At 55.0% G+C, this 68,082-nt stretch overlaps 4 protein-coding genes across 7 annotated transcripts in view; 3 read left to right on the top strand and 1 right to left on the bottom strand.

Annotated features, from left to right (window-relative positions):
- The first annotated feature begins 445 nt into the window (after nucleotides 1–445).
- On the top strand, nucleotides 446–1,522 carry PYY (peptide YY). The gene is made up of 4 exons (XM_032396597.1): nucleotides 446–516; nucleotides 870–1,057; nucleotides 1,163–1,243; nucleotides 1,420–1,522. The coding sequence occupies exons 2-4, from the start codon at nucleotides 870–872 to the stop codon at nucleotides 1,442–1,444; spliced, it is 294 nt and encodes a 97-aa protein (XP_032252488.1). The 5' UTR covers nucleotides 446–516; the 3' UTR covers nucleotides 1,445–1,522.
- Nucleotides 1,523–9,594: 8,072 nt separating this feature from the next.
- On the top strand, nucleotides 9,595–10,284 carry PPY (pancreatic polypeptide). The gene is made up of 3 exons (XM_032396409.1): nucleotides 9,595–9,785; nucleotides 10,040–10,111; nucleotides 10,260–10,284. The coding sequence occupies exons 1-3, from the start codon at nucleotides 9,595–9,597 to the stop codon at nucleotides 10,282–10,284; spliced, it is 288 nt and encodes a 95-aa protein (XP_032252300.1).
- Nucleotides 10,285–26,035: 15,751 nt separating this feature from the next.
- MPP2 (membrane palmitoylated protein 2) lies at nucleotides 26,036–51,535 on the top strand. Of its 4 annotated transcripts, none has more exons than XM_032396538.1 (13): nucleotides 26,036–26,195; nucleotides 28,670–28,733; nucleotides 33,683–33,801; nucleotides 42,971–43,123; nucleotides 43,256–43,405; nucleotides 43,685–43,912; nucleotides 44,655–44,786; nucleotides 44,891–44,996; nucleotides 45,082–45,150; nucleotides 45,374–45,535; nucleotides 46,186–46,388; nucleotides 46,769–46,897; nucleotides 48,160–51,533. In XM_032396538.1, the coding sequence occupies exons 2-13, from the start codon at nucleotides 28,703–28,705 to the stop codon at nucleotides 48,334–48,336; spliced, it is 1,659 nt and encodes a 552-aa protein (XP_032252429.1). In that variant the 5' UTR covers nucleotides 26,036–26,195; nucleotides 28,670–28,702; the 3' UTR covers nucleotides 48,337–51,533. The 4 variants fall into 4 exon arrangements, with proteins under 4 accessions (XP_032252429.1, XP_032252431.1, XP_032252430.1 ...); XM_032396540.1 differs by lacking the exon at nucleotides 26,036–26,195 and adding an exon at nucleotides 26,236–26,506 and having other exon boundaries at nucleotides 48,160–51,534; XM_032396539.1 differs by lacking the exon at nucleotides 26,036–26,195 and adding an exon at nucleotides 27,393–27,789 and having other exon boundaries at nucleotides 48,160–51,534.
- A 7,867-nt stretch (nucleotides 51,536–59,402) lies between these two features.
- Nucleotides 59,403–68,082, bottom strand: part of CD300LG (CD300 molecule like family member g) — a 10,831-nt gene continuing 2,151 nt past the window's right edge. Inside the window, exons 3-7 of the mRNA XM_032396464.1 lie at nucleotides 66,319–66,420; nucleotides 65,342–65,597; nucleotides 64,541–64,653; nucleotides 62,794–62,846; nucleotides 59,403–59,516 (exon numbers count right to left, since the gene is read on the bottom strand). Coding sequence (XP_032252355.1) covers nucleotides 59,403–59,516; nucleotides 62,794–62,846; nucleotides 64,541–64,653; nucleotides 65,342–65,597; nucleotides 66,319–66,420 — 638 coding nt within the window. The remainder of the gene's footprint in view (nucleotides 59,517–62,793; nucleotides 62,847–64,540; nucleotides 64,654–65,341; nucleotides 65,598–66,318; nucleotides 66,421–68,082) is intronic.

The following is a 68,082-nucleotide window of genomic DNA, read 5'->3' as shown; positions in this document are numbered from 1 at the left end:
GCCTTTTCCATGGACCCGTCACAGGTCCCACTGGCTGGAGGTTGTGGCCAGCCCAGGCTCCTCATTCCCACCCACGGGTAGGCTAGGGAAGATGGAATCTTATCCCTGGTCCTAGGGGCTGCCCCAGGAGTCTAGATACAAACGTTTCACTTCCTCGGGAGGGCTGCACCTGCTGTTGGGGGGCTGTGGGGTGAAGATGGGGTTCAGGGTCTGTCCAGAGTCTGAGTCTGAGTCTGGTGGCTGCCCCCTCATCTCCTGCAAGGTGGAGACATCACGCACCGTCTGGGTGTGCACTCAGCGATCTGGCGGGGGTGGAGGCAAGGAGGAGGAAAGGCCCTCCCCACCCCTCGAGCTCCCCCTCCCCCTCGGACTCCCCCTCCCTTTCCAGGCCAAGATATAAGCCCCGCAGGGAAAGCGCTGAGCAGAGGAGGAGGCCACAGCCCGACCCGCAGCAGTCCAGCCCTTGGGACTCCTTTCGCCTTCCACCTGCTCATCTCTGCTTCCAGAGCTGTCGCCGTGAGTGGCCCGGGAATGGTCTGGTGCGGGGGAACCCGGGCTGTTTTGTGGGGAAACTGAGGCTGGGATGGTGGAAATTGGTGCTGAGCGGCCAGCATAGCCCTCTGCCTCCAGCTACCGTTTTGGGCAGTACGAGTGGGGGCTGGGGAGGCCGGGCTTATGCCTCTCTGACAGATGGGGAAACCGAGGCAGAGACGGTGCAGTGCCCGAGAACACACAGCGAGCCGGTGGCTGAGCCTTGGTCCGGTAGTAGCCCTGCACGGGCCGGGGAGCGTGGGCCCGACGGCCGCCTCGGCCTCCCGCCGTCGGGTGTCGAGGCTGGGGATGACCCACGATCCCTGCCCCCTCTCCAGATGGTGACGGTGCGCAGGCCGTGGCCCGCCATGGCCACAGTGCTGCTGGCCCTGCTCGCCTGCCTGGGGGCGCTGGTCCACGCCTACCCCGCCAAACCCGAGGCTCCCGGCGAAGACGCCTCGCCGGAGGAGCTGAGCCGCTACTACGCGTCGCTGCGCCACTACCTCAACCTGGTCACTCGGCAGCGGTGAGCGCGCGCGCGCGCCGGCCGGGCGCGGGGTCCTCGGGGCTCCCGCCCTCCGCCCAGGGGCGTGTCCGGGGCTGACCCCGCCCACTCTGGCCCCGCCCCCAGGTATGGGAAACGCGACAGCCCGGAAGCGGTCCTCTCGAAACTGCTCTTCCCCGACGGCGAGGACCGCCGGGTCAAGTCACGGTAAAAGCGCCCCTCCTCCCACCCCCAGCCACACTTCCTGTGCCCTAGTGCTCGGTCTGGGATGTGCGGCCCCACGGAGCCCCACCCTGGCCCCGCCACCTAGCGCTTTCCCCCAGTCTAGCCTCCCCAGATCCGACGCCGGGCTCTGAGCGATTCCTTTGCTTTCCCACCTACAGGCCAGAAGGCGCGTACATGTGGTGACGACCCCAAGGGCTCCTGGGAGATATGCTAACTACACCGACCTCATTTGCATGGTTGCTCCTGACCCCGGAACCTGGGTTCCTCTCCCTGCCTGCTGCGCCTGGGGGGTGGGTGCGGGCTGGGGTCTTCATTCCATTTCTCCGTGTCCCCAGCCCCTGGGCTGGAGGGCTGTGTGTGGTCTTTCCCTGCTTCCCAAATAAAGAGCAAATTTCACTGAAACGGAATGTGTGCGTTTGTATTTCCTTTCCCTTCTCCTTCGTGGAGGTGGCATCCAGGGGGAGTGGAGGGTGGAGGCACCAGCCAGGAGAAGACCGGACGCCAAAGGCTCCCCAGGACAAGGCTGGGGCAGAGTGGGGGACTCTCTCTGCTCAGAGCTAAGAGAAGACACTGGCCCAGCAGGAGCGGGGAGGACGGAGCCCGAGCAAGGGACCTCTGTGGCACTCTCCAGTCGGGTTGGAAGTGGGGCAGGATGAAAGTTCTTGACAAGAACGGGGAGGGTGGAAAGGAGCTTGCTAGGCAGCCTAGGAGAGCAGATGGGGACAGAGGTGCTCTAGCCACCTGCCTCGGAAGGTGCAGGTGGTTGGGGGCGTGGACTCAACACTAGTACCTCAGATCAGTTACCTTGAGGAGATGAATTACTAGCCTCCAGGGCTGTAGTGACGGGGGTAGAGATGGGATCCAAGATGGGACTGTGGAGGAAGTCATTCGGGGGGTGAGGTGGGTCTATGTGTGCTGGGGGACGGGTCATTTCTTTTTTTTTTTTTTTTTTTTTTTTAAAGATTTTATTTATTTATTCATGAGAGACAGAGAGAGAGAGAGAGACAGAGGCAGAGGGAGAAGCAGGCTCCCCGCGGAGCAGGGAGCCCGATGCGGGACTCGATCCCAGGACCCTGGGATCACGACCTGAGCCGAAGGCAGACGCTTAACCGACTGAGCCACCCAGGCGTCCCTGGACGGGTCATTTCTAACGTCCCCCCTTCCCTGGGCAGGAGGTGCAATGGGAGTGTGGAGGCTGCCCTTTCCCTTAGCAACTGCCCTCCCCCACATTGCTGAATTCCCACTCCATGGAGAAGCCACTCACTGTGCCTTCCTGGTGACAAGGCTATGGGGACACCCTCCAATGGCACCCCCCACATTCCCACTAGACACTGAAGGCACTGTGGATGTTTAAACTGGAGTCTGACCCAAATCCCTCACCACTCTGTACCTATGACCGAGGAATCCCAGAGCCTGCCTGCAGGCTGATCTTCCCTGATACCCTTCCTTCCCAGCCCCTTTCCTTCGGGAAGCCTGCCTTGATTGTCCCTGATCTGCACTCTTCTTGCCCTCTGTGGCAGCTCAGCTCTCATGGCCTTGCTCTGTTCTGCCCATGTCACTGTGCCCGGTCTGAGGAGCCCCTAAAGGAAGGGCCTATGTCTTCCCACTCAGACAGCCTCCTCAGTCCGTGGGCTCTCTCCTGGGCCTCTAGGCCAGCAGGACACGCACAAGCCCAAGGCGGGGAGCTGGGGATTGAGGAGGAGAATCAGGTTGAAGCCAAAGCCCCAGACCCAGAGCGGGTCCGCAGTTCAGGAAGGCTGGCTGTGGCACTTCGGAGGGCAGGAGTCTCGCAGGACTGTTTGCAGTTAGGTGGCTCTGGGGGCGGGGAGAGAAGATCCTAAAGCCTGCTCTGTCATAGCTGCCCTAGGGGGCCTGGGGCTCTGACTCCTATCCTCTCCTGAGCTGCCTGCCTTTGAAGATAGGGCAGGAATGGGTGCCAGGGAGGCAGGTCTGGGGTCTGGCGCACATCACAAGCTGTGTGGACTCTGACGCTCGAAGCCTTTGTCCGGGCACTCCCCGGCCCGCAGAGCCCTTTCCCTCCTTTCCAGTCTGGAAAACATCTTCAGGATAGTGTTCACCTCCTCCCAGAAGCCTCTCCTGATTTCTCAGGGTAGAGTTAGTTTCTCTGGTTCTCTCTCCCTGCTGTATTGTCGTTATCTGAGACCCACCTCCCGTGTCATCTTGCCCTTTCTCTCCTCCAATCCCAGGCCCTCTGCGCCAGGAGAGGAGGAGCGGGAACACACAGGAGCTGCCACGAGCTTCAGTTCATTTTGTGGTCAGAGGAGTGGGGCGGTGGGTCCTGGTGCTGGTGTCCGTGGCCCCCTGTCTGGTGGTCTGCCTGGAAGGGCTTCGGTCAGCTTGAGGCTGATGGAAGAGATCCCTGGTGTGCATTATGCATGGACCACAGACAATTTCAGTTTGACCTGTCTGGTTGACCATGGGTGACATGGGGTCACCTCCCATTCACTTGGAGGAGTGTTGAGCCAGAGTGTTAATCCACAGGTGACCAGACTTAGCCAGCGTCGCTGCCGCAGGAACCTTAAATGTGATATTAATGGTGACAATAGGTACCTTTTGAAAGAAGCACTTACTTACGTGCTAGACACTGAGCTATTTGTTTTACACACACCATATTGCTAGAATATTGATTTGGCTTTTTAAATAGAGGCAGAATTCGCAGCGGCTGAAACAAGACAGCAGTTTATTTCTCCTTTATATAAAATTCAAGTGGCATCTGGGGATCAGCAGCTCTGTTCCAGGAGGACATCCAAAAGCCCAGGGTCCTACTTTGTGGCTTCCCCATGTCCTCCTCCACATGACTGAAGATGGCCCACCATCACCACCTCCGTGTTCCAGTCCCTGGGAAGGGAGGGAAGGGGGGAGTGTAGGTGTGCTGGTTACTATGCAGATTCGCAGTTACCCTAAGACTTAGCAGCTTCAACCCACCATTTCATTTCACTCATGATTTTGTGGGTCAGGATTGGGAAGGGCTCAACTAGGCACCTGTCCCTTGGAGTCTTTCAGGCAGTGACAGTCAGAGGTTGGCTGGGGCTGGGGTCGTCGGAGGGCACCCCTGGGTTGATGCCCAAGAAGGCTCACTCACTCACGGGTCTGGTGGGTGCTGCTGGCTGCTGGCCGGGGGCTCAGCTGGGTCTGTTGACCCAGCACCTCCATGGGGGCCCTTCCAGCGCCATATTCTTGGGGTAGCTGGACCCACATGGTAGCTGACTCCCCCCCTCACCCACCCCCTTCCCAGTGTGAGGGCTCTGGGAGAACCAGGAGGAAGCAGTGCGCCCTTGGCTTCCTGGGGCTCCTGTAACAAAGCACCACAAGCCGAGTGCTTTAATCTGGAGGCTAGAAGTCTGAAGTCCAGGGGCTGGCGGGGTTTCTTCCTTCTGAGGGCTGTGAGGGAGGGGGCTGTTCCAGGCCTCTCTCCTTGGCTTGCGGACGGCTGCCCTCTCTGCGTGACTGTTTCGCATCCAAATGTCCCCTTGACTTAAACACAGCAGTCATATTGGATGAGGGGTCCGCTCTCCTCCAGGGTGACCTCATCTTAATCAGTGACATCCGCAATGACCCTACTGCCAGATAAGGCTGCATCCTGAGGTACTGGGGGTTAGAGACTTCAACATATGAATTTGGGGGGGGGGGGACACAATTCAACCCCTAACAACTGCCTTCTATGACCTGGCCTCACAAGCCGCATGTCATCTTCCAACATGCTCTGTTGGTCAAGCAGTCACAGGTCCACCTGCATTCGAGAAGAGGGGACAGGGAGCCCGCTGGAGAATGACATGTGGGAGAGGAGGTCTTTCTGTGGCCATCTTTCTGTGGCCATCTTCTGTGGCCATCTTTCTGTGGACAATCGGCCTCAGGACCGCATGTCCACTCGCGGAGCTGAACGGCGCGAGGCCCCTAATCGCTCATCTCATTGGCTGGAGCTCAGTCACGTGGCCCCACTTCGCGGCCGGCACCACCCGGGAGATGTCCTTAGCGGGCCGAGTGGCCAAGGGCTATTCTCAGGCTCTTTTACGATGGAAGGAGGAGAGGGTAGTGGGGCAACTCGCGTTATCTGTTACAAACACGCTCTCCTTTGAACAGCCTGAATCTGAGCTCTCACACAGGCCTATGCCCATGAGTCCCGCGGTGGCAGGTGGGCAGCGGGGGCAGCGGGGACAGGGACCTCCGAGACAAAAGATCTGGATTTGAGTCCTGTCTGCCATTAGTCAGCCGTGTGACTCTGGCCGAGTCATTCCACTTCACTGCCTGTCTTTCTTCACTGGTTACACTGGTTATACCTTAAATAGTAATAATAATAAGATTTCACTGCTTAGGCTCAGAGAGATTATGTACTTTGCCAAAGGTCACACAGCTAGTGAGTGGTAGAGCTAATGAGAAATACAGCTGAATCTACAGTCTGACACGTTTATTTTTTATTTATTTATTTATTTTTTTAAAAGATTTTTTATTTTTATTTATTTGAGAGAGAGAGAATGAGAGAGAGCAAGCACATGAGAGGGGGGAGGGTCAGAGGGAGAAGCAGACTCCCTGCCGAGCAGGGAGCCCGATGCGGGACTCGATCCAGGGACTCCAGGATCATGACCTGAGCCGAAGGCAGTCGCTTAACCAACTGAGCCACCCAGGCGCCCTGACATGTTTATTTTTATTTATTTATTTGACAGAGAGAGAGACAGCGAGAGAGGGAACACAAGCAGGGGGAGTAGGAGAGGGAGAAGCAGGCTCCCTGCTGAGCAGGGAGCCCGATGTGGGACTCAATCCCAGGACCCTGGGATCATGACCTGAGCTGAAGGCAGACGCTTAGTGACTGAGCCACCCACTCTTTTATTCTCTTCTCTCTTACTCACTTCTAACCCTTTTCAAAACTGCTCTGGCAACTCTCCCTTCAACTCCCCCAAAGGAAAAATTCTCCTCCTTCCACACCCAGCCCCTCTTTAGGAAAAATCTGGGCTGACAATGATAGGATTTGCTTTTGCAGGTGCTGTGGGCAGGGAGGGAAAAATACTGAACACTTCGGTGCCTGCAGGGGCCCTGGTTGCAGATGGAGTCTCCTGGGAAGAGAGAAGTGGGGGCAGAGTCCAATCTCCAAATGAGTGACCTGAGTCCCCAGTCAGGCCTGCATTGATTTGGAGGGAGTGGGATGGGGGCTCAAAGTGTGTGTGTGTGCGTGTGTGTGTATGTGTGTGTGTGTGTGAGAGAGAGAGCTGTCCTCACCCTAAGGGTTTCTCCAGCTAATAGGGGACCCCCTGGGTTCCTGGCATCCGGGGGCAGTCACCTGTCCCTACCTCTGCTGCTGCCACCCAGTGCAGGAATAAGACATGGTCCTAAGAGCTGGGCCAGGCTGCTTTGGAGGCACTCTTGTGAGAGGCGGGTATGGAGGATGTGATGCTGGCCAAATTCCTGCCTTTGCAGTCCTGTATGTGGGGACCCCCACCCCACTTGCTACGGTGCACTCGGCCTCACCATGTGACCCCAGGTGTTCCTGGGGTGTTCCTCTCCTAGTTTTATTGAAGCCCTCACTCCATCCCTAATGCAGCCCAGTGGCCATCCATCCTCCCCGTCCTAGAAGGCGTGGGGCTGGGCAGGCGTTGAGGGACCTTTTCCATTTCATTTGGTCCGCCTGCAGGTAAGTACTTGGTGCCTTCTCTAAGTGGGGCTCCACGGCAAGCCCTCGGAACACAGGCAGATGAGCGAGACGCATCACCCGGTTCTGGATCTGGCCATACAGTTCAGAAAGCACACCCACTACCTCCCCCTCTTCTTTTGTCCCAACAACCCTGAGAGGACCCAGAAGGGGAATCTGTTGTTTGCAAAGGAAAAAAATGACAGCTATAGGTTCAGTTGACATCGTGGACTACAAGTCATTTCTTGGGCACAGGACAAAACCATAACTGGCCCCAGGACCAGAGCCAATCCCCAGATCTACCATCTGTCTGCAGGGCCCGGTCCTGTAGTGGCCAGAACAGGTCCCACCAGGCTGCAATCTTGCCGGAACTAGGGCTGGAGACTGGCGCTCCCTGGTGGCACAATGCAGCTTCTGCGGCCTCACCTCCTTTGTTTTGCAAAGCGGACACCAAGTCCAGGGCTTGGCGGGACAGCCCGACCTCCATATTTGTTTTTGGGATGTAAGCTGTTGTCTGGTGAAGCATTATTGTTCTTCTTGTTACCGGAAACCAGAATTGAGTGGAACAAGGCAGGACAGACATTTACTGAGGCTTTCTTTATCCTCACTACCTGGAGGAAAATCAAAGCTCAGAGAGGCTAATGGAATTATTTTCCAGGGTCCCACAGAGCAGTGGCAAAGCCAGGATTTGGACCTTTAAGGCCGCTATGCTAGATCCCTGGGGTAACACCTCCGGCCATCACACCCTCTACGACTCCCCCCATAACACACACACTTTTAGTGTCTTGATCTGGGACAGTAGAACCTCAGCGGTAAAAGGTCTTGCACTCCCTACTCAGGCTTCAGTGTGTCATTCAGACACAGCCAGTTACTGCTCCTTGGTCTGAGCTGGGGAGGGGGCTGGGGGTGGAGGAAGGGACGCGGAGCTGGGCAGACTCGGAGGCTCCTGGGGGTGGAGGTGAGGCGGCACTATTGGGATGGTGGGCTTGGGATTCCAAGCCAGAACTCGAGTCCTAGGTGGCTGTGTGGTTTTGGGCAAGTCTCTTCACCTCTGTGAGCCTCACATTGCTCAGCCAAAACATGGGAAATTATAGCAATACTTTGACAGCCCCGCTTAGGAAAAAAGAGTCCAGATTTTGGAATTAGACTTTTGTTTTAAACTCTGGATTTCCCACTGATTAGTTATGTGGTCTGAGGCTAGTTACTTAAAGTCTCTGAGTTAGTTTCTGAATCTGTAAGATGGGTCGTTGCAGGGACTCGGTGAGGTGATTGAGCTAGGAGCACATTGGAAAGTTCAAGGCTTTATGATGCTGGCTGATCACTGCCTTGGAAAGGAACTCCGGGAAATGGCTCTGGCACCCGCTCCCCCCGACTCCAATACCCCTGACCCCAGGCACATGGGTCTCATTCTGTACCCCATACACCAGCCAGGTCTCTCCCTGCCTGGGTCCCCACTCCTTTCCACATTGTCTAGTTACCTAAAGCATCTCTCCCCCAACTTCCCTGTTCCCACTTTGTCCTAGTCACACCTGGAAAGGAAGTCCTGACTCCTCATCCTAGGATCTCGGAGCCCCAGCCTCAATCTTATGCCTGGAGGGAATTCGTGGGAGGCAGGAGGGGCTGTTCTGAGGCCTGGGACCAGAACCTTTCAGTCATCCTGAGGTCCTAGGACCCCCCATTCTTCTTGAACCAAGACTGCTCTGGTGCCCAAAGGCAGATGGGGTCCCACAGGAGCCCTGGAGGCCCACTTTTACCTGTTATACTGCGGCCCTGTCCCCCTCCCGGCCCTGGCCCCAGGGCTGGTGCTGCGGGTACCAGGGAGACGGTGGGAGGAGAGGGTGAGGGCCGGGGAGTGAGAGAAGCTGACAGGAGGCGGGGACTCTGGGGGGCTGAGGACTATAAAGGGGCACAGGGGAGGGTAGGGACACCCATCTGGCCCTCAGGACTCAGGGTAAGTGGTCCCAGCCTGGGGGGGGGAAGGGGAAGGCCGGGCCCTGGGGGGGTCCTTGGGACTAGGGGCCTGGGGTGGGAGAAGGAGCTTTGCAGAGCAGAGAGGTGGTATTGGGAGGTCTGGGGTCCTGCTTGGGTCTGGCTCCACATCTGGACGAATCTCTCACCCTGGAAGAGCAGTCTGCTGACTAGAAGACTGAAAACGTGTGCGGGGAGTGAGTGGTGGCCGTGCACACAAATGTGACCACAGCCTTGTGAGTGACAGGGTCCGAGGGTGCGCCCATGCCTCTCGGCTGGAAGCGACACGGGCAACATTGTCATCTCCAGGACCTGTCCCTGAATGTCTACCCTGGCGGAGGGTGGCGGGGGGGCGGCAGACCCAGGGGCCCTGGACTTCTGTCCTTCGGTTCACAAGTTCATTCTGTGAGCTCCCACCCAGTCGGTGAGCTGGAGCACCTCTTCGTCCCACCCCGCATCTGCCTCCTCAGAGCCACCAGGCCCTGGATGCCATGAGCCCTGGGTCCCCTGCCCCAGGTCCCCACCTTCTCTGCTATGCTTTTTGACTTTGCCGAGGGCCTGGCTGCAGACTGGGGCTGCCGACCGTGCTCTCTGGGGCGGGCAGGTCCGAGGGGCCCTTCGCTCTGCCCCTTCGTCCCCAGGCTTGGAGAAATGGGTGAGGGGCTAAGGAGCTGGGCAGGTGGGCTCCGTTCTGCCTCTACCTTCCCCACGCCTTGCTCCTCAGATGCCCGCCGCCCGCCACTTCCTCTCCCTGCTGCTCCTGCCCACCTGCGTGGCTCTGTGGCTGCCGCCGCCGCGGGGGGCCCGGGGGGCCCCACTGGAGCCAGTGTACCCGGGGGACAATGCCACGCCAGAGCAGCTGGCCCAGTACGCGGCTGAGCTCCGCAGATACATCAACATGCTGACCAGGCCCAGGTGTGTGCGAGAAAGAGCGAGAGAGAGAGAGAGAGAGAGAGAGAGAGAGAGATCCCAGTCCCCGCGGCCCTGGGCCCCGCCCCCGGCCCCAGCCCCAGCCCCTGCCACGCTCTGGGGAAAGCAGGGCATCTCCACTGACCAGGCCTGCAGCCCCAGGCCCCAGGCGGAGGGGGGGGGGGTGCCCAGGGTGGGCATGAGGCAGGTGAGCCGGCACGTGGGCACAGTGCTTGTCCCAGCTGCCTCTCCCCTGCCAGGTACGGGAAGAGAGACAGAGAAGAAACGCAGGACATCCTGGAGTGGGGCTCCCCCCGCGCTGCTGCCCCCAGGTGCGTTTGCTTCCCTGCTCTGTGTGCCTAGATCCCTGGGGCTGAAATGGGGGTGCGGGGAGGGGAGAACAAAGGCCCAGGGCTGGCCGGAGGTCTCCTGAGGGTGGGAGGACTGTCCCCTCCGCCACGTTCTGCCCCCTCCTCACAGGGAGCTCAGCCCGATGGACTTGTAACGCCACCTCCTGCCTCCTCGGACTCCAAGGGCAATGCCGGCCCACCTCCCCCCTCTGCACCCTTGGCAATGGCCGAAGCTTGCTCCCTGCTCCCACGCAGACCAAATAAAGCAAATCCAAGTCAGAGCTTCTCTCTGTGTGTGTCTCTGTGGACCCCTGGTGGGGGCAGGAGCGGGCCAAGTGCTCTGGAGAGACAGGAGGAGGGGAGGGAGGCCCAGGAGGGAAAGGAGGGTATTGTCAGGGATCCAGAAGGCCTGCGGGGTGGTCAGAGCCATTCAGCTCATCCTCTGCTTCACAGAGGGGCAGGCCCAAAGGGAGGCAGGGACTCCTCCAAGGCCATTCAGCAAGTGAGTGAGGCTTGAATTGTCCCATTTCAGCACTTCTAAACCTTCCTGGTCAATAGCCTGATGACAACTGTGCCCCCAAACGCACCCCCACCAATGTTTTTCAACACGTAGGCACTAGGTGAAGTACGGATGTATACTAAAGTGTCCTTGGCACAGGGCCAGAGGCAACGACCCAGCCCGGAGGAGTGAGTGGTACCAAGTCACCAGCTGCCCTCCTCTGGCAGGTCGGAGATGGGTCACTGTGTGTGTTCAGTAGGAGCACAGCTCATCAGGGGGCACGGGGCCCAGCAGAAGCACGGCCAGTGCAGGGGGACTGTGATGGGGAGGGGCCTGGAGACTGTGTCCTGTGCAGACTATTGGGAAAAGGAGCTACTGTGTCCCGGGGCGTGCAAGCCTCCCAACAACCCAGTGAGGGAGATACTGTTCTCCTCACTCTACAGAGGCCAAGGCCGAGGCTCAGCAAGCTGCGGCAGCTTCTCCCAGGTCCGGCACAGACAGCAGGCTAGTCCAGGCACGTAGCACCAGCTTCGGAATCAGAGGAACTCGGCTCTGATCCCAAGATCTGCCCCTCTCTGTCTGTGTGTCTGTCTGTCTGCTACAACCTCTCTGAGCCTCAGACTCTTCATCCGTAGAGAAGGATGATAGGGTTGCAGTGAGCAAGACATGAAATAACACGTATGAAACATTGAGCATTTGGGGCACCTGGTAGCGCAGTCGTTCGAGCGTCTGACTCTTGATTCTAGCTCAGGTCGTGATCTCAGGGTCCTGGGATCGGGCTCTGCACTCAGGGGAGTCTGCTTGAGAGTCTCTCTCTCTGCTCCTCCCCCCCACTCACACACACTCTCTCTAAAATAAAAATAAATAAATCTTTTTTTAAAAACCCCAAACAACCCAGGTGTTTGCAGCCGGAGGGAGTGAAAATGCTGAGAATCCCTTGAACAATTCCTCTTTCAGCAAGCAAACCCACGGATGTGCTATTATGATCTCTATGTGCACCCATATGCTCTGGGATCGATTTGTTGGAAATTTGAATTCCAACAAATTTTGGAATTTGAAGGGATCGTCATGGCAGGGATGGGTGAGAAGTGAGAGAATTAGAACCTTTCTGGTTCCTGGAAAAGAAACATTGAGCGTGGCCCCTTGACCCAGGTAAATGCTCAGTAAATGGGAGCTTCTCAGGGGCAGACTAGCCCCCGGCCAACCAGCTGTCGCCATGAAGCATGCTAGAAAGAGCAGCGGCGAGAAAACACGGGCTCCACACACGTGACGCTCCACCTGATGGAAGAGGGGCACAGCTAACTCTGTGGGGCTCCAGGACAGGGCTCTGGAAGGCAGGCTTCCCATGACTCCAAGGAAGCATCTTTGAAGAACCAGAAACTTAGAGAGAACTGCTCCTGAGAGGTATGAAGTCCCGGGTGTAGGAGCTCCTGGAGCAGCTGCAGGAGGGGGGATCCAAGGGGGAGTTCGGCCTTCTGGCAGGAGGTGGAGTAGCCGAGAGATGCGGCCACCCTTGGAGTCCAATCTGCGGATTCCACACTCCAGCTCTGGGAGGGTGAGGACCTGGATCCTGCCCTAGGGAGGCCCACACGGAGGACAAGTCTCGGTGGGCCCCAGGGGCTTTGCCAGGACTTGCCCTTCTTGGGCACCCTGAGTAGGTGGGGATGGGGTAGTGTGTGTGTTTGTGTGTGTGTGTGTGAGAGAGAGAGAGAGAGAACGGGAGGGAGTGAACATGTCTCTTGCCCGTTTTCCCGGGGCTGGGAGCACCTGTGGATAAGGGATCGTCATGGCAGGGATGGGTGAGAAGTGAGAGAATTAGAACCTTTCTGGTTCCTGGAATGGCTTCTCCGGCCTCCCCCATGTGCTCCGCCTGAAAAGATGGGGCTGTGGGTTTGATGGATGAGAGGCTCCCCTTTCCTGGGCTCAGCACCTCACCCTGATCCCAGGACAGAGACAATCGTGTTTCTCCTCAAGTCCTGGCTAGTCTGGAGTGTGCAAATGACCCGAAAGTGGATCCAGGCCCTAAAAGGCACAGGGCTGGAGAGGATGCAGCCACCAGGCAAATGCTTGGCTCAGGATGATTCTCACACCCAAGGGAGTGGCCGGGGGGGGGGGGGTCGGGATGCCGTTTCAGCAGAACAAAGTTTGAGTTTGGATGATAGAGGCGGAGGCCGAAGCCCCAGAATTTTCTCTGGCAGCCAAGGTGATAGGCTCTGAGTAGGGAGAGAGGTAGACACTTCCCAGGGGCAGGAATTAGGATCCTGCTCAGGACATGCTGGTGTGTGAGAGGTGGCTCGTGAGAGGTGCCTCTGAAGCTGAGAGCCTCTGCCCCTGCCCCCTGCCCAGGCCTTCTGATGGTCACCCCACCGAAGGAGAGTGCCACCCTCCCACCCAGCTTCTCAGGGACAGGCCCCGCTGGGCTCATTGCCAGTCGGGCTGAGAGGGTCCTGGAGGCCCAGGCAGGACTTCTTCACCTTGAGGGGCAGGCAGAAGCCCTGCTGCTCGTTCCCGGGCCAACACGGGACATCCGGGGCTAGCATCAAAGCTGCCCTGCTCTGTGGAGACACTTGTGTGGGAGGGGATCCTGGATGGAGCCCCCTCCTTTGAGGTTGCTGGGACCTGCTCCTCTCGCCTCTGCGGGCCCTCTGGTTAGAGGCCCCCCCACCAAGTGGTGAACGCGTGTAAGTGGGGGGCAGGTGCATGGGCTGCAGGGAGGAGGCAGGACAGACCTGCAGGAGAGGTCTTCTCTCACAGTAGGAACTCCGGGGTCCTCTCTCCCCTTGAAGGACAGGTCCCTTCTTACCTAGGGCCCACAGAAGTCACCAAGCCATAGAGATATTTATCTTTATTGTTCTGGGGGGAGGGGGAGTGAGGGAAGTGGGCAGATAGGAATTAAGGCTCCTTTGAGGATACAAAGGGGGTCGGTGGGCCAGGAGACTTGAGTCAGGCATCTGAGGTGTGGGCCCTGCCTGGAGAAGGAAGTCCCTGGGGCCCTGGTATCCCCCCACCTTCCCCCAGGGCTTCCTCTCGTTCCAGCCCAAGCTGCCCCCAGTTCTGTGGCTCCGGATCGGTGCCAGCTTGCCCAGGCTCTCCTACCTGGGGCCCTGGGAGGACAGCGGCGGTTGGGATTTCCCAGGGGTCCGCTGGGGGGGTTTCGTAGCCTTCGCCGGTAGGGGTTTCACGGTGTTTGCTGGTGCGGTTTTTGTGGTGATCGCGGCTTTCTTGGGGTTTTTAACGTTTTTAGATTTCTTGGTGTCCTTAGACTTCAAGCTGGGGAACAGGTCTTTGCACAGATCATGGGGTGGCGAGGGCGGTGGGTGGGATGCCCGGTGATGTCCGTGTCCTCCCGCACCCCCGGCCCGTCCTCCCTCCCTCCGGCTCTCCCCCCCCCCCCCCCCCCCCCCCCCCCCCCCGCTGTTGAAGAGCTTCTCTAGGTACTTGTTGAAGTGGGCGAAGTTGGACATCCAGTCGGCCGCCCTGGGCTCGGGGGGCTCCCGCAGTTGCAGCTCCTCCCCCAGGGCACCCCGGGGCCACAGCCGAAGCGGCACCAGGCACAGCAGGGCCAGTGCGCACGCGCAGCGCAGAGCCGGCGCCTGGGGCGGGGGAGGGGCAGACAGAGCCGCGGGGTGTCACGTGACGCCCACCGCGGACACCGGGCTGGTGGACTCAGCGACGCGTCTGTCCCCGGGACATCCCCGTGCCCAGGCCGAGTGGGGCGCACATGCGCAGTGATGCAGCCACGCAGAAAGCGCCGGGTGAACGGGGCGGTGGGGACGGCCAGGGAGGCACACCCTCGGCTGGGCCCTCGGGGGCTGCGGGGAGCCCCTGCTCAGCTCCCTGACCTCAGCCGCCTCTTCCGCAACTCCTTGCTCAGCCCGCTCCAGCCTCTCCCGCCTCCTTGCCGTTCCTCCAACATGCCAGACCTGCGGTTCTCTTGCCTGGAAGACTTCCTCCCGACAGACACGGGCGCGGCCAACTTCCTCACCTCCTTCGGGCATCAGCTCGAACTGCACCTCCTAAGTGGGTCCGACGCTGACACCCCTATGCAGAACTGCAGCCCATCCCTTCATCTTGCACCTTCCCCTTGTGCGTCACCTTCTAACTTACTGTGTTCTCTGCTTTTTAAAAATTGTCCTCTCTCCCACGAGGCACGCGCCTCCTCCCCCGATGGAAGCAGCGTCGCAGCTGGCCTCCGCCTGTTCTGCTCACTGATGGAGCGCAAGCACCCGAACAGCGCCTGACACTTGGCAGGTGCTCGACAGTGCGTGTTAAGTGAATGACTAACGCAGCTGCACACTGGAATGCCAGCCCCGGGGTCCCCACGTGCGCACCCAGCTGTGCACAGGGAACGTGACGCTGGCAACCCACAGCACATCCCGTGATGCACACACTGCGGTGCCTACACCCCCGAGACGCACCCCTGGGGCCCTCAACCCTCTCTTGACCAGGAAAGCCCCTCACCCCCACCACCCAAAGCAGGCGCAGGAAACCCTGGCAGCCGTCCTGGCGGTCAGACTGGCAGAGGCTGCTACCCTGGTCTCATTCCTTCATGCCCCGCCGTCCCCTAGCTCCTGGAGAGCATGGCCGCCAGGGGTCCCAGACTCAGCCGCCGGACATTACCATGGTGCTGGGCAGGTGCAGGGCAGCACAGCAGAAGGGTTTCCGGCAAGGACCTCCGAGGCCCTTTATATTCCTTCAGGTCCATGCCCCCTTTCCCACAAAGGCCCCACGCCCAGCTTGGCCTCCTCCTGCCCCGTGTCCTAACCTGGGAGTTGGGAACAGGGAGAAAGTGGGGGTGGAGGCACACGGGCTGCCGGCTGTCCTGATCTGGGCACAGTTCGTGCCAGGGGCCCAGTGGTGGGGGTGGCAGAGGCGGGAACACCGGGGAGTCGGGGTCACCTTTTGCCTCAAGTCTACAGATCCCAGGGAGGAACTGTCTCTGGGGTTGAGAGGGGGCTGTGCTTTGCCCAGGGACTGTTCTTGGGGTTGGGAGGGGGCTAGGCTGAGAGATCAGGTGCCCCTTCCCACCCAGCTGGGGGCTCAGCGCCCCTACTCCTGGCTTCCAGGCCTGCCGGCAGGGGCCTGGGTGAAGTTAAGATTTCTGCCTTAGGATTGCAGGCCCTACTGATCATTCTGGAGATTTTCGCGGCCTGCCTAGCTACTTTGGAGACCCTGATGGGAGACCAGCGGAGCTTTCTGGAGTGTGGTGGGTCTCAGCTGCCTGAATGATGAACTCAGGGCTTGGGCTGCTTCAGGTCACAGAGCCTTGGCTGTGTGGCCGTTAGGGCCCCTCGAGCTGCTCAACATTGCTGCTTCTCTGTGGCGAGGCTGTAAAATGTGGAATGAAGCTTTTTCATGCCAATCCCCGCACCCCCAGAAGAGACACAGTAGGAAGAGCAGGGGCTTCTGGGTAGGAATCCTGACTTTACCACTTCCTGGCTGTGTGACCTTGATTAAGGGACATTACCTTCCCTGAGCCTCCGCATCCTCATCTGCGAAATGGAGCTGATCACATCTATAGCCTTAGGGCTGTTGTGAGGATCCAGTGGAATGATGTAGCTGAAGCCCTTGGACAACTTCTGGCACACAGTGATTAACATATGTGAGCCCCTCAACTCAGGGATGCACTCTTCCCCCCCCCACACCCCGCATCCTCACTTCTTCCTTAGGGGAAGGGATGAGAAACTCAGTGTCAATGTCACCAAGTTTATGGGGTGGCTCAGCAGCCAAGAGAGACAGGACTGCATTTCCACGGAACCAAGACTCTCAAGAAAAAGAAATGAGATTCCCATGATAAAACTCCATAGTACAAGTTGGGAGGAGAGATCTAGGTGTCAGTGTACCCCAAATCCCAACAAACAGGCTGTCTCTTACTTCACTTAGACACAAGCCCAGTGTTGATGACCCCATTCCCGAAAGAGCTCCAACGATGTGTCCTCTTGCAGCCTCAGCTGTGAGGACCCAAGCTGCCCTTACAAACCCCGGGGCTTCTCCACAAGGCCCCAAAGGCTCTCAGTCCCTCACTCTTCTGGACTCACTTACTCATTTCAGGAACTGTCAAGTTCTGAGGGATGGTGTGTATCTACCTGCCTTCCTGGTTCGGAAGATGAGAAAATGCTTGATGGGGTGAGCAGGTTGAGGAAGGAGGCACGAAGCACTCAAATATTATTATCACAATAATAATCACAATCACAAGGTACTGTCATAATCATAATAGCTCTGTGGAGCATACAGTTATATACTAATAACTGACAATTACTGCTGATGCTCAGTGCCAGGTACCGGGAGAAGCATTCTGTTGCAGTGTCTCTGATTTTAATGACACTTGCAGGCGTTAACTCCTTTTGCATTTGAGGAAACAGGCTCAGAGAATTTAGGAGACTATCCAAGGCCAGGAGGCATGAGATTCAAGCTCAGGACTGACTCAGATCTGGAGAAGCAGTCCTATCTTCTTGGAAAGTTACCCCCAGTCAGTTACACACCTTTCTGTCCCTTGGGATTCAGGCCATCTGCAGTCTAGAGTCTCCCCTCAATCACCTCCTGGTCCCTTGGCCTGTCAGCTCCTCCCGACTCCAGTGGGGTTGCTTACCATGCTCTGCGTCCCCTCCTCACTCCCATTCTTCCTCCATCTTCTTGGCTCTGTTTTTCCCAGGGGCCTTTTTGAGTAAACTCTTCCCTGTTTCTCCAAGCCTGATGGTCAAGACACAGGCATTGGCATCAGACTGACCAGGGTTCCAAGCTGGACATCGCCGCTTGTTGGCTGTGTGTCCTGGACAAGTTGCTTTGCTTCTCTGAGCCCGGTGTCCTCAGCTATGAGGGGAGCACTAGAGCTAGGTCATGGGGCTATTGGGAGACAAAGCTGAGAGAAGGTTCCTCAGGCTTCTGGCCCCAAGTCTTCCTTGAACTTTGTGATTCGCCCCAGGACCCTTCAGAGAAATTCTCTCTTTTACTTAATCTGGCTTAAATTGGATTTTTACTTGCTACCAAGCCAGACCAAAGCAAACTGAAAAACCTTTGACTAAGAAGCCTTCCATGACTTCCTGGATTAAGTCCAAACTTCTTAGCATGACATTTGAGGTCCTTCACAATTTGACCTCAGCCCACTTAAAAAACAAAAAAACAAACCTTCAAAAACAACTTTGGAGAAGTATAATTTAAACACAGTAAAAGTCGCCCATTTGAAGTGCCCCATTGGAGGAGTTCTGACAAATGTGTAACCACCCCCACAGTCAAGACACAGAACGTTTCCATCCCCTCGGCTAGTTCCCTCCTGCCCCTGTCCAGTTCACCTGGCCCCTGACGGCTGAGCTCATCTCTATAGATTAGTTTTGCCCGTCTTAGACTTCATGTAAATGGCATCAAAGAGTATGTTCTTTCTGTCTGGCTTCTTTCACTCGGCAGAACGTTTTTGACATTCCTCCGTATTGTGAGGCGTATCAGCCATTTGTTTTTCTTATTGCTGAGTAGTACTGTTCCTTCAGGAGGATGTACCACAATCTGTTTACCTCTTCCCCTGTTCTGGATATTTGCATTTCCACCCACTCTCTTCAGCCACATCTCCTGCTCATGGACAGGCTCCTCCCTCGACGCACCTGTCCGACCCTCTACCTGCTAGACTCCAGGGGCCTCCCGAACAGTTCTTTCATACCCCCAGCCTTTGCTTGTGCTCTTCCTTCTATCTGGAACGAGTGTCTTCTACTCCTCCACCCTGCAAAATCGTGGGACTCGGTTCTGGCAGTTCTTCTGCGAAGCCTCCCCGGGCCCCTCCCTGCGCTGCCTTGGGCTCCTTGGATCCTCTCTGCATCCAGTTGCCTGACGGTCCTCACCTGCCTACGCACCAGGCCCATCATCTGATGACGATCCCTTACTTATTCCATCCTTGGCTGTGCATTGGAATCATCTGGAGAACTTTCCAGCTACTGTTGTATGGCTCTGCCCCCAGAGTCTGCATCTTGTAACTGAGCACCCACTTGACGGCAGGTACTGCCTTAGGTTCTGGAGTTCCAGTAGTCGATAAGATATAGTCACTATCTCCAAAGAACTTCACAGTAGTGGGAACAGGTGTTCATTGAATGGACTAATTAATATTTCAAGAAATACCTCCCAAGACACCCCTTCTTGGAAATCCCTGTTGGAAAGAAGGTTTTTATCTCCTTTATGAGCAGAGTGGGAAGTTGTCTCCTTGGATACATATTTTGATGGAGTTTGAAGGGAATTCAGGAAGCTAGTTCCAACTCCCAACCTCCCATTTTACAGATGAGAAGACCAAGGCCAAGTAGCCGGGTTTTCTGCACTGGAGGAGGAAGGTAGTCTCTGAAAGCCAAAAGTCCCTCCCATAAGGACATTTGGGCTAGCTGCTCTTGAGAGCTGCTAAGCTGTTCTCAAGCCCAGCGTCTGATGCCAAGTTAATAAAAGATTTAGGACACGTTAGTAACAGTATTTTAATCAAATCTAGACAAATTCAAGATTACATTAAGCTGTGATGGATAACAGCAAAGGATCAACTAGAAAGATTACAAACTGTTTCTAAATGTTTATTTCTTTTAGTGCTGATAATTTTATGCATTGTCTCAAATTAAGTCAAACTTAAATGTTATTTAAGTTCAGCAGTTTTTGTGAGTTATCATATTTTTGTAGATTGGAGAATAATTTATGGAAAATGAAGCAAGTTTCTTTACTAACAAAACCTGCTAAGCCAAGCTCTGCCATTTGCTTGCTGTGCGATGCTGGGCAAGTCATTGAGCTCCTCTGTCCTTTAGTTTCTTCATTTGTGCAGAAGTGAAAGCTAAAAATAGTACGTATGGAGTGAGGCGCAGCATCGACTGAGGACATACAACCTGGGGTCACATCCCAGCCCCACCACTTCGCAGCTTCATGCCAATGGGCAAATTGCTTAATCTCTCTGTACTCCAGTCTTTTCATCTGTAAAATGGGGTAATAGTACTCAACCGCCTCGGACAGTTGTTATGAGGATCAAAGAAATGTATACAGAAGCTAACACATAGCAGCGCTCATGTGGGTGATGGTTAGAGCAGAGCAGCAGCTCCTATTGCAGGAGAAGATTTTGAACTATGAATAAGCTTTTTGAAAATCAACGAATGTAAATTAAGCAGTGGGGTGAACTAAGCAAATGCCCCAGACACAGTGGGAAGAAAAGATCTCCCCCCATTTCTCCTAACTCCGTATCATCCTCCCTCTTCCCCCGGGGAAGAATGTAATGGGGCCCATCCGGCTGGCTGGCTAAGGGAGTGGGAGGCTGGGGCACATCCATGCTGTCAGAGGAGAACTCTGGGGGCAGGCACTCCCATGACAGCTCAGGGCAAGCAGGCTTTGCGCGTCAGTTGTGACCCCGAACGTGGTGACCTCGGAAGAGCAGTGGACAAGAACGCCGGGAGGCTTTGGGTTTGAGGGTTTGCCGCTGTGTGTCATGGAGCTGTATACCATGATTTCAATTCCTTGAAATTCTACTTTATTGTTAGATTTGCTGAGCTCTCCATGTGAGCCAGGTTTAGGGGAAGGGTGGAGAGAGACAGAAGGAATCAAGAAAAGGACGCTCTTGGGGCACCTGGGTGGCTCAGTTGGTTAAGCATCTGACTCTTGATTTTGGCTCAGGTTGTGATCTCAGGGTCGTGAGATCCAGCCTTGCATCGGGCTTCGAGCTGCGCATGGAGCCTGATTGAGATTCTCTCTCTCCCTCTCCCTCTGTACCACCCCCCCCCCACACACAGCTTGTGCTCTCTCTCTCTCTTTCTGAAAGGAGGAAAGGAAGGAAGGAAGGAAGAAAGAAAGGAAGGAAGGGAGGAGGGAGGGAGGGAGGGAGGGCAGGAAGGAGGGAGCTCTTTAGAGGGCCAGGAGGCTGGAAAGCAAGTTGACTGGATTCAGGTCTGTGGGCACAGGGAACAGGAGAGGAAGGACAACTGGGAGAATGGGGAGCCCTCCAGGAACCAGTGCCAGTAGGTTGGAAGGAAGGGGAGAACGTGTGTATATGTGCGTGCGTGCGTGCGTGTATAACAGGGAGGCAACCACCAGAGGAACTCAGGCCCATTCAGGCTGTGAAGCTGGCTGATAGGAGCTCACATCCCAAGACTGTCACTGGGTTGAAGATTCAGTACTGGGGAGAACAGAAAGTCCAAAGAGAACTTCAGGACTCAAGCTCATGCCTGATCTTTGGAGAAAATCCATTTGGACCCTTGAATTATAGCAACTGAGTTTCTGATGCCAGGGGCTCAGGGACTGGGGGGGTGCTAAGTGACTCTGGTCAAGCCCTCCTCAAAAGACCTAAGATCCTAGTAAGTAAGAGAGGGAGAAAGTGAGGATAGGAAACAGAGTCGTGGGGGGCTGAGGAGGAGGGGTCAGGAAAGGAGATGGTCAGCATGAGAAGGTCAGCATGAGAAGGGCAGTGAGGGGCCCAGGGAGACTTTCAGGGTCCTCGGGAGGTCTCCTCCTCCGCCTCCTATCCCCAGCCCCAAAACCGCAATGGGGGAAGCAGGTTTGGACTGCTGGGGAGGGTGCTCAGAATTCCACAGTAGCAGAGACTGGCACTCCCCTAACTCACATATGCACGCGCGTGTGCATACAAACACATACACAGCACACACACACACAGCACACGGACCCACGCAGGCTACACGTGCAGACACGTGTGTGTGTGCGTAGACACAGCATACAGTTACCCCATCTGTGCATCCACGTAGACACACAGACGATCCCAAACCCACTCACGCGCGCATAAACACACCCACGGACACGTCCCTGAGCATCCTTCAGGCCCTTCGGGTGTGCCGTCCGCGTGTGCTGTGCACGTCTCCCAGGTGTCCGCCCGCCTGGCTCAGGAAGGCCCAGAGCTCCTGGGGGAACACGGCCACCCGCGCATTTTCCTTTTGCTGGTCTTTGAGCGGGGCAGGGGATGACGGAGAGGGGCACGCCCAGGGGGTTCCTGCCATAAGCACTCACCATGTCCCCCACTCCCCGCACCTCCAGGACAGACCCTGAGGCCTGCTGCACCGGACCCACACACTCCCAGTCTGCTTCGGGGGATGGTGAGCCCTCCCACGCTCTGTAGCCACGGAGGTGACAGGGCAGCCCTGCCCCCAAGGGCTCTGGCCTGGAGAAGGGCAATGGTGGTGGCGGGAGGCAGAGATGATCGGACCCACGGCAGCACAGAGCAGGCAGCCGGAGACGGAAAAGCCAGAGGCCTTGGAGCCCCTGTGGGAGGGACAGGAGGTCCCCCACTCTGCCCTCAGGCACCTCAGACAGGAGAGGTGCACAGCGTGGGCCCAGGGTGGCTAAACCCCAATGCATAGGGCAAGAGAAGATTCTGGCCGGGAGGCTTGGAGCTGAGCAGTTGGCACCAAGCAGGGCTGAGGGCGAAAGAGCTTTTGCTGTGTGTGGCAGGGGAGGGGCAGAGAATGGCTCTGGGACTGGGACCTCCCTGCACTCCTGGGAAGGGGCATGGCCAGGGCCTGCCCTGGGTAACCCTGCTCCCCTGCCATGGCTCACAAAGCACTTTTGTATGGGTCACCCCCTCCTGGCTACGCGGAGTCTGTGAGGTGGATATTACCCAGCCCAGGCCAAACGACTTGCCTGAAGTCACCCAGCAAGCTGCCCTAATGCTTTCCATAGCCCCTGTCCCTGTCCCTTCCGTCTCTGCCCCAACCCACTCTACAAGTGCTCCCTTGGCCCAGGGCACAGGGGGTGGGAAGCAGCACAGGGCGTGTGTGCATGCGTGCATGCGTGCGTGCACTCCCGCGCACGCAGCCCTCTTCCAGGTCACCAGTCCTAGTGGGGACACTCCTCTCTCCTTTCTTTCTGTCTCCAAACAACAACCCGAGTGCCTCACACAGTCCTCAGGGCATGTATTCCCACTGTCTAGAGCCTCCCCCCACTCTCTTCCCTTTGACCCCTCACCCCTGCCCTCTCCAGGTCTACAAGAGGGCTCCGAGGCATCACTGGCTTGTGAGGGTCTCCAGCAATGGATGTTGGGTTACTGGGGGGGGGGGGGCTAGCAAGGCTCCCTCTCACTCTTAGGGTCTGCACTGCCTTTTGCAAGCTCATCCCTCTGCTCTGGTGATGGGCTACCTAGGCCTGGCCCCCTTATACGGTGTCCACAGCAAAGCCCTTGGCAACTTGGTGGGAGCAGGGGAGGAAGGAGAGGATAAAAGTGGGTGGCACAGATGGGACCGGGCAAGATGCCACTAATGCTTGTGTGGGCAGTGGGAAGAGGACATACTATCCATACCAGATACCTGGGGAACCAGCAGCCCTGGGATGCACCCCTGCCTGCCCCAGGAGGACCTGAGGTCAGTTATGGGCACACCAGATATCCAGGGACAGAGACTAAACACCCACTGCCCAGATGGCACCCAGCTAGAGCCTGTTCAACCCGGACCCAAAGGGGAGCTGCATTTATGGAGCACCGTCTGTGTGCCTTGTACTGTGACAGTCACTCTACGTGGGTCCTCTCCCTTGGGGGGCGGGGGTTATCCCCATTGTATAGATGAAAAAATTGAGGCTCAGAGAGGTAATGTGACTGCATATATATATGCAGTGAGAGTTTCAAACTTTTTTTTTTCTTTTTCCCATTGAGAGGTACATCCAAGAGAAAAGGTTTCCAGAACAAGACTGGCGAGTTGCAGGGGTCAGGGCGACGTGAGGGTGTAGGCTTGCGATAGCTGTTGGCGGCCCCTGCTGGTCGTTATCGCGAGTGCAACATCACTCTATACCGCGCCAGATCTGCTAGAAATTCAGAACAGCCGCTTTGAGTTTTACTTCTCTCCGTGTCCTGACTCTCAAAGCCCTGCGATGAACATCCACCAGAGGAAAACCCTTGATTTTAGGGGAAGCAGAGACACTGACTGCACCCTTGTGATCTGAGGAGGCAGGAAGGCAGACTGAGCTAATTACAGACCACAGAGGGAGAGGACGCTATCCCCCCGGCCTCCCCCACTCTTCTGCACCCGGGCCCCCCACCCCAAGGGGCAGCCGCTAACTGCCATGGGATGCATTTTGGACCCCTCCAACCTGTTTCCCTTCTCAGCTACTCTATTTCCCGCCAGTAGCACTCTCATTCCTTGGGGCCCACTTACTGCACCTCTGGTAGGACGCTCAACTATACCACCAGAAAGTCCTTTTTGTGTCTGACACCGCCCACCTTCCTCGACCAACACCCTAGACTCGGAGCCAGGCGATCAGGAGCCAATGACTCTGGTATCCGACTTGGTACTACTGAAGCTGGCACCTTGTCTGAAACAAAATAGGAGCATGGTACTCGGCATCAAGAAAGTCTTCTTCCCACACCGGAACCTCACTGGGCTGTTGGGAGAATCAAACAATTTATCAACTGTAAGGTCCTGAAAAGATGTGAAGGGCTGGCATTCTGTAAGGCCCTTTTAGAGAGATACTTGATACCCGTCGACTGACAGTTACTGGGGGTGTGGGTGGGGGAGGCAGTTCGTAAGAATAACGAATTGGATTCCACCTCCCTAGTGGGCCAGAATCTGGGATTCCACCTTGTCTTGGGGATCCTGAATGGAATTGAAGGTTTGCTGTGGGTTGCTGTGGCGTAATAGTTGCCTGATTGAGAAGAAGTAATTAATATTTCAGAGGGATTCAAGATCCTTCCACTTCCCAACCAAATGCAATTAGTTGAGTGATTCTCTGCCCAGAGGTGGACAGGTGACAGTGGAGGGTAGCCTTCATAATGGGAAGGGGACTTTTTTCTGAGTTGAATTAGGAGGATCTTCTGGTTTGAGGGCTGAGGAGAGGGTTGGAAACAGTGTGCTCCCTCAAGCCTCAGGTTGGAAACAGAAACCTGCAATTCCAGTCTCCACCATGTGGGGTCGCTAACTAACTCTCTTCTCCTCCCTCAGTAACGGGGTGGGGGGAGCTCAGAGGCGCCAGGCCTTTCAGCAGAGTTTGGCCTGGTTTTATGGCTTTTCCCTATATCTATATACCCAAATTTATCCCCTCCAGAGCTCAGGGGTGAATTGAGTCTCTTGGGGCCCTGGGGACCAGTCCCCTGCTTCCTGGATGGATTCCCAAGTAAAACCCATTTCTGAGATTTCCAAGCAAGTTTCCAGGACGCAGTCCATTTCCCTCCCTTCCTTTCTTCCTCCCTCCCTTCCTTCTTTCTTTCATTTTATTTCTTTTTTTAAAAAAAGATTTTATTTTGGGGGTGCCTGGCTGTAGAGCATGCTACTCTTGGTCTCGGGGTTGTGTGTTCAAGTCCTCATGTTGGGCCTGGAGCCTACGTAATAATAATAATAATTAATAATAATAATAAATTTATTTTTAAGTAATCTCTACACCCAAAGTGGGACTCAAACTCACAACCCGGAGATCAAAAGCCATAGGTTTCCCCGACTGAGCCAGCCAGGCGCTGTGGTCCATTTCTGGTCTTAGGAGTCCAGTTAGCAAGAAAGAGGGATGATCTCTGCATATTCTGGAAGACAATTAGAGGGGTTGGGGGACACTGAGGTCAGAGAAGTACCGTGGCTGGCCCCATATGCTGTCTGAGCAGAGGGTGGTCTCCAGGCTGAACCTACAAGTATTCCAAGGCCACACACTATCTTTTACCAGCAGGTCTGGGGTGGAGCTGGAGGCTGGCGAAGGCAGACACCTAACTGGGTTTAACACTTTATTTACTTCTTTTTTTTTTTTTTTTTTAAAGATTTTATTTATTTATTTGAGAGAGAGAGAATGAGAGAGAGCACATGAGAGGGGGGAGGGTCAGAGGGAGAAGCAGACTCCCTGCCGAGCAGGGAGCCCGATGCGGGACTCGATCCAGGGACTCCAGGATCATGACCTGAGCCGAAGGCAGTTGCTTAACCAACTGAGCCACCCAGGCGCCCCAACACTTTATTTACTTCTTGAGATGGGACTCTGAAGAAGGATAGCGAGTTACTTCTTTCCGTATTCCGTAAGCAGGGGGTATGGACCAGCTCTCCCATCCAGACTTAAAATAAGACCTCGAATTCCCTCTGGAAGACGTTTCCCCCGTCTTTGCAAATTCTTCCAGAGACTCTGGGATCCAGCTATCCACCATTCGAGTCCTTCGAAGCTGCCCCTGAGCCCGAGACCCTATGGGGATGGGTCTCCTGCCCCTTGGGGATCTCCCTAAACTCCTCCTGTTCCTTTTCCCAATTGGGAAACAGGATAACGGGGAAAGGTGAGGCACGCCCGGAATTGAATCGCGGCTCTAAGCTGAGAGAAGGGAGCGGAGTAATCTTTCACCATCGCCCTTTTAAGGGATCGCTGGGCGCTAGTAGTGGGTACGGGTCCAAGCCCCTGCTTCCCCGAGTGGAAAGCGAGCAGGGCGTCTTGGGCTGTGCGGTTTCTCCCAAACCACTACCTCCCCGCCTACCCTCTAGCTGCACGGAAAGACGACTTTCTCCGGCTTTTCGAGCTGCATCCAGATCCCCCTCCCTTCTTCTCCCCTCTCGGTCTCCGCCCCCTCGCGCAGAGGAGGCCTCGCCGCTTTAAGAGCCGGGGTAGCGATTGACAAGCAATAAACGCGGAGCGCGGGGCTGCGCTGGAAACGCACGGAGCTAGGGGCTGCCCGGGGCGCAGGTAGGCGCCCCCCGACTCCCGGGCCAGCGCTCACCCCAGGGCCCCTTGTTTCCTCTTCGTCCAGGCACAGCCCTATTCTCTGGGTCGGGTCTCCCCCGGCCCCTTCCCCTCCCTCTCCACCGCCCGCCTCCCTCCTTTCTCGGGGGCTCCTAGGGAGAAATCAAACCCCGCTGCTTCTTGATGCTGCCCCGCGCGGTTAGGGCTCCGGAGTAACGTCGGGCACAGAGCTGGTGAGCTGTGCGAGGCTCCGGTATCCGCGAGGCCTCTTCGGGGGCTGTGCGGATTCGGGGGACTTTGGAGCCGGGCATTACGTAAGAACCGCGCTGTTAGCGCTTCCGGGGGGTGGGGGCGCGCGACAGAGGTTGCGTGGGTCCCGGTGCCCCCCCCGCCCCCCTTGGGAGGCCAACACCTCAACCTTCCCTGGGAGGGGGTCCTGGGAAGGGGGGCGCGCTGCTTCTTTCGCCTCCCAGGCTGTGGGGAGGGCGGGTCGGGGTCGGGGGCCAGGGTTAGGGTCTGGAGACCTGAGGGCGGATCGGTGCCAGGAGAGTAGAGCCGGGGTCAAAAAGTTAGGTCAACTATGGGGGGGGGGAGGGAGAGTGAGGACGGGGGCGGGGGGGGCATCCATTCAGTGACCTCATCCCCTGGTCTCCCGCGGGCGCGCTCGCAAAGAGCCTTCTTTGATGGCTCGCAACACGCCCCCCCTTCCCCCAGGTCCTAGCGCCCAGCCAGTTAGGGCCCGGCTCGTGGGGCGGGGGCTATCCGATAGTCCGTGCGTGCAGGTCCGCACGTCTCTAGACGCCCCCCCCCCCCCCCCCTCCCCCCGTCTGTCTACCCCCCCCCACGACCTATCGGTCTTCAAAGCGCCTTTGTCAGACCTTTCTCTTCAACATCTCTTTGTACGTGTATTAATGGAGGGATGGGTGGGTGGGAGGTTGGAGGAAACCTCCCCCTTTCGCGCCTGGCCCGCATCACCTACTGACCCTGGGTGGTGTGGATAGTCTGGAGGTAGGGGTGAGAAGACACCGAGGCCCAGGCGTTTGGAAGCCGAGGTGCGCGTTCCCAGAAGCCTGGGCCCCGGACCTTGGCCCGTAGCCAGGCTGGCTTGCCTGGCACTGCTGTTCTCCTGCGGGCACAAGCCAGGCCCCGCCCTCCCAGAGGACGGGGTGGGGGTGGGGAAGAGCTAGCCGACGCTGTGGGAACTGATTACCCAGAGAAAAACCCAGGCAGGCTGGGCAAGACTCCAGGGGACAGGATCCTCCCTGCCTCTTCTCACCTTCCAGTCTCTAAGGAAGGAGGATGTCTGGAGTCCCCCCTGCCAGTAACTGTCAGGGAGAACAGCAGCAGCCCGGAGAAGGCTCCAGGTTCCAGGTGGTCAGGACCTTGGGTGGGGGAGGAGGGAAGGCATAGGGACAGCAGGGCTTGGCACACGCGCGCTGGCACAGGATATCTGGGCATTTCTCCCAGCCTGGGTGCTAGCCTGACGGGGGTGCCCTTCTTTTCCCTGAAAACTCCTTTCTTCCACGTCTTTAGGGGAAGACCCAGGAAGAAAGGGAGTCATCCCCCAACCTTTGTAATTTCTGCTACCTGAGCTCAGGTGACCAGCTCTGGCCTGGGGGCAGAAGGGATGGGGCTAGAGAGGGTTTTTTAAAAACCTGGTGATGGTCCCTCTGGGTAGAATCCTTTCTTAGGGGGAGGGGAAGTTGTGGCTCCCTACCCCCGGGGCCCAGCAGGCGTTCAGTCTTAAAGTGGGCGCTGCCAGCTGCTTCGCTCTTCTCTCCTCACCCCTGCTGTGAGCCACTGCCTCTAGTTGTCATGGCAACTGGGAATTAGGGTTTTCTCCAGCCGTAAGTGCCCCGGAAGGCAAGGGGAAGAAGGGTAGCAGTGCCCCCCTGCACCCTCCCCTGGAGAATAAGGAGCCCCGTGCTTTCCTTGTCCCAGCTCTGCACTAAGAAGGGGCAAAGGGAGAAAGAGGAAGTCAGAGAGGCCTCGGGAAAGTATGACTTCATTTCTGTCAGCCAGACAGACAAATGTTTGTAGAGCATCCACACTGGCTAGGGTTGGGATCCAGAAGCAAAACAGATGTAGTTCTTGACTTCATGGAGCTTACAGTCTGGGAGTGCTCCTCTTTCCTGCTTTTGACTCAAATTCTGGACTCCTACCACCCCCAAAATAAATAAAGGACAAATGGCAGGCAGAAACACAATTTTTTTTTAAAGAGTCATAAAACCTGGGTGTACAATGTAGCTCTCTTTATTAGCTTCGTGACCTTGGGCAAAGCAATTAACCTCTCTGATCCTCCGATCTCCTCCTCCTGGGAGATAGGGGCATGTAATATCTGCTCTTCCTGCCTCCCAGGACTGTGGGATCATGCAGTCTCTGGAGAATGCCCTGATCCTGAGGGGAGGCCCTTCCTAATTCCTTCCCCCATTGCTTTGCCATTGTGCTTTCTCATTCTTTTCTCTTCCCTCCTCCAGGAGAGACATTTCAGGGCCCTTGCGGACCTCACCATGCCAGTTGCTGCCACCAACTCTGAGTCTGGTAAGAAGGGGCTGTGGATGTCCGTTTGTATCTGTGGTTCCGGAAGTGCCAGGCAGGGACTTGAGGGGGGAAAGCGGCAGCCATCAGGCACTCTGGCAGCCACCTGTAAGAATAACCCTTCCCCCACCGCTGCTCCATCCTGCCACTCAGCCTTTCCTTCAGGCAGCTTCTATGACCCTCACTGCACCTGCTCCAGGGTGGGGCCAGAGACACAGCTCAACTCATCTCCCTGGAGGGCAGAGGCATGCACGCTCCAGAGATGATCCGCAGTATTGCCAGAGGGCAATGGCCTGGGGCCAGGCTGGTTGGTGAGGTGGCCCTTAGGATCTGGCCCTTGGAGGATGGCTTGGGGGTGGAGGACAGCCTGGGGCCACCAGATGGGTAGAGTAAAGCAGCATGTGCCAGAGATGGGCGTGTGGCTGTGTGCGTGGAGAATGCCAGCTCAGGAAGCCTGCACTTGCTTCTGTGGGAGGTTGTAGGGCAAGGGAGCGGGTCGCCCAGATGAGCTAGGAAGCCTCAGGAGCAAATTTCTTACCTCTTGGAGCCTGTGTCTCTTCTATAAAGAGGTTGATGTGAAACTCTAAGGCTACGATGCGGAAAGAATATTCCTGATAGGAGTATTCACAGTTATGCTCTGCTGCTGGGTTATTACCTCAATTAGCCTGTGACTTTAGGTCCTTTTTAGGACCTAGGCTTTCCCATCTGTAAGATGAGGTGATTGGATAAGAGAAGTGTTCTTAAATTTTCTTCGTCCTGGATTCCTTTTTGAGAATCTGATGACAGCTGTGGGCCTTCCTCATAGACAAATGCTTCTCTATGCACAACATCTGCATTCCACTTTGGGGGTTCATGGACCCCGTGTGCAGTCAGGGACCTCCCAGGTGCAGATCCCTATGCTAGAGGCTATGGGCCCTCACACTGCAGTGGGCTCTGGGTTCGCTCTGATTTGTCTGACATTCCCCTGCCTGGATGCCTCCTGCCCGTGCAGCCCCTTCCCTTGCTCCAAGCCTGCTGCTGCCTCTGCAAGCCATTCCAGGCCTCCCAGTTTGGTTAGTATGTCTCTCCTGTCCCTCCCCTCCGAGAAAGTGGACCAGGACAGTGAAGGCTGCTGTGGGTGGGCTAGACCCTAAACTGTGATACCCTTGCCCTCCAAGAAAGACCTTTTCTCCATGTAGTGGAGGAACTGTACTAATGTCCCCCAGCGTTGGCAGCCTTGGAGGGCTCAGTGCCCCCACCTCGTGTCCAGCCTGCTGAGCCCCCTGGGCTCTTCCCCTGCTCCAGGCTGCCTGGGCCCCACTGTAAGCTGCTTAGGGGTTAATTAAGCCCATCTCTGAGCCTGTGATTAAAGGCCTCTCGATCTGGAGCTGCCCAGTAAACCCATTAATAGTGCCTGGCAGGGGTGTAGAGGGGGCAGAATTTGACTTTCCTGCTGTAGGCACTTGATGGGGGCATGGTCGGGGTACAGTGGGGTCCAGGCAAGGAGTGGAGGCCAGGGCCTGCTTTCTCTGAGGACCCCTGGGGCCCCTGATCCCCTGGGTGTTATGCCCTGGGCTACTTCTGCCTTCCCATATCCAAAGGAAGGAGGACAGGAATTAGCTGCTTAACCTCTAGGATCCTGAGTTTCCTCTTCTGTAAAAAGATGATGTGTGACCCAAGCTATGAGTCTCTTGGCCCTTCCTGCAAGCGGCCCTCTCTGCCCCCACCCTAGGCTGGATTGGCTCCTGGCATCAAAAATCTAATGATGGGCCTGCTTCTTCTCATTTGGTGGCCATTACACTTCCTACAGGCCCTATAGGAGAGATAGCTGTGGTCAGGGTCACCCGCCTCTGAGGTCAGGGTCACCCTCCCTCTCCCCGCTCCCTTCCCAGGGAGATTCCAGCCTTGGGATCTGCAGGGTGAAGCCAACAATTCTCTTCCCTATGGGTCAACATGGCCACTGTCATTGTGGAGGGGAGATGGTATGAGTGTATTCTTGCAGAGAGACCCAGCTCTACTTCTAGTAAAGTGGAGGGGCCCTTTCCTGAGGGTTGGGGACAGGTTGAGGGATATGTGGGCTATGGCATGGACTGAGTGTTCAGAGAACTTGCCCCGGGAGTCTCCAGACCTGGAGCCCTACCCTCTCTGCCCTCTTTACTTGACTCCCTCTTTTCTTTGGATCACGGCTGGGATGTGGGCCGTTTTGAGGTGGAGCTGTACCTTTAAATCTCTCCTGCATCCCTGGGTTAATGTCCTGGTGTGTAATCCCTCCTGCTGCCATGGCAACCAGGGGTGCGTTTCGACCTGGTGCCCCTCCTCAGGGAATGGCTGTCTGGTGGCAGCAGCAGCTGGTGGTGTCCTCATGGTACAGGGTATCAGAGGAATGGAGGCACTGGGCTGGGGTAACTGCCAAGTCCTTTGCTCCTGCCCACCAGGGTCCCTGATGCAAGAATGCACCCTCACCTTTTCCCTTCCAAGATGCCAGACTTGCCTACCAGGCACCATCCCTAACCTAAGGGGAGGAGCTAGTGCGAGATGGGGGAGGGGGGGCCGCTGCTGAGATGAGGGGTCAGACTGTGAGGCTCCCCTCCCAGCCCAGGGTGGTGCCGCTCCCTTCCCCTCCTTTTCCTCCCTGTCCCCCCTACCTCCGCCCCCCATGGCTAGCAGGTAAGGGGAGGCATTTGGGGCTTGAGGTATTTGCCCCATGCCCAAGTGGTGCCCCTGCTCCTGGCCCAGGACTGAGAGTCATTCTTGGGGGCTTCCTTTGATCCTGTGGAGGGCATTGTAAAGGAAACGGGGCCTGGAGAAGGAACGTAGAGGTCTGAGGGCAAGAGGAGGAAGTGGCATGCATGTTTTAGAGGAGAGACTTCCAGAAGGTGGGGGGGGGGGCGGGAACAAGCTGGGGCCAAATCCCCACCCCGCCTTGGGTTTCCCGCCCCTGGACTGTGAGAGGGGGCGTCTCTGAGCACCGCCTCGGTTCTGAAGGGGCAGCAGGGGTTAACCCCCTGCCCCGCAGACCTCCCCTCAGCCGCCCCCTCCTGCCCCCCGCTGGTGCGAACACGGGGTGGGGGGATCAGGCCCCGGGAGGACCGGGACTCTCTTTCCCACCGCCCCACTCTCAGCTCCTGTGCCGCCCCCTCCCCACCCGGCTGCTCCCGGGCTTTGGCCAATCAGCAAGGCGGTCAGGGAGACTGAGCCTTGCTATTGGCTGATCCTGCAGAGGGCCCTCCCCGAGTCCCGCCTCCTGGAGCGCTGCCCCTCTCGGGCTGGCAAGGCAGCGACAGCGGCGTGGAGGCTACTCCAGGAGCCCCGGAGCCGGGGGTGGGGGGCAGCCATGGCGGGCAGCCCAGGTAGCGGGGCCTCCTTGGAGGGTGTATCCCTGGGCTCTTCTGAGGAAGCTGATCTCCGGAGGGAAGGTAGGGAAAGGCGGGGTGGGGAGGCTGGGGGCGGGGCGGGGGGAAAGCTGGCCCCTTCATCTACCCTCCTTCCTCGGGGTTTGGGCATCTGGAGAGGGTGCCCCGGGAGCGGGCCCTCGGGAGCCTAAGGGAGCTGGCCTGGGCAGAGGGCACTAACTCCCCCCAGGCTCTGTCCTCCTCCAAGGCTGACAGGCTTGTGAGTCTGTAGGTGAGGATGGCTGGGGAGGGTGGATCCCAGGATACCCTGGCAGAGTGGGAAGGGTCCCTGCCCTGGCTTCTTTCCGAGGCCACTAAGCGCCTTGCAGGTGTCTGATCAATACCAAGCCCAGGCCTGGGCAGGAGGGGTCTAGAGGGCAGGCTTAGATGTTGTTTCTGGAGAAGGTGGGGAGGAGGAGGGGAAGAGGGGATCCCTAAGCCATGTCTGCTTCTCCAGTTTCAGTGCCCCCTCCTCCCCATCCCTATTCCCTCCTGGAGGAGGGGGCACTGACAAGAGTAGTGAGAGGAGCCAGGGATGGTACCCAGGCCCCCTCCACGGCTCAAGCGCTGTTATGTAGATCCAGGCGTGGGTGGCTGGGTGGCAGAGTAATGATACCCCCTGCCCATCTCTGCCCCCAGCTGGGCACACTCTGCTCCTCCCTTCCTCCTCCCAGAACCTGCCACAGCCAGGAGCTCCCACCTCCGTGGGTGGGTACAGACAAGCCCTACCTCAGACCTCAGCAGCCACTGCTGTAGCCCAGTGTCAGGTGTTCTCACGTCCTTGGTTATGTCCCATGCCAGGCTGAGAGGTTGCTGATCCTTGGGCTGACTTGGTCTAACCTCTGCCCTTTGGTGCCCACAGCACCCCAGGGTGCCTGTCTCCCCAGCTCCTGTCAATGTTCTGGGCCGCAGCTTTGGCTTCCTATGATCTATAGTAACTTCTCAACGATAATAGATCACTCTCTGTCAGAGCTGAAGGGCCTGTAGACCCTGTCTAGTTCCATTCACCCATTTTACAGGAGGGAAAGACTGAGGCCAATGAGGGACCGTGACTTTTGGAAAATCGCACGGAATTAGTGGTGCTATTTGTACTCTGGCCTCCTGCATGGCTGCCTGCTTGATTACACTCAGGGACGTGCTCCAAGTACTCTCTCTCCTATCCCTGAGCCCCCTAGGTACAGGTGGCTGAGTCCTGGGACTTCAGCCCACCCAGAGATCAAGCGAGGAGTCTGTGGCTCTCTGGTTCAGGGCAGAATCTGGAACCTGACAACTGCTTCCCTTTCTCCCCTCCTCCCACCTCAGAGTCCATTTCCTGCTTCCTAGACCCTCCCACCTGGCCAGGTTGGCATTACCTAGGGCCTAGAGGACAGGTCAAGGAAACTGTCCCCCTCCCTCACCCCTAGACCCCTGCCCCAGGCATTCAGGGGCTGGGAGTGCCCGTGCTGGGCAGGGGGGAAGTGCTGCTGGAGGGGGGTCGTCTTCTGTGAGACATGGGGTAGGAGGGGTGGGATGGCTCTGGTGTGTTTTGGTCTCCTGTGCCCAGCTGGTTCCTGTGTCTCACTGCCCGCCCCTTCTCCCCAGCCATGCAGCAAGTCCTGGACAACCTCGGATCGCTCCCCAATGCCACGGGGGCTGCAGAACTGGACCTGATCTTCCTTCGAGGCATTATGGAAAGTCCCATAGTGAGATCCCTGGCCAAGGTACAGTGCTCCAGGGAGGTGGGCGCAAGGGCACTGGCCTAGGGAGTTTATGGGGTGTTGGCCATAGGGTGCCCAGGAACGGGGCATGTGGCCCAGAATACCCGTGGAGGGGCTCTGCATGAATATCTATGCCCAGGTGATGAGTCTTCATGACTGCAGGTGGCCGGCTGTCCCGTGCCTGGCTGGTGGGAGTGTGGACAAGCCCATGAGGATGCGTGTGACTGCCAGCTGGTGGGGGGTGGGACTGGTGCCTGTGCATTGGACTCTCCAAGAGTTCGTCCTGCCTGTCCCCTCTGCCTTTGGGCATTTTGTGCAGATGTCTTTTTAAGGTCACCTGCCATGCTTCAGGTGGGCGAGAAACTCACTAAGAGAGAAAGTTATTAAACAATTTGGTAATGGCCATGATAGAGGCAGATGCAATAGGTGTTTTAGGAACGTAAAGGACAGATGCCTAACCTGGTCTGGGGTAGCCAGGGAAGGCTTCCTGGAAGAAGGGCCGCTTGAGCTGAGTCTGGAAGCCTGAGGAGGAAGGGGAGGGCATTTGGGGCCAAGGAAAGAGCTTGAGCAGAAACAGAGGTGAGAAAAAGCCAGAAGTCTGGGGGGCGTGAGGCTGGAGCTTCAGGTATGAGAGAGGGAGTGTAAGCTGCAGACATGCTCACAGGATGTGGAGGGCACTGGGGGCTGTGCTGGGGGCTTGGGCCTTGTCCTCTGATGTCCTGTGAGTGACGTGGAAACTTTCGTGGGTTTTAAGCAGGGGCGTGATGATGGGACATGGACGTTTTAGGAGCATCCCTCTGGCAGCCACATGGAGGATGGTTGGAGGGTCATGGCTGGAGCTGGAAAGGCCAGAGTTGGGGATGACCCTGAACTAGACCTGTGGTAAACCTAGGGCTTGAGGGAGGGGAGGATGAAAGAAGTATTTAGGAAGTGAATTGGCAATGCTTGATGTTTGGGTGTGGAAGGTGAGGGGTGGGCGTAGCAAGGTGCTCAGGATTCTGTACAGGGGAAGTAAGAGGCTGGTGCCACCATCAGCTCAGAGGCAGGGTTGGGGGGGTGGGAGTGGGGTAGAAGGGCACCCCCTTTCCTGGGGGTAGAGGCAGTGGAGTTCTAGGGAATCATGTCTACTTGCTCAGATTTTTCAGAGAAGGGGGGCAGTTGTCTGCTGGAAATTAGGGATCAGGGTTGAACCAGTGGATTTGGAAATGAAGACTCGACTAATTGCTGAAGGGAGGGGAGAGGGACCCCACCAAAGCCAGGGAGCAGGATGGACAGAGCCCCAGACTGGCCGTGGCAGGGGCCTGACTTTCTGGGGTGGGGATGCCGGGAGTAAAGGGGGTGGCTTTGGTCCAGGTCTTGTGCTGGGTGTGGGCCGTGGAGGCTGAGATGCCGGGATGGTGTGAAGGGGACAGGGGAGAGGAAGTGTCTCAGAGTATCACCTCTGGGGCCCGGACTGGGAGGGACAGGGAAGGGGACCAGGAGGAGACAGAGAGGCAGGAAGAAAATGGAGGTGAAGGCCTGAGGGCTCTAGAGAGAGTGGATAGCTGTAAGAGAAGGCAGAGGTCAGAGAGAGGGAGGTGGGAGGTTTCCAAGGAGGACAGCTCGGGGTGGGGGGGTGACATGACAATTTAGGGTGTGGCTGCAGTGGACGGGGAGGTCAGCAATCTTCAAGAGGCCCAGAAATGGAAGGTTTGTATGCGGGGTGGCGTTGGAATCTAGGGTACGGCAGGCATCGGGGTGGGAGAAGACCGAGGCAGGCTCAGGGTCTCTGGGAATGGTGGTGGGGTGACCAGGAAGTTGGCGATGATGGTGATGAGACAGCGGGAGAGGGTGGCCAGGTGGCAGCTTTTCCACAGGGTAGGGATGGGGACTCTGTCACAGGACAGCTGTGGCCGGCTCCGGCATGGGGTGTGGAGGGGGAGCAGGCCCCACCGGAAGGAGAGAGCTGCGCAGGGGACGCTGTGTCCCGGGGACACAGCCTGGTCATGGGGAGCGTTCCATGTGTGGAATGGCTGAAGCCCCGGGGAGGTTCCTAATGGCAGAGGGTGAAAGTGGAATGTTCTTGGGAGGAGAAACCTGAGCAGACTGGGGTGGGAGGGGGGGATTGGAGAAAGGCAGAACGCTTTCCATTCAGTGGTCAAGGATTGTATTTATGGATTAAAAATAAAAACAAGGAATCGAGCATGTTTCAAACAAAGAGAGTGTGAGCTCGACCAGGGCAGGCATGTCTGTGTCCTGGGGGCCGAGAAGAGTGCCCTGCACACAGTAGGTGCTCACGGAATATTTGCTCAATGAATGAATACAAACAGTGTAGGAAAAAAAACCTAAGAGCCTCTGAGTATCACCTCCAGGATGGGGATGCTGGCCTCAGTGTCTTGCGTTCTTGCTATGCCTTTGTAAGAAAGAAGAAGTGTGAGGCAGCTGGTGCCCCTCCTTGGTCCCACTTCCCCGGCTTTCCCTCCCCTTAGGTGACCACTGGCTTGACGTTGATGATGTCCTACCCCTGAATGTTTGCCTATCTTGCCTACGGATGTGTTTAGATGTACACAATCCGCCCCTAGCCTATGGGATTTTAAACTTCCCTTAATGGAATTAGATAGCGCCAGCCGCTTAGGTTTGTGAGATTTCTAGTTCATATAAGTAATATGATTATTGACATAAGTATAGACGTAGATACAGATAGATTCATTTTATTTTATTTTTTTTAAGATTATTTATTTATTTATTTGGCAGAGAGAGCGAGTACAAGCAGGGGGAGTGGCAGGCAGAGGGAGAGGGAGAAGCAGACTCCTTGCTGAGCAGGGAGCCGGACGCGGGGCTTGATCCCAGGACCCTGGGACCACGACCTGAGCCAAAGGCAGACGCTTAACTGACTGAGCCACCCAGGCGCCCCGGAGAGATTCATTTTAACTGTTGTGTGGTGTGCCAGTATATGAAATAGAGCCCGGTGTATTTATTTATTGGTTCTCCTACTGAGAGACAGGTACGTTGTTGTTGATTTTCCGCCATTCAGGATGGCGCTGCGGGGAGCGTCCTCGAATTCCTCTGCTTCTGCGCATGTGCGAAGGTCTCTCTGGGGTGGACACTTGGCAGTGGCATTGCTGAATATGCACATTTTGACCCTTCACACCTGTAACCTGCCAAAGCTGATTTCAGAGTAGGATTTATTAGACCACGTCACCTCTGGGTCACGTTAGCAGTTGCTTCTACAGTGAGACAGATAATGAAAGAGGGGGCTTTCAGGATGGCAGAATCTCGGGGTTAGAGGGCCCCCTCCAAAGCATGATTGCCCTCGATAGTGTTCTTCTTCAGTGTCTTGGTCTGATCCACCCAACAGCTCTCCAGTGAGGGGATTGCTGCCTGGATGACTGTCACTCACTCAGTCATCCATCTTCAGTTTGACGAATATCTACGGCATGCTCACCGAGTACCAGACGTGGTGCTGGGGCTGTGGGAATGAGCTGTCAGAGAGCTTGTTCTCCGGAGGGAGCCCAACTCTGTTGCCCTGGGACCTCACGGCACAGCCTAACTGAGAAGTTACTGATGAGCTAGATCAGACTGTAAACATAAACTCCCTTCTCCAGAATTGTTCTTGGGGATAAGCTGGTCAGAATTGCCTCCCAGGAGATTCCCAGGATGGTTCCAGATGCATAAAGCACAATAGAAGGTAGTGTGGACCTTTCTTCAACACTGAGACTCCCAGTGAGAGGCTGGTGGGCTAGGGGGACCCTGTGACTTCTCTCCATCGAGCTGTGAGACGAGCAAGAAGTGCATCTCTGTAAACGCCCCTCTGAGCTCAGTAAGAATCCCTCCCATCCCTGTACGTGTGCCCCTTTGCAGTGGAACTTTGTCACTCCCTCATCAAAAAGTAGAGTTTCTCCATTCTTCAGTCTAGGCTTGACCACGTGACTTGCTTTGGACGATGGGACCTGCTTTTTACTCCTCATCAATTTTAATGATTATGTGTACAGAGATACATTTCTAATCTAACAGACAAAAGTACTCAGATCAAAGATCCAGTTGTAAAAACTCGGTTCTCTTGGTGAAGTGGCCCGTAAACTCAGGAATAGTCAAATTGGAACTGCCTTGGTAGCTATTAATCTCCTTCCCTTACCGTTGTGGAGTGGAGCTTGCCTCTCCCCTCTGGGGCTGTGCAGACAGGGTGGGAGGGGCTGGGCTGAGTAGATATAGGACCAGGGAGGGGCGGGGCCTGAGGGGACAAACCCAGAGGGTAAAGGCTCTGGAGGGAAGCCAAATCTGGCCAACAGATCATAAATCCAGGGGGTTGGCTCAGATGACAGGTGGCAGCACTAGCAGGTGGGTGACATCTGGGAGGGCTGACTTGGATCCAGCAGCAGATGTTCCGACAACAGGCAAGGCCAAGGTGAGCAATCCAAGTCAGGTGACATTCAGAAATTCAGGTGAACTGTTACCAGTGAGGACATCTGCCAGCTGGGAGGCCTGTGATCTAATCCATATGAGATGAGATAGAAAGAACATAGAAGAGTCACTGGCTGGCTGTGATTTTATTTTGTCTAACAACCTCTCTGACCCTTAGTTATTTCTTCTGAAAAGTGGGGATAATGATGTCACTCTTTCAGAGTCATGGTGGGGATGGGGAAAGTCTTGGATGCAGAAGTGCCTTTCAAACCATAAGGAGTTGTTACAATGCAGTCTTGGCCATTGGGCCGGAGTTCACTGGGAGGACTCCACTCCTGTGATAGGGCTGGGGTGAGAGAATTGACAAAGCAAGACAGGGTCCTAGAAGAATGAAGGATGGCGGGGGTGGGGTGTCACTGAAATAGAGACTCTGACCAAGGGACATGACAGGTGGAAGCTACAGTGGTGGGGAGCTCAGTGTATCAGTCAGCTTCTGCTGTGTAACAAACTATCCCACAGTTTACTGGCTTAAAACAACCATGATTCATTTCTCATGATCTTTTTTATCATTTGGGTGGTTTTTCTGGTCTGGGCTGCTCAGTTGGGGCAGGGTGGTCTAGGACATTCTCCTTCACATGACTGGTGTCCCAGCTGGGAAGGCTGCGATGTCTAGGATGGCATCCTCTCTCGTCCTCTAGGAGGGGTCCCAGGGTGCTCCACAAGGCAGTCCCAGCAGCGAGGGGGGACAAGCCCCAAGTCCCAAGCACTTTCCAGGCCTCTGCCTGCATCACATTTGCTAATGTCCCACTGACCAAAGCAAATCACATAGTCAATTCCAGATGTAAGAGTGATTTTACCCTCTGGCACACCATTCTCTGGGACTCCTATCAGTGTTTGAGCTATTTAATTATGAGCCTAGATTTCAAATGAGAATTCCCTGTCCTCTGCCAAGATCAGAGAGGTTGGCATGGGAAGGCAGAGGGAAAAGCTCTCTAAGAAATGGCTGTGTGGTGTTTCTGCTTTTGCAGTCTGCTCATGGCTGTGGATCAGGAGCTGACAGATCGGGATTCAAGTACCGGCTGCACCATTAGCTAGCTGTGTACTTGGTCCAGGCAAGGCTTCAGGGAAGTCTCTCATCCAGTGCTGGTGAGAGGACAAAGCGGCCCAAGCCCCATGGAGGGGGGTTGTCAATATGAACAAAACCACGCCTGTGTATCCTGCTTGATCCAGGAACTTACATGGAAGACTTCTCTACAGACAGACAGCAGCTCTACCGGGTTATTCACTACAGCTTTATTTGCAATAGTAAAATATTAGAAACAACGTAAATACCCATGAGATTGGTTGAATAAATTATGGTCCTCTAGTCATGAAGTGAGTCAAATGCAGTAATTAAAATATAATAATAATAATAATAATAATAATAATAATAATAATGGAAGATCTCCACGTAGCAGCATAGAGTGATTTCCAGGGCATATTGTTAAGTAAAAAACCAAACAACAAACCAAGCCAATTAAACAAACAAACCAAAAACCCAAGGAATCAGAGTGTGTATTGTGTTCTATTTTTTACGTAAAAAAGAAATATTTACTTATTTTCGTGAAAAGAAACAGAAAAAACCAAAACTAATGAAAATGATTACCTCTAGTGTGGGTGTGAATAGGGTAGAAGGGATGAGGATGGAAAGGAGACTTCCTCCAATTTACTTTTTATATAGATTTAAAATGTGAACCATGGAAATGTTGTACATATTCCAACAATACAAATAAATTAAAAAGAATGAAAAAAAGCGAACTCTGAAACTAAGTGCAGACAAGTGAATCTATCCACATATTAAATTGTTAGCATAACCATACAGGAAAGGGAATTAATTCTAGTTACTTTTGCTCACAGTATTCTGAGTGTATACCCTACGTGAGATATATTCTAAGGCTGTAATGTTTAATACAGTAGCCACGAGCCACATGTGAGTATTTATTTAAATACTTAAAATGAAAATACCTAAGTAAACCAAAATGCTGATGTAAAATTAAAAGTTCAGTTTCTCAGTCGTAGTTGTCATATCGCTCGGTGGCCTCATGTGGCCACCACACTGGGTGGCACAGTTGTTGAACATTTCCATAAATGCTGTAAGTGCTTTTAGACTATTCTGAGGATAAAAAGAACTGCAGATGAATCTTGACTTTTACTGAAGTTTGTGATAGGTAGCAGTGGTTGTTTAGCAATTTTGAAATATTTTTTTAATAATAGAGGACAGGACAAATAAATAAATGTATTAATGTTCTTGGGAAATAAATTATCACTGAGGGAGAAGGGAGGTACAAATACAGAATGAGAGAAGATGAGGAAAATCTTGCAGAGTTAGATTTTAATTGGAACAATCAGTATCGACTGATGGCTGTAAGTGACACCCCAGAAGCAATGAGCCCCAACCGCCCAGATCTTGGTTTCTAAATACCATTCCCTGCCAAGAGGAATCTGAGTTCTTTGGAGAAATTGCTGAGCCCAGACCTGGGGTAGGGAAAGTAGTGGCAGAAGGAAGAAGGTGCTCAAGGACTGATGGGAACATGTCGAAAAGGACACAGGCGTGTTTGGGGCTCCCACTGCACAAGTTTGGGATAAATTGAGACAATGAAGATAGTGATGGTGATGGTTTAGAACACAGGGTAAAAAGAATCCATAGTGATACAGAGAGGGGGGTGTGGGGGAGAGGGAGGAGGGGTGGGAGGGGAAAAGGACAAGCTCTGTCTCATAGTAGAATGCCAGCTAATAAACGTAGAAGGAAAAATAGAGTTAGAAAATCACCATTTTGCAACCCCCAATTTTAAAAATTGACTGGGGCACCTGGGTGGTTCAGTCGGTTCAGTGTCTGACTCTTGATTTTAGCTCAGGTCATGATCTCAGGGTTGTGAGATCCAGTCCCGTGTCCAGCGCTGTGCTGGGCATGGGAGCCTGCTTGGGATTCTCTCTCTCTCCCTCTGCCTCTTCCCCCCCACCCCCTTAAAAAAAAAGAATTGATTTAGGCAGGAGTCATAAATGAATGCTAATTCATCAGAGAAAGATTGTTGGGGGAACAGAATAGTCACAGGGTCTCAAGGCATGGGAAAGACACACGATTGCTTATGTAGACCTCTTGCCAAAATGATTAACCTGAGTCTAATCATGGGGAAACAATCAGGAAAATCCAGTTGTGGGGCATTTTACAAACGACTTGCCTGAACTCAAAAATGTCCTGAAAGACCAAAAGTTACTGGAATCTAGTCTAGATTAAAGGGGAATAAAACGATGTGACAACCAAATGTAACACGTGGTCCTTGATGAGATTGTCCATCGGGGGGGAAAAAAAACAAATCTATAAGGGGGATATTTTTGGGACAACAGTGAACATTTAAATAGAGACTGTCTATTAGATGATATTCTATCAGTGTGTCAATGTTGAACTTCCTGCGTGTGATAATGGTATTGTAGTTTATGTGACAGACCTCCTATTTGTTTTTAGGGATGTATGCTGAACTACTCTGGGGTGAGGTGACTTATTTTTCAAATGACTCAGAGAGAAAAGTCTTCATGTATATCCCTGAAATGGCACTCCTTACTTCCTGACCCAGCTAACATGACTCTCCCTGCTGGGCTGGTCCCTGGTGAAAGCTGCCTTTCCCTTTTTTCAGAGCACCTTGTCAGGAGCCCAGGGTCAGTGAAGCAACAAGTAGGTACAGGGCCCTCTTCTGGTACCGTGGGCAGTTGACCCTTGAACAACATGGGTTTGAACCGTGTGAGTTCACTTATGTGTGGATTTTTCTCAATAAAGTTCAGTGCTGCAAATATGTTTCTCTCCCTTACGATTTTCTTTCTTTTTTTTTTTTTTTTAAAGATTTTATTTATTCATTTGAGAGAGAATGAGATAGAGAGAGAGCATGAGATGGGGGAGGGTCAGAGGGAGAAGCAGACTCCCTGCCGAGCAGGGAGCCCGATGCGGGACTCGATCCTGGGACTCCAGGATCATGACCTGAGCTGAAGGCAGTCGCTTAACCAACTGAGCCACCCAGGCGCCCTCTCCCTTACGATTTTCTTAACATTTTCTTTTCCCTAGCTTACTTTATTGTGAGAATACAGTATATAATCATATAACATAGAAGATACGGTTAACCAACTTTTTATGTTATCCATAAGGCTTCCAGTCAACAGTAGGCTACTAGGAATTACATTTTCGTGGAGTCAAAATTTACATACGGGTTTTTGACAGTGCAGGGTTGGTGTGTCTAATCCTCGTGCGGTTCAAGGGTCAATTGTACTGATTTCTTGTCCCCTCCCTCCCTGGGAGCACTGACCTGAAGGTCTGGAGACCCAAGTTCGGGTCCCTGTGACCTTGAGCAAGTTGCTCCACCTCCCTGGCTTCCTCATCCTGGGCTGCAGGATGTCCAAGACCATGCCGTCAGGTGGGAGAAGCTGTCCTTGAACTCACATGCTTATAAGGTCCTGGGGGGCTGGGGACAGCTTGATAATTTTAATGACCCTTTGTGACAAGAGGATGGGAATGCAGGTTTGTCCTTTCTATTCTCGCTTCTGGAAACTGGGTCCTAATCATCGTTTGGAGGGAGAAAGGGGGAAGCAAGGTGTGTTTGCGCGTGTGTGAGTGTGCTTGAGTCTGGGTGAGTGAGGATCTGAAGCTGATATCAGAAGCAATGCTGAGGGTGGGGTCTGAAGTCAGGATCTGAGCGGGTAGGGGACAGTGTACGGTACCCCAGGGTTCTTGGGGAGCCTCAGGTGTCACCTGTTCCGCCCCCACCAGGCCCACGAGCGGCTGGAGGAGACCAAGCTGGAGGCTGTGCGCGACAACAACCTGGAGCTGGTGCAGGAGATCCTCCGGGACCTGGCCCAGCTGGCGGAGCAGAGCAGCACGGCCGCGGAGCTGGCCCGCATCCTCCAGGAGCCCCACTTCCAGGTTCCGGCCCTGGGCTGGGGTGGGGGCTGGGGCAGGCCGCTGGGAGGGGGGCTGGCAGGACGTTAGCGCCGGGATGGGAAGAGACCATGGGACACTGTCTCATGGTCCCTCCTCTTTCCACTACCGCCCCAGTCCCTCCTGGAGACACACGACTCTGTGGCCTCAAAGACCTATGAGACACCACCCCCCAGCCCTGGCCTGGACCCCACCTTCAGCAACCAGCCGGTGCCTCCCGACGCAGTGCGCATGGTGGGCATCCGCAAGACTGCTGGAGAGTATCTGGTGAGGCCGCCAGGCAGGGCTGGGGGTGGGATCTGGAGGGGCCGTTGAGAATAACCAGCGCAGACCAAATCTGGTCAGGAGAGGGCTGAGGACGAAGATGGGACCAGCTTTGCCCCGGGACGGGCCCGTGCAGCCCCAGGAGACCACAGGCACTGTGCATCTGAGCTGCACGCGGACTGTGCCAGGAGGATGGGAATGGAGGGTCTCTTAGGAGACCCATTTGAAGATTCTGGCTTGGAGCAGCTGGGCCCTCATCATACCCGCCCTCTATCCCCCCAGGGCGTGACGTTCCGTGTGGAGGGCGGCGAGCTGGTGATCGCGCGCATTCTGCACGGGGGCATGGTGGCTCAGCAAGGCCTGCTGCACGTGGGCGACATCATCAAGGAGGTGAACGGGCAGCCGGTGGGCAGCGACCCCCGCGCGCTGCAGGAGCTCCTGCGCAGTGCCAGCGGCAGCGTCATCCTCAAGATCCTGCCCAGCTACCAGGAGCCCCATCTGCCCCGCCAGGTGCGTCCCTCCGCCAAGCTTCCCCCCCACCCCCAGCCCGAGGCCCAAAGGGCCGCCGCCGGGGTGACAGGCCGGGGGTAGGAGTCCCCCATCTCCCGCATGCTCGTGCATTGGACCTAGTCGTGGGCACTCATACACATGCGCAAGGGACATGCGCACATTTAAGGCCTGGGGTACCCCAAGGAGCGCCCGTATCCACGCAGCCCCCGGCCTGCCTACGTGTACTGGGTGTGCGCATGCGCAACGTCGGCTTGCCGCGTGTCCTGTACGGAGGCCTCCTGGTTGGTGGATTGCGCGGGCCTGGCTGCTCTGTCCACCTCTCCGACTGGCTCTCCTGCCATCTGCCGGAGCCCCCTGTGCCAAGCGGAGGGTGTGGGTGGACCGACGGATCCTGCGTTAGGTGTCAGGATTGTGTCCCTTACCCAGTGATCCCGCCTTCTCCTCAGCGGATGGGTCCATGGCCCCAGGCCTGAGCAGGGGCCCCAGCACTCTGAGTCCTTTTGTTCTAGATGCAAAGGGAGGCTGGTACCAGGGAGGCGGCTGGGCGGGTCTGGGGGCAGCGTGCCTCGAGAGGGGCATGCCCGAGCCTCTTGCATCTTTGTGAGGGTAGGGGGAAGACGGTGGCCTGTGTGACACCCCCCCCCACCCTCAGGAGGGGGAAGTGGGGTGGGGGCTGCTCTGAGAAGGGTACTGCCCTCCAGCCTTCCCTTCTTCCCTCGACCCTTTGTGATCCCCGGGCCAGGTGTTTGTGAAATGCCACTTTGACTATGACCCTGCAAGAGACAGCCTCATCCCCTGCAAGGAAGCGGGCCTGCGCTTCAGCGCGGGGGACTTACTGCAGATTGTAAACCAGGACGACGCTAACTGGTGGCAGGTGAGCAATCGGTGTGTGCCTCCAGGTGTGGTGTGGGGGAGGCGAGGGCCTGGGGAGGTGCCTTCTCACTCAGGCATTCACCCCTCAACTGCTGCCCGTTTCAGGCATGCCATGTGGAAGGGGGCAGCGCTGGGCTCATCCCCAGCCAGCTGCTGGAGGAGAAGCGGAAAGCCTTTGTCAAACGGGATCTGGAGCTGACACCCACCTCAGGTATGAGGGTCCCCCCTATGGAACCCCTAATCTGGGATCTGACGCAAGCCTGCCGGGCCTCACTCGCCCATCTCTCTGTGGCCAGGGACCCTGTGTGGCAGTCTTTCAGGAAAGAAAAAGAAGCGAATGATGTACTTGACTACCAAGAATGCAGGTGGGTGTTGGAGGCCCCCTCCTTGTCCTCTAACACGGCAAACCCCTCCCTCCAGCCGCCAGTGACTTGTGCACATGTTCTCCCCATGCTGATGCTGCAGTCTTGTCCCTAGGCCCTGCCTACTCTCTCTCTGCTGTCCCTGGCCCCAGCCCTCTTATCCTTGGCCCCTGGCCCCACCCGTGCCACTTGAGTAGCCTGATGAGTACCCTCTCCCTGTGTTCAGAGTTTGACCGCCATGAGCTGCTCATTTATGAGGAGGTGGCCCGCATGCCTCCGTTCCGCCGGAAAACCCTGGTGCTAATCGGAGCCCAGGGTGTGGGCCGGCGCAGCCTGAAGAACAAGCTCATCATGTGGGATCCAGATCGATACGGCACCACAGTGCCCTGTGAGTGGGAGCCGGGCCCTGCTGGGTGGGGAGCCAGGAGCCGGGGCTGCCCTGGGGGCCAGGGCCGCGTCCGATGAGTGGGCATCTGCATTGGCATCAAGTCAAGTGGTACTTTTGGGGGACGTGTGGGGGTGCGCCCTCTGTGGCTGATGGGGGAACTGCAGGCTGGAGAGGGTTTGGGAAGCTGTCCTTTGAACCCGTGGCCTGGGTGGGCTGGACAAGCCTCGCCTCGCCTTCACTCATGTTTCACTTGCTAAAAACCCAGCTGGGAGCCCATGTGAAACGGGGCCGCGTGTGGTGACAGAACCAGCAGGACTGGTGAGAGCTCCTGGCTCCTGGAGGCAGGAACCGGAGGGCTGACCCCAGATCCGCTTGACCTTGGTGGGTGGCTTTGGGGTGCACATCGCCCTCTCTGGGCCTCAGCCCCCCATCTGTGAGCGCTGGGCTGGCACAGTGAACGCTGAAGGCCCCCTCAATATGGACGTCCCGGATCCGTGTGTGTCAGTGGTGAGGGCGAGGGCACGGAGCGAGGGAAGGCAGCAGTGCTGTGACGGTGGAGAGGGGCTGCGCGGCCCCTGTAGGACACGTGCACGCGTGTCGGAGGTGGGACACGGCCTGCCTGTGCTCAGTCAGCCCCTCCTTCCCCCTAGACACGTCCCGGCGGCCCAAGGACTCGGAGCGGGAAGGCCAGGGCTATAGCTTTGTGTCCCGCGGGGAGATGGAGGCCGACATCCGCGCGGGGCGCTACCTGGAACATGGCGAATACGAGGGCAACCTGTATGGCACCCGCATCGACTCCATCCGGGGTGTGGTCGCCGCCGGCAAGGTGTGCGTGCTGGATGTCAACCCCCAGGTACCGCCCCAGCCTGCTTGTTCCCAGGCTGCCCATATCCCCTCTGGGCGCTCGCTGCCACCCCCCACTCCCCATATATTTCCAGGCACTGGTCTCCCAAGCAGCCCCCATATAACCCCTCAACTACTGCTAGGGACCCAACCCACCTAGAACCTTTTTCTCAGCCTTCCAGACCCCCCACTCCTCTAGCCACCTCCAGTGTCCCAATCCCCAGCCACCTACCAGCTATCCCTCCACCATTCATCCCCAGGACTCAGGTCCCGGGACCCTAGGTACCATTTCCCCATCATTTCCAAGTACCTGTCCCCCCAGCTATCCTTCCCCCAGCTTCTAGGATGTCCGTGGGGGATAGACTCCCCCATCCCGTTTTCTTCCTGCAGGCAGTGAAAGTGCTGAGAACAGCTGAGTTTGTCCCTTATGTGGTGTTCATCGAGGCCCCTGACTTTGAGACCCTGCGGGCCATGAACCGGGCTGCCCTGGAGAGTGGGGTGTCCACCAAGCAGCTCACGGTGAGGGCTCTGACATGCAGTGGAAGGGTTCTGGTGGCTGCCTGGGAGAGAGGGCAGGCTGGGGCTGATGAGGGGAAGAAGGTGGTGTTGGGGAAGGGGAGAGGGGCCCACCCAAGGTATCAGTGAGGTTGGACTTGTGATTCCTGCTTTATAGGTGTGGAAACAGAGGTCTGGGCAAGGAAGTGAAGTGCCCAAAGTCTCACAGAGTCAGGGATACAGCTAGCCTGGGGTGCAGGAGCTTTTGCCAGGCCCACAGCTCCGTCCATTCTGTGGGGACAGAGTGCTTACCAAAGGGATTCCAGAGGGCCGGGGGAGATCTGTGGGCAGAATGGGCCAGGTGGGCTGAGGGCGTTTACAGCTGGAGGGAAAGGCTGAAGGGAAGGAGGAAGCTGGAGGCTGGAAGGCTGGCTGGAGGGAGGAGGCAGCGCTTGGAGGAGAGGCTTCAAGTCAGGTGTTCCAGGACCCCAGGGCACCTACCTCCCCACCAGGTACACCAGGAGCAGCCTTCTCCAGGAGAGGTAGGGTTTGCAGAACTCTGAGCTCAGGGGTCCATCTGCTGGCCATACCTGGTACTGCAGTTCTCAGGCCCCAGGTCAGAGCCGCGCTCAGACCCCGGAAAGGCTGCCTGGGCTGGGCTCCCCGTTGAAGTCCCCTGGTCACAAACATAGCCAGCTGGGGCCACTGGGCACATAGTGGGGCCAGCCCTAGAACTTCCACCTTGAACTTATTTAAATCAGTATTCAAAGTTCCCTTCTCACCCGTGCCTGGCCAGCTGGCCAGCTTTCAGTAGGTAGGGGCGGCGGTTGCCGGGGGCACCTGGGATTGCCCTCCTGGCGGCATGCTTGGGAGGTGCATCTCAGGCTGCGGAGGTAAGGGCGCCTGGTCAGAGTGGAGGGAGCACTGACTTTGGAGTCAGGCCGACCCTGTGCAGCCGCTGGCCGGGCGACCTCTCTGTACCTGTTTTCTCTATTGGAAACGGGGAATAATGAGTCCCGCCTTGCAGAGCCGTAGCAAAGATTACGTGGGTGGCAAAGCAGTTAGTGCCCTGCTTGGCACTCACTAAAGTTTATTTCCTTCCTTCCTTCTTTCACCCATGTGTCTGTCCAGGGTTGCGGGTGAGCCTGTACCTGATGGAGTGAGGGAGTCTGTACCTGATATGGCTGGGCTCTGGGGAGGGGGATAGATGGGGGGCTGCAGATTCCCCCTGATGATGGGGGTGATGGGGGGACACTGATGGCCGGGAGGTCCCCTTGTGCCGGCAGGAGGCCGACCTGAGGAGGACCGTGGAGGAGAGCAGCCGCATCCAGAGGGGCTACGGGCACTACTTTGACCTCAGCCTGGTCAACACCAACCTGGAGAGGACCTTTCGTGAGCTCCAGGCTGCCATGGAGAAGCTGCGGACGGAGCCCCAGTGGGTGCCCGTCAGCTGGGTGTACTGAGACTGTTCATGTGGACCGCACCCCTCCGGGCTGTGACCCAGAACCCTGAATCCATCCCCTCCCCTGGCCATGACCCCCAGCCCTGATCCTTAGCTCTCATCCCTGGCCGTCTGGCTCTCCCTGGGTGAGGACGGCTCCTAGCGGGCCCTAATCTGGCTTCAGCACAGGCGTGTGCACTGCCGAGGAGGTGGGTGTTCATGGGGCACCTCTGTGCCCAGGTGCTGCCCACTCCCGATGCCCACTGGCCACCAGATGTCCCTCTCTGAGGGCCAGGCTGTGCCCAGGAGTGTGTCAGAGTCACCTCCGTAATGCTCAGTCCAGAGAAGAGGAAAGCTGCTCTGGGGCCCTGTGGCCAGTAGGTACACTGCCCCCTGCCACCTCTCTCCAGCCGCCTTTCTCCCGTGGACTGGCCACGCCCACTCCATTCCGGGGCTCCTCCCACCTCTCACCCCTGGGGCCCTCCTGAAGGCTGGGGGAGCCAAAGTTTGAGCCAGCTGCCGCCGCCAGGGGGCAGTGCGGTCCCAGCTCCCTTGGAATGAGGCGGAGTCCCGCAAGTGGCCCCCGCCCTGTCCTTCCCTCACGCACAGCTTTTCACTGCCGAAGTCTCTCCACGGACTTCTCTGATATGCCCCTGACAGGGCCGCTCAGCTCCCCGCAGGGCAGGGCCGGCCGGGGTCGGCGGGCTCAGCGCAGGGAGGGGTGAGCTGAAGGCTGAGCCGTGTGACGGGGAACCTGCGACTACTGACCATGGCCCCTGGGGCGGGGGGGGGGGGGGGGGCACGTGTGGGCTCCCTGTTGGTGACCACGGTCCAGCTTGGTCTCTCTGGCGGGGTCCAGGTGGCCCACTCGCATCAGGTCTGCCTGGGGGGCTGAGAATGGGTGCAGAGAGGAGCCTGTGAGCCGGCCATGGAGCAGGGGCTTGGCAGAGGACATCTATGCTCTAGCCGGCTCCCTGTTGTACAACTCCAGGGGGCGCCATCCACACTGTTTCTGCCTGCGCAGCTTAGGGTCCGCAGGCTGGGGCACTTGGTCTGTGTTTGTACTGTTGGTGTGTGTGTGTCAGTCTTGGTTTTGGGAGAAGAGAAGCAAAGGGTTGTTTTGCTTTGGAGGTCACTATTTGGGGCCCTTTTTTGGGGGTTCCCCATTAGTCCCCATTTCTTATGAGACCCTTATCCCAGATTCCAGAGCCGTGACCCTCCCCCGATGTCTTTCTCCCCATCTCCTAGTGTCCCCCTATCCTATATGACACCGTCGAGTCCTCGAGTCCTCGGGGAGGGCAATTGTGTAAGATAGGAGAATCCCTTTTAAGAATGCCGTCCTAGACTTCCCCAGGCATCTGGCCCTCGTCCCTCTCTGTGATCTTGTCTGGGGTGAAGCTGTTCTTGCAGGGACCACCCCATCGCCCCCAGCACCAGCCAGCCCCTGTCCTTCCCAGTTCTCTTGAGTGTCTGATCAGTCTTCGCTGCAGGTTCAGCCCGAGCTGGCCCCTGAACCACTGTGTGCCCATTTCCTAGGGAAGGGGAGGGAGAAGAAACAGAATATTTATTACAAAGTTAGAAATATATTTATTATATTAGGGATCTCATTTGCATTGGCCTAGGATATGCAAATGAGATGTTAAGGTCAAGCCTGCTCCCATCTCATTTGCATAGCTCTGCATCCACTATGCAGTCACCTTTATACTCCTCTTTTCCCTTTCCTCAGTGTTCTTTTTATCCTCAATCCAGCACTTCCTTGCATCACCCTTACGACAGCCCAGGGGGCCCAGGAGTGGGAGGAAGAGCTGCTCTCCTGCTGCCCAAGGCAATGGTTTCCTTTGCCAGTTCCCACCTCACCTGGGGCACTTGGGAGTAGAAGCAGTGAGGATCTGCAGGTGCAGCCCCCTACCCTTGGTTAACCTCCAAAATCCCCTGAAGGAAAGAGCATCCCCTGATGGAGGTGGAGGGAGCCTGGCTTAGGGTGCTGGGTACCTTGCCGAGGAGTTGGCACCTGACCCTGTGGGGTAGATCTCCCGTGTGGATGCTGTTCCGGCACCTTCACCTCTAGTGATGCCTGGGGGGCAGGGCTGGGCCCCTCCTCTCCTGTCTTCATCCCTTCAACTGCGTCCTACCTCCCCTACACAAGCCCCACTCACTCCCTGGCCCAGGGCTGGGTTGGAAGGGGTGTGTGCCCACCACATTACCTCTCTGACCCTATCCTCCTTCCCTGGATGCTTGTATTTGAGGCACCTCGGGATAATGAGGACTCGGCCCCCCACTGTCCACACTCAGTGCCGGCCCTGTTGCCCTTCCCCTCTCCCCTCCCTCAGCCAATTCTTGAGCTTTTGCTCTGACTGGTTTTCTTTCTTTTCCTTTGATTAAATGTGAAAACAAAGGCTTCTGGGCTCTGTTGGTCTTTGGTTGGGGCCCAGTGGATGGCTTTGGTACAGGGTGAGAGTGGGGAACCCAGCACAGATGATTCTGGAATGGAAGTCGGAGTGACTTGTCTTGTGTCCAGTGATGTCTTCCAAAATTTCCCATCCCACCATTCCACATGCCCCATACCCAGAAGATGCTCATTCTAAGTGCTTGTATCCAGGAGTCTGTGAGCATTCGTGGGGGCCAAGGGGATTCAGAGACTCCAAGGCTAATCCACTCCACTTTGCCCAGAACTTGCTGTGTGGCCTTCAGCAGGTCCCTGTACTGCTTAGGTTCATCCTCTATAAAAATGTCATGGACTCTCCCGGTGCTAATGCTGGGATTGGTTCTAGGCGTTCAACAATACATGCCATAGAGAGCTCATTGAAATGTCACCATGGGGGTGTGTGTGTCAAATCCTTCATGGGTAAGGCATCAGCCTTCTCTCCCACTTTGAATTCTTCAGGGGACCCCAGAATGTTCACTGAGGATTCTCAGCAGGGGGCTTTAGCTCTTCCCTTCTCCCTGCAACAACCAAATAAGGAACTGGCTTTCTTCCTTTGATTTCCCCCAAAGCATCCACTCACACAGGGATGAGTGTGGGGCAGACTTCACTGGTGATTTGGAGACAGCGTAAGGACTTATGTCTCCCACCTAACAGGTCTGATGAGAATTTAGCATTGAATATTAAATACCCCAACTCTGAAATATTCCCTGATCATTCCCAGCACATAGAATATTTTTCCGGTCAACCTTTCCCTTTGGGGTCCCCTGCTTCCCTCCGTGTTGCTGCACCCTCTTCCTCTCATCTTTTTTTTTTTTTTTTTTTTAAGTAGGCTCCACACCCAGCGTGGAGCCCAACGTGGGGCCTAAACTCATGACCCGGAGATCAAGACCTGAGCTGAGATCAAGAGTTGGTCACTGAACCAACTGAGCCACCCAGGTGCCCCTCTTCCTCTCATTTTTGAACCACCTTCTTCCCATCTCTGGGGTGTCCTTGGAAAAAGGAATATTTCATGACTATACCTAGCAACTCCACACTTGTATTTCTTGTCTTAATCCAGTGGTTCTCAATCCTGGCTGCACTTTAGAATTGCCTGAGGGGTTAAAAAACAAACAAACGAAAAAACAATTGCCTGGATTCTACTCCAGATCAGTTAAATCAGAAGTTCTGGAAAGGCTGACTACTATAACTAACACAGTTGTTTATTATTGTTGTTATTGTTATTATTATTTTAAGATTTTTATTTTCGAGTAATCTCTACACCCAACATGGGATTCGAACTCACAACTCCAAGATCAAGAGTCACATGCTCTTCAACTGAGCCAGCCGGGCACCACCCAACACAGTTTTATTATTAATTTCTTGCCCACATCATATCTGATGGGAATTGGGTTGCACTCCCAGCAGTGACTCAGGGTTCCAGCCTCTTTCCATTTTTGACACCACCATCTTTCAGAAAAGGCTCCACAGGTGTCGTGGAAGAGGAGTAGAGTGTAGGAAATTGCTCACGGATATTATGGGCTAGGACAGTCGGCCCACATCCATTGGCCAGAATTGAGTCATGTGGCCCTGGATTATTGCAAAGGAGTCTGGGAAATGTAGTCTTCCTTGGTGCTCAGGAAAAGGAAACAGGATCTAGCCAACCTCTGCCAAGCCAGGAGTGGAGTCTGGGGCGATATATGTTTTAAAAGTTCCCCATGTGATTCTAATGTGTAGCCAAGTTTGCCAACCATTGCTCATCCATTTTCGTCATACCCTTGGGAGTGGAGGAACTCTCCTTTTAGCCCCAAATTAACATCAAAGTAGTTTCCTACTAAAGATATTTGAATTTCTAAGAGGAATTCTGCTACCAGTTTTTTTTTTTTTTTTTAATTCCTTTTCCTTCCTGGCACAGTAGCATATGGTTAGTAGGGCAGAATGGATTCTTATCATATTATAGTTGGGAAACTGACCTACAGAGGTGATGGGCTTTTGTCCAATGTCACACAGAAAGTCATTGGCAGAGCTGGAACAGACCCCTGGACTCCTGGTTCTCCGGCTGGGGTTTTCTCCCTGTGTGCTGCCTCCCAAAGATGGAGGGGGATTGATAGGGTCCAGGGTGGGGCGCACTTAGGGGAGGAAGGCACTGTTGGAGGAACATGGGATAAGAAAGGGAACCATGAGGGGAAGTGTGGGCTACGTTGCCATCCTCAGATTCAACTGTTTGAGAGATCCAGGCATTCCAGGTGGTTGAGGGCGTCAACACCCTAAAGCTCACACAGCTCTGGCCCCTCCTCCCTCAGGACTGGGTTTGGGTGGTGACCCCACAGCTCTGGGAGAGACTGAGCAGGCTGTGCAAGGGAGCAGGGAGGACTATCTAGCTTGTCCCATTGATCTACTTATCTAATCTAATTGCTATTATCAAGGTTTTAATTATTTAGAAACCTCTATGTTTTACTATCTGGTGAAAAAAGTTTCCAATTACTCCTTTGATCAGTGATAGTTTTTCTTAGTAATACTTCCTTATTTTTTCTAGAAAGAGAACTCTAGGATCATTTGGTCAGAGTACACCCTTTTCCTATGGGGATCCTAATTGGAATTGCATGAAATTGGAACATTAATTGGGGAGGATTCTTACTCTTCAGTCTTTTCCTGCAGGACCATAGTCTGTCTCCCCTGTACTTGGGTCTCCTTCCAGCCCAGGGCCCCCACCCACCTGTCTGCCAAGCAGCGCTGGTCAGACTGGCACGGTCTCCGGTCAGCAGCAGCCTGATACCAAGGAGAACACTGACTTTCTCATAAAACAAAATTCTTTCCTTTGAAAGGACTGCCCTTTATCCCGAGATTCTCCTCCCCAGCCCCTACTCTTTGGGGTTAAAATGGTCTTCTTTTTATAAAAGGGATGAGATATTTAAATTTTTTTGCTTGTTTCTAGATGTATAAGTCGATAAAATATATTTTGGAAGTGTTACTGATCTGTGAAATCTCAAAGTTTGGGTTAAATCTCTCAGTGGGTTTAATTCCGCAGATGCCCTGCGTTTTGAACAGGGTTTGAGTCTCAATGCGTAGGAGGTGAGACCGCACATGTGCTGGCCCGAGAGTCCTTTTCGCAGAGAAGAAACAAGACCTGAAGAAGGCACAACACAGCCGAGATTGGCTTCGTAGATTCTCATTCCCTCCTGGTCTCTTGCCCCACTTTGGAGAGCACAGCTTCATTCTCTGCATTAAGTGAGTATATGAAGACACACCTTAGCCCCCAGGTAAGCCAAAATAAGGGCCCTAGTCTATCCCAGCAATTTTAAGTGTCATAAGTCTGGCCCAAAGCCAAAGTAGGCTGACAGACTAAGGGCGACGGGTGTTCCCTTACTAACTTAAAAATTTGTGAATGGAAGGTAGACGAGAATTAAGTGATCCATGCCTTAAGCAGAAGCTCCAGTTCCCTGCCATCGCCTCACACATGCGCACACACACTCAGATGAGGATTCAGTAGTAGGCAAGCAAATTCAAGAACCAAAATACCAATAGTTTTTCAGTATGTGACAAGCATTCATCCGTTCGCTTATCAAACATTACCTTATTTTTGAGAATTTACTCCAGCATCATCACCTCTTGGAAATGCTTTGTGACTCCTCCACGGGCTGATCTGATCAAGGAGCCTCTTCTTGGCGCTCCTGAAACAGCTTATCACAGCGTCCTGATGGGGACTGTCGTCCTCTCTGCTCCCTCAGACTCTGGGCCTCTGGATGTAGGGACCGTGCCACACTCAACGGTGCTCAGAAGATGGTGTTGAATTAATACTTAAGGTACCATGCCATTATTTTTTAAGGAACTGGATGATTTATTAGAAGACGTAATAGGGGAGGGAAAAAAAAAAGACCCTGTTCACAATTGCAACCCCAGTACAAAACGCAAGCCATCTGTGTAATTAAACCCACTGAGAGATCTAGCCCCAGCTCATGGGAGCAGCCAGATGTCCTCAAAAAAGACCATGCTGGACCATCTCACCTGTGACAATATGAGGAAATTAAGCTGAATATATTTAAGTTTAAGAATTATCATTTATTCTGATGTGGTGATTGTGAATTTTATTTTATCACATGCCAATTTAAGAAATACTCCCCCCGCCTTTTTCCTAACTTGAATCAAATCTTTCCCTGAGTCTCTACTCATTAGAGTAGAAAGAAATAAAATCTCAATCCTGTTTTGGAGGGTCTAGAAAATTGTCAGGCATTGTGCCAAGACTTGTGAAAGTGAAAAAAGAGGGAAGACAAATATAAGCCACATCCAGAGGCTGCCTACACAGCCCTTTCTCCTTCCTGGGTGGGGATGATGGTCAGAGGGGCACACTCACGCCTCACACCTGCCACATCTGGTTCTCATTGTGGCTCCAGCATGGTCTTTTTTGAGGACATCTGGCTGCTCCCATGAGCTGGGGCTAGATCTCTCAGTGGGTTTAATTACACAGATGGCTTGCGTTTTGTACTGGGGTTGCAATTGTGAACAGGGTCTTTTTTTTTTTCCTCCCCTATTATGTCTTCTAATAAATCATCCTCTTTTCCCCGGAGTTACACAAAGATGTAAGGGATACATAGTGCCTGTGAAATGGGAGTGAGAATCTGGTTCAGGCAGAGTGGTGATCAAGGTACCATGTGCTTTTAAACAATGGGATTGTACATAAAACAAGTTTTATTGTGTTGCTGAGCTTGTGGGAAGGGAAATATCCAAGAGGCATGGTGAGTGGACAGGAAAGGTGGAGTTACCCTAAAAGGCAAATGACAATATTAGCATCACATTTGGAAAATTAAATATAAAGCCAGGGGCAACCTGAGGTTTTGGTAAATTAGGGATCTGGGAAGGGGCTAATCTGGTCCCAAGTTGGTATCCTGGCCCCTGACAGAAACAAATGCAGATCCTCTCTGGAGGAAGGTATCCTCAATTTCAGCCCCCCAGATTGAAATCATCCAAACATGAGCTCACATTATGAGATCACAAAATAAAAAGGAACAAACCACTATGAGTGATAGTCAACATAAACAATAGCATATTTATATCTCCAGGGACTTTTGATATTAGGCACAAAATGTAAACTATGTGTGTATAAAATATTTAATGGAATAAAAAATGGCGTTACAAAAATTAACAAGCAACAAGACTCTAGAATGACTAGTTAGGTTTGAAAGAGAACCATTCAGAACTTTTCAAAATAAAAAATACAAGGATGAAAATAAAGACAAATTTTGGGGGGTTTAACAGCCAATTAAACACAACTGAATAGAGATTAGTGAACCAGAAAGTTGTTCCCCTAAGTATGGTGCTTGGACCCGCAGCATCATCAGCTCTGAGAGCTTCTTAGAAATGCAGACTCTCAGGCTCCCCCCAGAACTACTGAGTCAGAATCTGAAGTTTAATAAGATTCCTTGTGATTTGTAGGCATATTCAGATTTGAGAAGTATTAAACTGGTAGAAATGACATAGACTGCAGAACAAAGAGATGAGGAAGGAAATATGAAGGAGAGGTTAAGAGATATGGCAGTGATAAAGAGAGGGTCTAGAAAAATTTTATTCTGGTCAGTGGGAAGATTTTTAAAAGTGATGGAGAGCAGGGGCGCCTGGGTGGCTCAGTCGTTAAGCGTCTGCCTTCGGCTCAGGTCATGATCCCAGGGTCCTGGGATCGAGCCCCACATCGGGCTCCCCGCTCAGCGGGAAGCCTGCTTCTCCCTCTCCCACTCCCCCTGCTTGTGTTCCCTCTCTCGCTGTGTCTCTGTCAAATAAATTAAAAAAATCTTAAAAAAAAAAAAAAAGTGATGGAGAGCAGATAATACTTGAGGAGGATTTCCTAGAACCGATGAAAGGCATGAATTCACATATACAAGAATTTACAGCAAACAAGAAAACAAGTAGTTCATGGCCAGGAGTAACACTGCAGAATACTGAGACAAGTAGAGAAGTTTTATGTACAAACATAAAACTGAGGTGTTTCAAGATGGAGGGTTGCAAAGCGGCAACTGGTAAAGGAGTGGTCTTTCTCCCCTGCCTGGAGGGCGGGACTGGGCCCACATGGTAGCAGTGGGCGTTAAGGGAGTGAGCAAATGTCTATGGAGGGTACTTGAGTATCTGATAAATCCGTGGAAACTCGGAATCCCAAGGATGCCAACCCTAGGTTGCCTTGGAGAGAGCTGGGCCTCTCAAAAGACATAGATCTGTTTAGTTGGCACAATGGTCTGCAAATGGGCAAGGGGTGGTAGTGGGATGACCTGGCTGACCACCCCCGGTCCCCAGGAAGCCCTGGTTGCAGCAGGTGACAGGTTGAGAGGACGTTCTTTCCCCACTGGGCAGCCCCAATTCTTACCACCTTCCAGCTGAGGGATTTTTCACAGGGTGAGATTTTGGGGTCTCTCTGACACCACCTGAAACTTGGTGTTCCCTACCTCCCCCAACATCTGGGCACACACTGTGCCCAGATCCTGGGCAGAGACCCCAGAGCTCACACCCAGGGCTCCCTCTCCACCCGGAGAAGGTAAGAGGAGTTCACCCAACCCTGGGGACCTGGGGCAGTGGCTGGCACCTTCTGGAGAGTTTCCCTTGGTTTATCACACCTGCTCTACTTTGCCCAGCCCCCTAGGTCCTCACTGCAGGGGCATTGCTTCGTGGCTCCTCCTGCCATACCCACAGCGACAGGTGTAGACGCTGGTGAGGACTTTGAGAAATGCTTCTTGGAAGGCCCTGGTGGGAGTGAAATTGCTTCTGTCATTTCAGAAAGCTGTTCAGCAGTGGGTATCGGTATCGGTAACGTCAAAAATGTTCGCACCCTGTGACCTGGCACTTCCATGCACACAAATGCTTCTACAAGAAGTCTCCAAATGCAAATCAAGCCTTGTGGGAGACTCACCATGCTGTTGTTTATAATAGCAAAAATAGAAACAAATTATCTAATGAGAGAGAATTGAAATAAATGGAGGCACACTGTGAGGAAATATCACAGAGCTGATGCACATTTTATTTATTTATTTATTTTTATTTTTTAAAGATTTTATTTATTTATTTGAGAGAGCGAGAATGAGAGAGAGAGAGAGCATATGAGAGGGAGGAGGGTCAGAGGGAGAAGCAGACTCCCTGCTGAGCAGGAAGCCCGATGCGGGACTCGATCCCGGGACTCCAGGATCATGACCTGAGCCGAAGGCAGTCGCTTAACCAACTGAGCCACCCAGGCGCCCCGCACATTTTATTTATAAACGTTGGTAAAACATGGAGAAATGTTTATAAGAATTAAGTGGGCAGGCGCCTGGCTGGCTCAGTCAGTGGAGCGTGCGACTCTTGATCTTGGGGTTGTGAGTTTGAGCACCACGTTGGGTGTCGAGATTACGTACAAATAGAAATCTTAAAAAAAAAAAAATTACGTGGAAAAAGCAGGATCTAAAGTTGTATATACAAACTAATTTGTCAGAGAACACCAGCAAATGATGTGGAGTAAAAAAACAGGAAGGAAATGCAACAAAACGCAGCTGTGATTATCTGGGGGAATGGTGAGCCTGAGTGAATTTTCTTCTCCTCCCCGCCATGTTTCTAACTTTTGTATACTGAGTGACCACCCATTTCACTTTTTAAAGAAAGTCAAAAAAGAAAAAAATAGCAGTCCTGTTATTCTACCCCCTCCTGCTTCCTGATCTCCAGGGGGCCAGACTCAGAGTCACCTTCAGGTTCCTCCTAGGTTCCTGCCCTGTCCTCTCTCTCCTGCCTTTTAGATGCCCACCCGCACCCCGTGCTTTCCTACCCCTCCCTAACCCCAACCCACAGGCAATTAACCCTTTCTCAACAGGGAAGGAACCAAGCTTTTCTCCGGCCTCCTTCCAAAGCCTGGGATGCAGGGCTGGGTGGGGAGCTGGGAAATGTAACCCCTCCGTCAGTCCTGGGCTCACCCCTTTCCAATGCGCGCCTGACCTGGGCCTGGACTCGGACCAGCCCAGGAAAGCCCCTAGCTGGGTCATGGTGTCTTAGGCAGAGAAGCCCCTATGGGGGGGGCAGGTGAGAGACCCCACACACCAAATGCAGACTCTAACGTGGATGAACCTGAATCTACTGCTTCTCAAATTCAAGTATTAGAGTCATTGGACACTTGTTAGAAGTGCAAAGCTGTGGGTCCAGCCCCAGAGAGGGTTTTGGTAGGTCTTGGTAGAGCCCAGGAGTCACATTTTTAACCAGCCTCCCGAAGGACTGGGATGCAGTCCCATTTTGAGAAATCAGAATCCTGTCTATTCCCAGCATGCTCCTCCTCCTCGCCCACTTATGCAGGAGAAAGTGGTGCTGAGTCAGGATGGAAGGAAGGGAGAAGAAGGTGGGGGTCTTTTGCTGGGCACCTGGCCGCAGGGGATTTCTTGTAGCGGATACAAACTCAGACCAGATCTCCTGAGCCTTGCCTGGCTCTGGCGAGCTCCAGCTGCACGCCCTGCCCCAATGTGCACAGACCGAGGAGGTCCCAGGGTCCCACTCGTTCTGTGAGGCCACCACTGCAGGCCCCGGGGCTGACAAAGACTTCCGGGTCAGGCTGGGCATGCAGGAGGAGGGCCTGGGGACGGCAGGGGAGAGCCCGGAGTCTGGCAGGCAAGCTCTGAAGCTGTCGAGGAAAGCTTATGGGAGTTAGCGCAAATGCAGCCATTCAGATTCCCAGCCGGCCGGCCTGGAGGGCACCGCTAGACTGATATGAACTTCGAGAAGCCGAGCTCCTCCCCAGACATGTGGAGGGGAGGCCCTGGGATCATGTCCCCCTCCGGGTCCTGGGAAGGGGCTTCCTCTTCCTCTGAAGTCTGTAAAGACAAGAGTCAGGGGTTGAAAAGCAGAGCTCAGCCGCAGGGGGTCTCCAGGTAGCTGTTGGGTCCACCCTAGCCTTTTCCACAGTTCTGGGCCTCTGTCCTTCTAAGGGGCACAGCCTAACAAGCTCTCCCCAGAACCCCCAGGCTTTGATTCATGCCCCTCACCTCCTCCCAAAACATCCCCCCACCCCATCTGCAAGAGCATCCTCAGGGTCAGGTTTTTGCCTGCAGGTGTTGGAATCCTGCCAGTCCAGAGCTCTTTAAACTGTGACTACCAACAAGCTATTCAAGAACTTTCTGGATGGGGGGAAAAAGGATGTAAGGTTGGGAGTCCTGACTCCGGAATGAAAAGGCCTGCCCCTTTGGCGATGGTGGCATAGGTGGGCGGATGCAGGGGGCAGTGTTCAGGGAGCGGATGCTGAGGAAAGAGCCCCCTCACCCCACTTCCCTGCATTGTCAGAGAGAAGCCAAGCTAGGTGGCTCCAGGCCCAACTCCCTCCACCCCAGCCCCCACACGCCCTCTGTTCACACCTGGCTGAGGCCCTGGGTTTCTGCGCACGGGCTGGGCCTGGCGTCGGGCCCAGGGGGCGCTTCGAGGTTGATCACGGTGTACTCCAGCGCCTGAAACAGAGACTCGGTCAGCACAGCCCATTCCCGGCAGCAGTGATGGTCCACCCGCCACAGCAAGAGAGGGGAGCCACGGGAGAGCGTGGGCAGGCTGTGGGGTCAGAGCCCTTCCGTCCTCTTTCCTACATCTCAGAGGGACCTTGGGCACGCCACTAAGCTCTCTGAGGCTCAGTCTCCTCAGCTGTCAAGTGGGGATAAGAATTTTTCCCTCAGGGTTATAATGAATATTCATGGAAATGTTTTTCTGCTCAACACCTGGGAACTCCTGGAATGATTCATTTGTTTTCATTATTGTTATGTCTATCCTCGAAGCAGAAAGAATGTGAAGGCTGCCAGTTCCTTGCAGGCTCAGGGAGAACAAAGGTGAACACCTCAAAGGTTCACCAAATAACAAACCGCAGAGGAAAAATTCTTTACAAATCATAAGCCTGAGCAGATAAGGAAGCCAAGGGAAGAGAGGCAGGCAGTCCAGAGTGAGTAGGAACCATCCTGGGCCCAGCAGCGGGGTAGAAGAGGTTGGAGCCGGCCGAGGCCCCCAGCCAAGTCTCCCAAGGGCATAGCTGCCCTTAGGTGTCCCAGCCGGTAAATCCCATGGCCCGACGGGCACTGAAGACGAAGAAAGCAGCTCCTGTCCTCTGGACACCTACTGGGGGTCTCATGTCATGATTTCCTGAGCATAACCCCATGAGATGGGGCTAATGAGGCTCAGAGAGGTGACGTAACTTGCCATGTGTCACACAGCTGGGCTGGGACTTGAACTCACGACCACGTGACCTCGGACCCGGGCTCTTTTTCTATCCTCTGCCACCATCCTGGCGGGGCATGCCGCACACACTTCCCTTCCTTTCAATGTCCTTGTTTCCTAACTGCCCCCTCCTTCTTCTATCGCTGCCCTGGCTGCAGGGGATGGGGGCAGAGGTGGACATTTGAGCCATCTCTGGTGATACATTCAGTCTTACAGGACAAGATGAAAATCAGAGCAGAATTCCTCAGGGGGGCTGGGGGGACGAGGGGACGAGGGGATGAGGGAATGGGGGGAGTGGAAGGAGATTTCACAAATGAGAGCCTCTACGTCTAAGCACTAGGAAAATAGGGAATCAGGGAAGCCTTGGGAAGTGGGAGCCGAGCCCTAATCTGAGCCCAGCACTCGCCTCTGGGCTGTTTCAGGAGTCAGGGGCCACGCCGTCCCATGTTCATGGACTGAGGATGGTTCTTTCTTCTGAGTCTAGGGGAACAGGCTCGGGCAGGCCGAGCAGTTGGCCCCACTCCTCCAGCCCTCGGCACACCAGTGGGGCAGGGTGGGGGCAGCACGGGGTATTGCGGCCAGCCCCGCAGACCGGGTCCATTGCCCCGGTTCCGCCTCTTTCACACGGAGTCTCTGGGGGCAAGTTATTTATGCTCTCTGAGCCTCTGTCTCTTATTCTGTAAGAAGGGGGTAATGATAACAGCTACCTTGTGCAGGAGTTATGAAGATTTGGTGACACAGGTAAAGCGCCTGGCACACAGTAGGTGTTCAATTAAAGAGGAAAAGGGAGCTTCCTGAAAGAGCTCTGTGGGCAAGGGAAATGCTGGCCTGAGCCCTCATACCTCCCTCCGAGTTTTACACGCCCCTGGGGCTCTCTGGCAGAGCCAGTAGAGTGCCCCCTTCCCTCTTCGACCTGAATGTGGGCAAAGAAAACCCCAAGCCCTTTCAATTCCACCTGCAGCCCCTGCTAAAAACTACAAAGAAGCCCAAAGGGAAATAAACCAAAGAAAACCAAAAGCTCTCAGTTGGTCATGTTCACGGAGGTCTTATCTCTGACCCTCTCGGGAGACCCTGTTCCATCCTCCCCCCCGACAAGGGGTCAGCAGTGGCGGGGACAGGTGCGGCAGGCTGGAAGCAGTCCCAGGCAGCCCTCCCGGGGGGTGGGCTGGGTGGCAGTGGGCAGCCCAGCACAGAGGTTCTCCCTCCCGCCCCCGCCCCTCTTCTAGCCAGCAGGGTGCGCCCTAGGACGCACGGCTGGGCCCAAGCTGGCCTCCAGAGGACAGTGGCAGCCCCCCTCCCCATCCGGGTCTGTGACCTTTCCCTCATTCCTGTCCACCACCTCTGGCCTTGCCGGGCTTCCTGAGACAACAACAGCTGCTTCCTAAGCCAAAGCCCAGAACCCCATTCGTGTCCCAGCCCCTCCCCAGGGGGGTCAGGCCTGAGTCTTTTGTCCTCACTGGCGCCAAGAAAGAAGGAAATAGCAGCCCCCCTTTCCTGCCCCCGTGTGTAAGAGAATAAGGTGGAGGCCTCTCAATAAACAGCAGGAGGAGGGGGGTGGACACAAGGGGGGCTTCTGCGGCCTGAGCCCATGAGTCCGCAGCCCTCGCAGAGACCCTCAGGATCCAGCTCTGACAGTCTCTGCTTCTAAGATGGGGAGGGGAAGAGGGCGCTGGGCCTGGGGAAGACCCCCGCCTGGTACCTGCTGGGCCGTCAGGGTGAGGAGGGGCACCCTGAAGGGCTGGTCTCAGGGCTCACACAGATTCCCCAGAGATGGGAAGTGAGCCCTGCCTGGAGCTCAGAGACAAACAGGTAGGGAGATGCAGAGACAGGGCCTGGGAGTCCTGATGCCCAGCCCCACCGCCATCCGAGCTGGGGCTTCGGGCTGGCTGCCTTTCTTACCAAGTGTGGGAGTTGGACCTTCTCGTTCCTCTGTGTCTCTGCGTCCAGTTGAGCTGAAAGAGACCAGCAGGCATACCCTGAGGCCAGGAGCAGCCTGCGACAGCTCCCACAGAGGTGGACGGGCCCCCCTGTGCTTGGGAGCAGGGGCTTCCCAGAGGGAGCAAGCAGACTGGTTGGGCAGGAAGACTGCTTGGACTTTCAGCTCAGTCCCTTAGCAGTGATCCAGCCTTTTGGGATGGGTACACGGAAATCCCCTGGTGTGGGCCAGAAACCAGCCGGGGAAGTAATTCTATGTGCTAAGTACATTGCTTCTTCAACCTCAGGGTGCATCCAGGATCCCAGGACATTTTATGAAAATGCCCATTCTAACGCAGCAGGTCGGGGCTGGGGCCTGAGAGTCCTTTTAACAGGCTTCCAGGGGATGTCACGGCTGCTACCTGGGGACCACAGTTCGAGAGGCAAGGTGCTAAGAAGTTCTGAGGTCTTGATCAGGAATGTTCCCACCCTGTGTGCTCCTCCGGACTCCTCTGCGGTGAGCTGGGGACATGGGCCAAGCTGACATTTCTTCCTGGGGGCCGCACACGGTGAAGTTGGAGGCAGACCCAGGACCACCGCCCCCCACCCAAAGCCACGTGCAGTAGGACAACATTGCCAATTTGCAGAGTGCTTTGGCACACATCTTCCTGGTTCTGCTGCTTCCTGGCTGTGCAAACTCAGGGCAAGCTGCTTAACCACTCTGCCTCAGTTTCTTCCCCTGTAAAATGGGGGGTGCTTGTAATGAGCAGTTTCTCACGCCACAGTATTGAGAGCATTAGAGGAGATAAAAGCAACAAAGCCACACAGAAACTCACAGCCCATGGCAGCTCCTCTGACTGATATTCCGGCCAACCCTCTTAACCCATGGTGTCTGCCAGGGGGGCCCCCCCGAGCCGCACACAGCCATTGACACTGGAAGCATGACTGCTCCGAATCACGCCAGGTTTTGAAGACTCAATATGAAAAAATGCAGAATGCGGAATATGTATCATGAATAGTTTTATATTGATTCCACCTTGAAATGATCATGTTTTGGAAAGATCATACTAATAAAGTATATTATTAAAATTAACATCCCTAGTTTCTTTTTACCCTTTATCATGTGACTTTTAGAGAAGTTTAAATTACATATGTGGCTTGGATTCTACTTCGGTTGGACTCGTATTCTATTTCTGTCCTAGTTCTCTTATATTCTAGATCTGTGATCCAAAAAAGCTGTGGCTCAGGGAAGGTAGGTGACTTGCCCAAGGTCACACAGCTAAAAAGTAGCAGAGCTGGGATTCGAAGCCAAGTCTTCACAGGAGCTGAGCACCTCTCGAGACCACGACGGGTGTGAGGCCACAGCATCCTTCCTGTTCCAGGGCTTAGTCTCGAATTCCCGCCCCACACCCCCTGCCGTGGTAGTCACGCAAGGAACCAGACCTGCAGAGGCTGGACATGGATTTGCTGGGATCAATAGGGACAGAAGTGATTGATGAGCTTGGACAGATGGGAGCAAGCCAAGAGCCCCCGTTCTCCCATTCACGCATTTGAATTGCTTTCTCCTAATGTTGACTGACTTGTGGCTCCCTCAGAAGGGAGGAGCAGGGCTCCTGATGCCCATACCTCGGATGGACACACTGATGCACAAGGTCTCCCTGGGATGGTGGGGGGCACTGCAGGTCTCAGCGAGGTCCCTGGCCTCCCACCCTCTCCCTCTACTTTTGCTCACCTTCCTTCCTCCAGCGGAGCAGATAGCTGCCGAGGGCCACCAGGCCTGCGGCCAGGAGGAGGGCCAGCAGCACCAGGCCCGGGGCCAAGATGCGGACCTTTGGGATGGAGACCCTGTGGGTGAGATGGAAGGAGCCCAGCAGGTGTCACCAGAGAGCTGTAGCATGCTGTGCACATGGCATTCTTCGTCTGCGTCCCACCCATGTCCCTTGTCTTTCCCAAAGAGATCAGAGGGCACCGGGGACTACAGCACCTGGTCAGTCCCACTGGGAGGGACCCCAGCCCCCACTACCAACCCCAGGAAACGCTCTCAGCTGGTCTGAACTTGGCAGCAGGTACCTGGATGCCTCAGGCAGAAAGCCTCCGTCAGTAACTGAGTGCAATGATATATAACCCCCAAGAACCAATCCTTCAGGCTGTGGTTCCAGTTGGGTAAGAAAAAACCTATATTCGTGCTCGGCACAGCGCCCCGTGCAAGGTGCGCCGGGGAAACTGGGGTGGCTGCCCCTGTGGCTGGGGCAGGGGAGAGGGGTGGGGACTGGGGCCACGAGGGACCCTTCACTTCAGGTGGGCCTGGGTGTCCAGAGCAACAGGGTTGCCGGCTCTGCAGTTCAGGTCGTCCACTGCTCAAGGGCCCTGCGGAGGGGGGATGGGGGCCGAGTCTGCCCTCTGTGCTGTTAGCTGCGGCCCTGACAGGAGGCTGTGCTCGCCTAGAAGAAGGAGTGCCAGGTCCTCACTTGCTCCAGGGCACCTCATGTTCTGGGGATGGCCTGAAAGGTGACCTTGGTCACCCTGGGCTCACCTGGACATGGAGCTGCTGCTGCTGGGGGCCAGATGGGTGTCCTCTGCGGAGGTGGAGTCCAGCTGTGTGAATAGGCGGGATGTCCCTGCATGAGGAGAGGTTGCTTCATGAGGAGAGGTCCCCACGTACGGAGAGGTTCCTGGGTCTGGGGAGGTTCCTGCGTGCCCGTACGGGGGGGTCCCCGTGAACGGAGAGGCCTCGGCCCCTGTCTTCCCCTGCTTGGTTGTGGTGACTGTTTGGTGGAGACCAGGAGAAGCTACAAGTCCAAAAGCAATGCCTCAGCACCTTCTCCGACCCTTGAGTCCCAGCATTCCCCAGACCTCTGACCCTTGACCCCTGAGCCCTAGCCTCCCCAGGACCAATTTCTCAGAACTTCCCCAGCTAAAGGACCCCCCAGGAAGCAAAGAGAGGCCTGGATAAAGCCATTGTGAGCAAGCCGAGCATGTCTCAGGCACGCCCCACACCCGCGCGTGGTTCTCAGCCCCCGTCCGTGTCCGCTGCCTGGGTCATCACGGCCCCGCGCCCACTCCATGACCCATTCCAGCGGCCACGCAGTACACAGAGGCCCGCCTGCTTGCCCTCCAGTCCTGGCCACTTACAACTGCAAGTCGCCACATGCCCACCCTCACCACCTCTGCTTCAACAGGCCTTGACTTCCTTCAACAACCATGGGGTCAGCAGGGCAGGGTGGCAGGGACAGGTCCAGAGGTCAGGGTCCAAGGCCCTACCTTTCCTGCTCAGTCCTCCAACCCCGGGGGGAGCAGACAGAACACAAGCCCGGCGGTCAGGCTGCGCCTCTTCCCTGGGCTCTGCTGCTCCTTGGGTGACCTGACCCCATGGGGCCCCTGATTCCTCCGCGGACAGTACAGCTCCCAGGCTCTGGGGGCCATGGAGCGCAGTGTCTGGCTACAAGCAGGCCCTCACTGGATGCTGCTTTACAGAGGGGTGGAGGAGAGACAGGAAAACCATTCACTCACTCAATTCTGGGGGCTCAGTTTGCCAAGCTTTTGCCTTGGGCTGGAGGCTCCTTGTAGTAAGAGGCTGGAAGGAGGGAGTGGGGGAGGGAGGACAGCAGGGACCTAGGGGAAAGGGAGAGGTTGGTCTCAGGGGAGGCGAGGATCACCACTATGAGCCAGATTTCCTGCCTTGGTGGCAGCCAGGAGCTTTCCTGCCCCCACCTCTCTGCTCAGAGTCTCCACTATCTCCTCCCTGCAGCCACTTAGGAGTCACGGATGGAAGATTCTAGTTGATTGTTGGCCTCCCCCTCCTGCAGTCCTCTTGGCCTCCCACTTAGCTCAGACCTTCAGCCTCCCTTGTCCCCAGCTGCCTGCCAGTCTGCTCTTTCCACGCCACTCTTCACACCAATACTGGTTTTGTCTCTAGAATATGGATCTGGATATGGGATACTGGATTCCATCGCTTCTTGCTTCAGAACTGTTTCAATGGCCCTCACTGCCTATGAGCTGAAGCTCAAGCTTCTTACAGGCCTTTCAAAGCCTTTCAAACTCAGACCTCAGTGCACCATGTCGGCTTCACCTCTTCGCCATCCGGGGCACCAGCCATTCCTCTATTTGCCCTCTATTCCCAATGAAGTGAGCATCCTGCCCACCTCCATGCCTTTGCCGTGCTGTTCCCCTGTGTGCCATGCCTCTCCTCTCCACCTCTGCCTGACATACTTTTTTCTGTCCCCGAGAGGCTGGGGTCCCTCAAGGACGAGATGCCTAGCCTCTGTGCCTGGCAGAGTGGGCAGAAATGTGGTGTGGCCAATCCCCCCTGGAACCGCTGAGTTCCCTGCCCACCCTCCCCCTGCCCCCGGGTGCCCCTCGGTCACCTCCTTGCTGGAGTGCCATCTGGGACTCGCTCCCTGTCCCCATCATTCTCTATTTTTGTTTTTTATTTTACTACAATTTTTTATTAACATATAATGTATTATTTGTTTCAGGGGTACAGGTCTGTGATTCATTCTCTATTCTAATACGAGGTCAGGTTTTCTCTGATTTTTCTGAGTAAATGATCAAATCTTGTGCAAATAAGGGGTATTTATCTTCTCCTATCCGATATGTATACTTCTTTATCTTGTCTTATTTCATGGCCTACAGCCTCCAGGCAATGGGGAATAAAAGAAACGATAGTGGATACTCTTGTCTTGTTCTGACTTTTCTAGAAATTCTGATCTGTTGCCACACTCAGTGGTGTGCTGCGGACAGCTCCCACTGACTTGGGAGAGCTGTTTACTTCTCAGGAATTTTGTGAGCTTGTCGGTGGCTGGAAATTGGGGAGGGTGGGGGCATTTAAACCACAGAAACTGGCAGACCTTGCAAATCAGAGCTTCCCCAGCTAAACATTCACCCACACACCACTGTCATTAGCCTTTATTTCCTGTACCCCCAAATATCATCAGAGAAAGGTCAACAATGTCTGACACAGGATAACATAATAATGCACATATCACACACAAATGAATAATTATAAATGAGGTAAAAATTTAAAATAGCCTCAAATATAGCTAAAATTGATCCCCACTAAGTAAGAAGGAGGTCTGAATACTGATAAGAATCAGAGGAGACCAGAGAAGCTTGTAAATAATGGAGAACAGGTTCAATATGGTTATGATACTGCTGTTATTATTTGGTGAGCTTATTTCTATCTCCTTGAATTAAAATAAAGACCCATGGATGTCAGGGATCTGACAGTGGGGACTGCCTGGGGATGGGGTGGGTCCAAGATGGGGCCAGGGGAGG

Source organism: Phoca vitulina, unplaced genomic scaffold, assembly GCF_004348235.1.
Source record: "Phoca vitulina isolate PV1807 unplaced genomic scaffold, GSC_HSeal_1.0 scaffold92, whole genome shotgun sequence".
Taxonomy (NCBI): domain Eukaryota; kingdom Metazoa; phylum Chordata; class Mammalia; order Carnivora; family Phocidae; genus Phoca; species Phoca vitulina.
The sequence above is the reverse complement of the archived record's forward strand: the minus strand, read 5'-3'. Positions and strand labels throughout refer to the sequence as shown.

Bases quoted from the DNA above. Each gene is read 5' to 3' on its own strand.
- PPY (XM_032396409.1), top strand. From the start codon at position 9,595: ATGCCCGCCGCCCGCCACTTCCTCTCCCTGCTGCTCCTGCCCACCTGC. The intron at 9,786-10,039 runs GTGTGTGCGAGA...CTCCCCTGCCAG, and splicing joins AACATGCTGACCAGGCCCAG to GTACGGGAAGAGAGACAGAG. The intron at 10,112-10,259 runs GTGCGTTTGCTT...CCCTCCTCACAG, and splicing joins CCCCGCGCTGCTGCCCCCAG to GGAGCTCAGCCCGATGGACT.
- MPP2 (XM_032396541.1), top strand. From the start codon at position 32,044: ATGGCGGGCAGCCCAGGTAGCGGGGCCTCCTTGGAGGGTGTATCCCTG. The intron at 43,913-44,654 runs GTGCGTCCCTCC...TCCCCGGGCCAG, and splicing joins AGCCCCATCTGCCCCGCCAG to GTGTTTGTGAAATGCCACTT. The intron at 46,898-48,159 runs GTGAGGGCTCTG...TTGTGCCGGCAG, and splicing joins TGTCCACCAAGCAGCTCACG to GAGGCCGACCTGAGGAGGAC.
- PYY (XM_032396597.1), top strand. From the start codon at position 870: ATGGTGACGGTGCGCAGGCCGTGGCCCGCCATGGCCACAGTGCTGCTG. The intron at 1,058-1,162 runs GTGAGCGCGCGC...CCCCGCCCCCAG, and splicing joins AACCTGGTCACTCGGCAGCG to GTATGGGAAACGCGACAGCC. The intron at 1,244-1,419 runs GTAAAAGCGCCC...TCCCACCTACAG, and splicing joins GACCGCCGGGTCAAGTCACG to GCCAGAAGGCGCGTACATGT.